We start from the raw sequence: 72,089 nt of genomic DNA on the forward strand, positions 1-72,089 counted from the left end.
CTTGAATAGATAGTCCGTTTAATGTATCAAGTGTGACTTAATCATGAGATCACATTAAACATAAGGACACTATTCTTAAAGTATCCGTAGTCGAGCTTTATTGTGAAGTGGGATAACATTAAAGCATGAAGACTATTATGTTTATAGACTGATGATCACATCTCATATATCATGGATAATAAGTTATCAAGTCCCAAGCATAGGTATGAATATTAAGAGTAATATTTATACTGGATTGACCTGCTATGAGAATACTATATAGAATGTTATGCAAAGTGTCATAAGTTATTCCCATGGTGATAATGGTGTATACCACCCTTCGACCTCAAACCACTATGGACCCTAGATGTAGAGTCGAGTGCCTTATTGCTGATCAAACATTGTCCGTAATTGGATGACCATAAAGACAGTTGATGGGTACTCCACGAAGCATGCTAAGGGACATGAGTGACCTAGATGGAATTTTCCCATCCTGCGTAACATGATAAATGTCTATGGGCCCAATATTGAACTGGACAAGGATGACACAGTCTATGCCTTGTGTTCAATATAGACATAAGGGCAAAAGGATAATTATACACATAATTATTATCACAGAAGGATTTGTCAGATCACATGACATTTTTGTGTCTTGGGTAGCAGTCATGTGTTGCAAGATACCGCTCACTATTTATTATGTTAAATACGTGATTTAATATAATTGCCAATGCCGCGAAAACCTATAGGGTCACACACAAAGGACGGATTGATGAGAGATAAAGTAATTAAGAAATATTGTAATGTACGATGCCCTTAAGTGAATTATAGAACATCGTAAGGTACGGTGTACTTAAGTAGAATACGAAATATGGTAAGGTACCATGCGCTTAAGTGATTTTGACATATTATAAGATATGGGCCATATACACCTGAGTGGGCTTTTTAGCTTGCAGCCCACACAAGTGGTTCTATAAATAGAACCCTTGTGTAGAAGCATTCTTAGACTTGCAATTTCGTTTCTCTCTCTACCTCTCTCACTCAAAGCCTTCATTCGTAGCAGCTAGCACTGAGATTGAAGAATCCGTTTGTGTGGACTGAGTAGAGGCGTTGTCATCGTTCAACGTTCGTGATCGCCACAAGAGGTAACGGTTCTATCACTGATCATGCCCATTCGTAAGGATCATTAAAGGAGAAATTTTAAATTCCACTGCGTTTTGGATCGCTCTTCTCCTTCAGTGGTATCAGAGCCACTTACGAAACCATGCATCTGATAACTGTTTTTTTTCTCTATTTTCTGTATTAATACGATTAAAAGACAAAATGAATCAAAGAATAAACGAGTAATTAAATTAAGATCGATCAAGTTATATATATGATATAAGTAATCCTGATGCAAAATACGGTATATATGATATATTATTTCTGTTTCATTCATTCAAACACTTAATGGTTTGTTTTCCTTTGAGCGATCAATGGTCGTTTGCTTCTTGATCCGACATTAGTATGGTGAAGCAATGACGTGTTGATCAATCATACTGAATCAACAATCGAGATGTGTTTGACGGTCTGAAATTGGTGCATTAGGGTTAATGACGGCACAAGGGTTGTGTTGTCAAAGAGTTATGCATTAGGGTTAATGACGGCACAAGGGTTATGTTGTCAAAGAGTTATGCGATTAGGGTTGTGACTGCGCAAGAGTTGTGCTTTAAAGTATCAAGTGTTGATGCGAAAAACGACGTAGATTTCAAATGAATTGTTCATTAAAAATAATGTGTTTATTATTATTGTCTTGTGGTGATTGGACCCCCGGCTAACTCTGCGTAGTGTGATCGGTCGCCGAAATTTAATTTGGTTTTAATTAATTAAAATAATTAAAATTAATAATAATAATAATGTGTTTATTATTATTGTCTTGTGGTGATCGGTTATGGCCTTAGTTTTCCTTTATTTTGTTTTAGGTTTTAAAATACGACCTGCGTGTCGTGCCTCTCTTTTAATCTCTTAATGTAACTTCTTTTCTCATCTCACTCCCTCGTATGTAAAACGAGTTTCTTTTATGTAATGTAATGTTATGAAGAAAGAGAAGAATTCAATATCAAAGGAGGACAACCTTGAAGATCTTGCTTGGAGAAGCTTAGATCATTATTAGGTTAACTAAGGTTCTCTCATTGGCTTGGGAGAACAATTGCGTTAGGGGCCATAACTGTTTCATTACATATGTATGTTGAAGCATGTGAATGTATGTTGATGCATGTGAGAGACGATTTATATGATAAATAAGCCGGTGAGATCAGAATAATTTCAAATTCTCCTAAATTAAATATTAAGTTTATGCTTTCCAAGTTTTAGCACTCATCAAGACTAGTATCGGATAATGTAGGTTTCGCCTACGCGAGGTGCATGTTCTATATTAGTAAGGTGCGATGGGATAATTGTAATATCCAATTGTTAAAATAATGGGTCAAACTTAACTAAACAAATTATAATAAGATTATATATGTTTAGAAGCAAGAGTTGGAAATGATCCATGTGATGGATTGGAATAAGGAGTTATTCACCCAACTAAAATATTTGAGGGTTGTATTAGATACAATTGGAAGGAGTTCCTACCTAAATAACCTAGTTTTGTGTAATCCGCCTACGCGGACTTAAAACAAAGTGAAATATGGATCTCGACCCACTAGAAAATCTTCCAACGGGATTTTCCGAATCAAATGGTGAGGGTCATTTGTTTTGAGTAAAATAGTGGGAGCATATTTAATTAAAGGCCTAATTAAATATGTTATTGATACTTATATTTTCATTATTTTCATGTAGATTACCATGACAACAAACACCTCTAACAACATTTTGCGATCAATCCTTGACAAGGAAAAATTGTCTGGGACAAATTTTTCGGATTGGCACTGAAATCTGAGGATTATTCTCAAACATGATAGAAAGTTGTACGTCTTAGAGAAACATGTTCCTGAAGAGAAACCTCATAGTTTTGCATCTAAGGCAGAAAGAGATACTTATAAGAAGCATGTCGATGATGCCAATGAAACTGCTTGTCTCATGCTAGCTACCATGAACTCAGAGTTGCAAAAGCAACATGAGAACATGGCAGTGTTCGATATGATCGAACACCTGAAGATGCTCTATCAAGAGCAAGCAAGGCATGAAAGGTTTGAAGTTTCAAAAGCCCTTTTTCAAGGCAAGTTAGCTGAGGGAGCCCCTGTAGGTCCCCATGTGCTCAAGATGATTGGGTATGTGGAAAACGTTGAGAGGTTGGGTTTTCCCCTCGGAAAGAAACTTGCGATTGACTTGATCTTGCAACCGTTGCCAGATAGATTCAGTCAATTTGTCCTAAATTTCAATATGAATGATATGGACAAATCTCTTCCTGAACTGCTAGCCATGTTAAGAACTTCTGAGCAGAATCTGAAGTCAAAAGGGAAGTCCATTATGATGATCGAAAATGGAAAGAGACAGAACAAAAGGCCCACCAAGTAGGGTGATAAAGGGAAAGGCAAGGAAGTTGCCAAAACCAAACCCACAGTTTCTACTTTGAATCCTAGTGGAGGCATAGCAAAAGAAGGCACCTGCTTCCATTGCGGTAAGACCGGACACTGGAAGAGAAACTGCCCAAAGTACCTGGAAGATAAGAAGAATGGAGTAGAGACTTCAACTTCAGGTATTTTTGTTATTGAAATTAATTTATCTACTTCTGCATCATGGGTATTAGATACTGGATGCGGTTCTCACATTTGTACCAATGTGCAGGGACTAAAAAGGAGTAGAGATTTGGCAAAATGTGAAGTCGACCTACGAGTTGGCAATGGAGCAAAGGTTGCTACTTTAGCCGTAGGAACTTATGTATTGACTTTACCTAGTGGTTTAATAATTCAGTTAGAGAACTGTTATTATGTACCTGCAATTAGCAGAAATATTATTTTTGTTTCTTGTTTGGACAAGTTTGGTTTTTCATTTATAATAAAGAACAATTATTGCTCAATTTATTTGAATGATATATTCTATGCTACTGCACAAATGAACAATGGACTATATGTCCTTGATCTTGAAATGCCTATTTATAACATTAATACTAAAAGGATGAAACCTAATGAGTTAAATCCAACTTACCTTTGGCATTGTCGATTAGGCCACATAAATGAGAAACGCATTTCCAAACTCCATAAAGATGGACTCCTGGACTTTTTTGATTATGAATCATATGAGACATGCGGATCTTGTTTAATTGGAAAGATGACAAAGTCTCCATTCACAGGAAAAGGTGAAAGAGCTAATGATCTTTTGGCCCTCATACATACTGATGTATGTGGACCACTGAACATACCAGCCAAAAGAGGTTTTCAATACTTCATCATATTTACTGATGATTTCAGTAGATATGGTTATGTGTATTTAATGAAACACAAATCAGAGTCCTTTGAAAAGTTCAAGGAATTCAAGAATGAAGTACAAAACCAACTAGGTAAGAATATTAAAACTCTTCGATGAGATCGAGGTGGTGAGTATTTAAGCCTAGAGTTTGATGACCATCTGAAATAGTGTGGGATCCTATCCCAACTTACTCCTCCTGGAACACCTCAATGGAATGGTGTATCTGAGAGAAGAAATCGAACCCTGTTAGACATGGTCCGATCCATGATGAGTCACGCCGATCTTCCAAACTCCTTTTAGGGACATGCACTATTGACAGCAGCTTACACACTTAACCGTGTTCCATCCAAAATGGTTCAGAAGACACCATATGAGATATGGAGTGGTAAGAAACCACATATGTCTTACATGAAGATTTGGGGTTGCGAAGTTTATGTGAAACGACAAATTTCAACTAAGCTTGAGCCCAAATCTGACAAATGCTTATTTGTGGGGTATCCTAAAGAAACAAGAGGGTATTACTTCTACAATCCTTCTGAGGGCAAAGTGTTTGTCGCTCGAACTGGAGTTTTCCTAGAAAAGGATTTTATTTCCAAAGGAATCAGTGGGAGGAAAGTAGAGCTTGAAGAAATTCAAGAATCACAAAGCATCGATACACCTATGGAGGAATTAGAGCAGGAAACACAAGTAGTTGTGGAAGAGCAACCTGCTCAAGTAGAACAAGACCAGCGTAGGTCAAGCAGGATATGTCACCAACCTGAGAGATATGGATATCTCATAACTGATCAAGGTGATGTATTACTCATGGATCAAGATGAGTCTATGACCTACCAAGAGGCCATAACTGGTCCCGAGTCTGAGAAGTGGCTAGAAGCTATGAAATCTGAAATGGATTCCATGTACACAAACCAAGTTTGGACCTTGGTAGAGCCTCCTGTAAGAGTTAACCCTATAGGATCCAAGTGGGTCTTCAAAAAGAAGACTGACATGGATGGTAAGGTACATACCTATAAGGCAAGACTGGTTGCAAAAGGATATAAACAAATTCATGGGGTTGACTATGATGAAACCTTTTCACCAGTTACAATGCTTAAATTTGTTCGGATTTTACTTGCTATCGCTGCATATCATGATTATGAAATATGGCAGATGGATGTCAAAACTGCTTTCCTTAATGGGAATCTTCTTGAGTATGTGTACATGACACAGCCTGAAGGATTTGACATACCAGAAGAAGCCCAAAAGATATGTAAGTTACAAAGATCAATCTATGGATTGAAGCAAGCTTCCAGAAGCTGGAATCTTCGTTTTGATGAAACGGTAAAACAATAAGGATTCATCAAGAACGAAGATGAGCCTTGTGTCTACAAGAAGGTTAGTGGGAGCATGATCATTTTCCTGGTATTATATGTAGATGACATATTACTCATTGGAAACGATGTCCGTACCCTGCAACAAGTAAAGTCTTGGTTGGGGAAATGCTTTTCTATGAAGGACCTAGGTGAAGCAGCCTATATATTAGGAATCAGAATCTATAGAGATAGATCATAAAAACTACTTGGCCTAAGTCAGAGTACGTACATAGACAAAGTGTTGAGACGCTTTAATATGCATGATTCCAAGAAAGGATTCATACCTATACAACATGGATTGTGTCTATGAAAAACACAATCCCCTTCAACTAAGGAAGAAAGGGATCGCATGAATAAGATTCCATATGCATCTGCAATAGGATCTATCATGTATGCCATGTTATGTACTCGACCAGATGTCTCGTATGCTTTAAGTGCAACGAGTAGGTACCAATCTGATCCTGGTGATGCCCATTGGGTAGCTGTCAAGAATATCCTTAAGTATTTGAGAAGGACTAAGGACTCATTCTCGATATATGGAGGTCATGAAGAGTTGGTTGTAATTGGATACACCGATGCTAGCTTCCAGGCAGATAAGGATGACTTTAGATCACAATCTGGTTATGTGTTTTGCTTAAACGGTGGCGCTGTGAGCTGGAAAAGTTCAAAGCAAGATACAATTGCTGATTCTACAACTGAGGTCGAGTATATTGCTGCCTCAAGTGCAACAAAGGAAGTTGTTTGGATCAAAAAGTTCATTAGTGAACTTGGCATAGTTCCTAGCATTGTGGATCCCATTGGTCTCTATTGTGATAACAATGGTGCTATCGCACAAGCTAAGGAGCCTAGATCTCACCAACGATCCAAACACATACTTAGGCATTATCACCTCATTCGAGAGATAATAGATAGAGGAGATGTGAAAATATGCAGAGTACCCACACTTGACAATATTGCTGACCCACTGACAAAGCCTCTTGCGCAGCAGCAGCATGATGGCCATACTAGATCTATGGGCATTAGGGGTATGCCTGATTGGCTCTAGTGCTAGTGGGAGATTGTTGGTGTAACCCCTAGAGGCCAATACTTTTGGTACTTGTATCGAATTATTTATTAATAATAAAAGGCTTTTTCTTTATTATGTTTGTCCAATAAAGTCCCTGGAATAGATAGTCTGTTTAATGTATCAAGTGTGACTTAATCATGAGATCACATTAAACATAAGGACACTATTCTTAAAGTATCTGTAGTCAAGCTTTATTGTGAAGTGGGATAACATTAAAGCATGAAGACTATTATGTTTATAGACTGATGATCACATCTCATGGATCATGGATAAGGAGTTATCAAGTCTCAAACATAGGTATGAATATTAAGAGTAATATTTATACTGGATTGACCCGCTATGAGAATACTATATAGAATGTTATGCAAAGTGTCATAAGTTATTCTCATGGTGATAATGGTGTATACCACCCTTCGACCTGAAACCACTATGGACCCTAGATGTAGAGTCGAGTGCCTTATTGCTGATTAAACATTGTCCATAATTGGATGACCATAAAGACAGTTGATGGGTACTCCACGAAGCATGCTAAGGGACATGAGTGACCTAGATGGAATTTTCCCATCCTGCATAACAGGATAAATGTCTATGGGTCCAATATTGAACTGGACAAGGATGACACGGTCTATGCCTTGTGTTCAATATAGACATAAGGGCAAAAGGGTAATTATACACATAATTTTATCACAGAAGGATTTGTCAGATCACATGACATTTTCGTGTCTTGGGTAGCAGTGATGTGTTGCTAGATACCGCTCACTATTTATTATGTTAAATACGTGATTTAATATAATTTCCAATGCCGCGAAAACCTATAGGGTCACACACAAAGGACGGATTGATGAGAGATAGAGTAATTAAGGAATACTGTAATATACGGTTCCCTTAAGTGAATTATAGAACATCGTAAGGTACGGTGTACTTAAGTAGAATACGAAATATGGTAAGGTACCACACGCTTAAGTGATTTTGGCATATTATAAGATATGGGCCATATACACTTGAGTGGGATTTTTAGCTTGCAGCCCACACAAGTGGTTCTATAAATAGAACCCTTGTGTAGAAGCATTGTTAGACTTGCAATTTAGTTTCTCTCTCTCTCTCTCTCTCTCTCTCTCTCTCTTTCTCTTTCTCTCTCTCTCTCTCTCTCTCTCTCACACACACACACACACACACACACACACACACACACACACACACTCAAACCCTTCATTCGTAGCAACTAGCACTGAGATTGAAGAATCCGTTCGTGTGGACTGAGTAGAGGCGTTGTCATCGTTCAACGTTCGTGATCGCCACAAGAGGTAACGATTCTATCACTGATCATGCCCATTCGTAAGGATCATTAAAGGAGAAATTTTAAATTCTGCTGCGTTTTGGATCGCTCTTCTCCTTCAGTTAAAGTGTTTAAGAGTTGATTTTAATAACTCTTATTTTTTAAGAAGTTTTATTTAAATGAGTTTAAAGACTATATGATGAGTTTAAGTTTATTTATCTAATTAGGAATGATATTGCTGCAATGATACTCTAAGTGAAGGTGAGTGTGTGATGACAGGGTTGTATGATGTTAGTATATTATGCTGCATGTTTATTAATTGTTGAATGATTTTAGAGGTTACTCGTTATTGACATCTTAAATTATCGTATAATTCTTAATACATAAGTTTCGGGATTTAGGGTGTTACGTACCCTATATAGTTGAATAAGGTCGTAGACCCCTTTTCTTCCATACATGTCTTTTCTATGATTGTACCCTATATAGCCATGTAATATAAGTTGACTCAGGGGTTTCATAAGGGGGTAAAGAGTGAAATACTCATTTTTTCATAAACCCAAAGTCAAAGGAAGAACCTTTGAAAGCCACAAGGGCCCAGTTATCTTTTGAACAACTAGGAAAGAAGTGTTCAAAACACATGGGAAGTTTAGAAGCTTCAGGGATATATCCCATGAGAGAAAAGGTGGTACCTGTAACTGAATAAGGAACTCACAGGTTCACATACCAAGTATGTCTCTGAGCTTCTTTTAGAGGAGGTTCCCGAACATACGTCTGATCATTAACCAAAATCACCTCATCAAGAACAACATCAAATGAAGGGTGGTCGTGAATGATACATTTATGTGCCATTTCTGGGGTCTGTAATACCCCAAAATTTACCCTTCTCTTTTTCCTGGAAGCATGGGATTATGTTTTACATTTCATTAGCATCATACTAGGTCATACTCATTGCATACTGCATTAGTGACTTGGAAATCAGGTTTTGATTGATCACTCCTTAAAGAAGGAGCCCACACAAAGCAAGATTGAGAATTGGACTTCATTTTCTAAGTATACAAGTCTCAAGGATCTCAGGGGACTCCAGGTGTCCTATTATGTTCCTCAGTTCATCAGTGAAGGATTCAGAGCTATTAGAGTGTTCATCTGGATTTACTCAGAAAATTAGGGTTTCATGGATACTTGCAATAGGAAATGTTTGGTTGGAAGTAGAGGGGCTCATCCATGTCATGATTAGAGAGGCATCTTGGCCTAGGAAGATTCACAATTATCTCAGAAAGATCCATTAGCAAGCAGTGCAATCAGTTCCCGATCAATTTTGCCCTAAAACTAGAGTTTGGTATAAAATCAATTTATTTCTGATTCTTTGGGTGAAACTCTTTTCCATGGCCCTCCATATGTCCACAAGGTTCTACATACAAAAAGTAAGCTTTTTATTTGAGGCAGAAGTGCTTCAATTGATCACTGGAATCGGGATCAGACTGTTTGGGAAAAGTCAACTGTGGGGCCAGAAAAGTCAACTCCTGACATTTTGAGAGTGGAATCTCAAAATCCATGCCTAGGGGATCCTACATGTGAAATTTGATCAATGTTGGATCATGGATTCATCATTTTATCAGGAATTGGAAAAGTTACTTAATTTGGAAATGGTTGACTTTCCATTTTGGGCAAGTTTTCATGATTGTTGCACTCACTTTAAGCCCATTTTCCATCAAGATAAAAGCTCCATTTGAAAATTTCTCCAACATGAAAGTTGTTCCTCTTGTTCCAAGCTTTCTATAAATATAAAGTTTGCTCCATTTGGGTCAAGATTGAGAAAGTTATACTTAGTCAAAGTGAGACATATTTTTAGGACACTTAGAAATATTTCTAAGTCTCAAAATCTTCAAAGTTTGTCAAGACTTCTTGGCCAGTTTTCTTGCACTTCAAGGAATCAATTGAAAATGTTTTCTTCACAACAATTGTACCTTGCCATGTCCTCTTCCACATCCTTTTGGAATCATCTCATTTGGATCCATGGTTTGAGAGATGCATTCACTTAAAGTTGGCATCATGACTTGATTTTCTAGGCAGCATTTAGGCCAAATTGGTGACTTGATCATCAAGTTATATGGCCATAAAATCACCAGCTTGGAATGGATTTCTTGCTTACCAAGCCATGTTGCAAACCAACCCACGTTTTGCTACCTCATGTTGGGCCTTGCAGCAATATGTTCATTCATTTAAACTTTGCCAAATAAGAAACAATCTCACATGCCCTCTTAATACACCTCACTTTACATGTTTTGCCCAAAAACCAAAACAATTATTCTGAGCCCATAAGAACATTTGATCATCATATTTAAGAGTTGCAAACCCTAAACCTAAGAGAGAGCATTGGAATTTCGTGGCAAGCAAGGCAAGATCAGATCCCATTCTTCTCATCAAGCTCTCAAGTTGGAGATTCTTGAAGCATCAAGGCAGCCTCCTATTCTTCCATACTCTCCACAATCAAAGGGGCAGTGGACCTAACTTCCACTAGGTAAACTCTTACTCTATGTTCCATGGCCATGTATGGATATATCCATGTTCAGCATCATCATCATTACGATGCTCATCATTATCATCACTATTGTTGCCATGTTAACCATATGCTATGCTTGTTTCTAAAGCCCTTAACATGAGAAAATGTGTTTGATAGTGATTTGTGTTGCTGATTTTTACCTTTGCCCGTGGCCATGTTGTCACCTTGTTGACAACATTGCTCCATGATCAAGCCATTATTTTACTCAAGCAAGGATACCATGTTAATCTACACATTTCGTACTTGATATTTGGTTTTTATTTCATGCAATTTGATGCACTATAGTGTTTGTATTCTTGATTGGAAGATTGAAAAAACTCACTGCATTTTCACGTGGTTGCATGAGCATGGCATGGCTAGGGTTTGGTTTGTGGAAGAAGATGAATACGTGTCACTTTATGAGCCCTTAGATCATTTGCGCGTGTTTTAATCTTGGCCGCCCACCATCTTTTGCCTTGCCCAATTGATAATATGTTCACATACTTTTTTTAATTAAAACGTTATTCCAAGTGTCACGCCCTAATTTAACTTGGTTTGGACCATTGGGCTTCGCCAGTTGCTGTTGACACCACCCTTTCCTGGTCCATTAACACTAACACACTCCCTTTTCATTTTCTTTTTTTTATTTTCCATTTAATTTCTGTTTTGCTTTTAACTAATAAAAAATATTTTCTTTATTCATAAAAATACCCAAAAATATTTTTCATATTTCTTAATGTCTTATTTAATTTTATTTAATTTTTATTTTCGTATTTATTTAATGTTAATATTTTATTTTAATTATTTATTCTAAATGGTCCATTTTAACACACTTTTTTTCTTGATTTTATTTTTATGTCTTAAAATTCTTGGGATGAAGGTTGACCAATGTCCCATGGTCAACCTGACCTTTTCTTGGAATTTCATTTCCCATTTTCAATTTATTTTTGATTTATTTTTGACCTAGTTTGGTTGTTTTACTTTTGTTTTGACCTCTATTTTATTTCAATTAATTTATGCATCAATTCTCATTATTTTTGAAATCTTTTTGTGGGATGATGATTTCCTGACCCCACCTCATTTAGTTTAATTTTTCATAATTTTCTTGATTAATTTGCTATTTATTTGATATTTTTTAAGTTGACTTGAATTTTCAGTTGACTTCTTTATGATCGATGTTTGACTTAGGGATTGCTTATGGCAATTGAAGAGATCTTTTGATCCTCCCTTGTTCATCTCATATGCCATGTATTAGAGGCCTTTTATCTTGATTTTATTTGATCCTTACCTCATTTCCTGATTAAATTATTTCAGTGAACCTTTTGTGCATCTTTTTATCTGTCTGATTCATCTGTCATTAGTTATACTTGTTTCTCTCATTCATGCTTTCTATTGCTTGATTGTTTAACATGTTCATACTCTCATGCATTATTTAATGCTCCATTATTTGATTCTTTGGTTTGATTACACATTGTTTACTTATCTGATTTGATTGATAATTGTTGCCTACTTGTATGATGAATGAGGCATATATTCTTATTGTTTGATTTGCCATGAACCATCCCCATTCATAACAAATGTACCCCTCTCCCATGAAGTGTATAATATTTATTCTTTCATTCTTTATTCATCTGTTAATACAAGAATTAAAACGAACATCCGATAATCATTTCAAAACAAGATCAAAAGCTCGATCCAACGTCGAGTAATCATTTTCAAAACTTAACAGAACCAACACGTATTCATTCATCCTCTTGTAAGTCGGTTGCTTCATGCATCGCCATCTACCTGTAAGTCGATTGCTTCTGACATCGCCATCTACCATTATCCGTGGTTCCCCTCCTCGCTCCATCCATCGACTCTTGTTCCGTTTAGGTAGCACCCATTAGGTAGAACCCTTTGTATGATAACATAGGTAGAATTCCCTTATTCTTTGCATGCTAACATTAGGTAGATGTTCCCCTTTGTAAATCCTAACACATAGGTTCATGTTGCATGACAAGTCTAGGGCAGAGCTTCCCCACTTTCAAACCTTCCGTGCGTCTCCGATCTTATGGCATGTCAATCCGTTCTATTGCGAAGACGTAACTGCCTAAGACTCGATTCAGCGAGCTACGACACCTACTGCTAGGATGTTGAACACAGTGCCCACTTTTCCTTTGACACAGCTGGTGTCCTCTTTTGTAAGTCCATGTTCAGATGGCAATCCTTAACCCCTAGTTAGGAGAACTACGACAACTCTGATTCTCATGTTCAGATGAGATACGTAGGCACGAGATGCGATGTCTTGCCGAGTTTGACTGACGACTAACAACTAATCCATGCTTGCTTTCGCCCTTGCTACGATTCTTTTCTCTCGCCCTCGTTGCGATCGAGACTTTCCCTTTCTCTTGCCCTAGTTGTAATCGAGACCCTTGTTCCCGTAGTTAGATGAACTACGTTTTGCTCTGATTCTCATTCCAGATGAGATACGTAGGCATAAGACGCGATGTCTTATCGAGCACACTTCTCTTTCGCCCCTAGGTAGCCGAGCTACGAAGACTCTGATTCTCATACTCAGGTGAGATACGTAGGCAGTGGATGCGACATCCTTGCGAGTCATCATTTTCTTTTGACCTTCTTTTTAGCAGATAGTACCTTAGATATACCTACACCCTTTAGACTAGAACAACAAGAGTGGATCCCGTAGATTACTACGGATGCGTAGGGGTGCTAATACCTTCCCTTCCCATAATCGACTCCTAAACCCTAGATTTGGTTGCGAGACCTTGTATTTTCCTTCTCTTCATGTTTTCTTTGATCGTTTCCTTTCCCTCCTTTGGGATAAATAACGAACAGTGGCGACTCTTCTGTTTTCTTTTTCCTCGCCGGTTGCTTTTTTCGCCTAGTTGCGACAGTTGGCGACTCTGCTGGGGACCCGGTTTCACTATGCGAGTCCCTCCTAGCTTTTGTGAATTTCTTGTTTGTTGGGTGAGTTTTTTGTACAGTTATTTACTTTCAGCATTTATCTGCTTTATCTTATTGCATTGTGTACATATGATTGTTGTATCTGCTAGTTCTGTGGGGTTGGTTGTTTGTTGGGGTGGGATGTTCTATGAGAGATAAGCCCACTACCCAGGCTTGAGCGTACACACAGGTTTTAAGGTGGATAGTTATGAGGCTTGCGTAGCATGTTGCTACGTTAAGTCGTTCATGAAGACCCACACCCATACGAGGTTTTTTTTGGATATATTCTGTCCTACGGGTGTTCCGTAACGACAGTATGTTCCTCTAGAAATCGTCGACTCTGGTGACCATTTCCCGAGGACTCAGTCGAGGCCCTCCTCCGAGACACGGTTATGTTAGCTCTGGTGGGTGCATTCTCGCTGCTCAACCCGAGGACCCCGAGGCTGGGAACTTGCTTTAGGATGTCATGTTGAGGGGAGTCAGTGGAGGTCTTTTATCTCATAATAATGCCAAACCTTTTAGTGGTAAACGTATTATTCTCGACTAAAGGGCTAGAAGCTGACGAACTTCTGTTCTTAGAACCTACCAGTGAGGGGCGGGCTAAATTTAGGAAACCTTAACCTTCAACCAACCCGGTTTTCTGGTATTCTTGTTGGAGCAGAGCTTTGATCTCTTATATGTTCCTCAGTGGTTTTCTCTTCGGACAGTGCAACCTGACAGTTGTTCAAGCAGACATAGCAATCCTGATTCCCATGTCACTGCATTGCATCACATCATTTCGCATTCATATCATTTAACACATGTTTATCTATTTCTAGGGGTTTATATCTTCTTCTTGATTCTAGTCGGGGTTTTTCTTATATTGTTTATCTAATGTGAGACTGGAATCAAGGGGGTAGATTACCCTTTGGAATTGATAAACATGTCATTGCATTTGTATATTCATTAGCATGTCTTGCATAACAGGTACCGCCACAGTGTTCTCAGTTTGTTTGGTATTCCACTAGCAGGATAGCTGACTCAGGCATTCACCGATACGGTACCCGAAGAAATCAACAAAGAGCAATGGAAGGTCTACAAGCAGAGCTCGCTGAGATGAGGATTCACATGAATCAGTTCATGGAAGTGGTCCAAGGAGTGGCTCAGGGACAACAGGAGCTTAGATTGTTGGTATAGAGGGATCCCCCTACTACTCAACCGGAGGTTGTGGCTGATCCTCTAGTTGGAGAGGCTAATGGACCCAATGGACCGGGGCCTATCCCGATCCCACATGTCAACCTTGATCAACAACCCATCCATGACGATCAGGAGGATCAGTTCCCCCTACTTCCGGAGGACTTTGGCATGGGCCATGGTATGGACCCTATGTTTCGGAGACTGGAAGAGAGGTTGAAAGCTGTGGAAGAGCAGAATGCTCTTGGTGTGGATGTTGCTGACTTGGGGCTAGTCCCAGGTGTGAGAATTCCACCAAAGTTCAGAGTCCCAGTTTTTGATAAATACAATGGCAACTCTTGCCCGAAGACTCACGTACAAGCTTACTTCCACAAGATGATTGCGTACTCCGATGATGAGAAACTGCTCATGTACTTCTTCCAGGACAACCTAGCTGGGGCATCCTTGGAGTGGTATATGAGGCTGGACAGAGCCCATATTCACTGCTGGAGAGACTTGGCTGAGGCCTTTGTGAAGCAATATCAGTACAATGCGGATATGGCACATGACAGGACTCAACTTCAGAATCTGTCTCTCAAGAGCAACGAGTGCTTTAAAGAGTATGCTCAACGCTGGAGAGAGACAGCTTCCTGTGTTCAGCCTCCGATGTTGGAGAAAGAGATGGCCAACATGTTTATGAACACACTGCCTGGATCTTATTTGGAGCGTCTGGTGGGTTGCAACGCCTCCAATTTTGTTGATGTGGTCTCTACCGGTGAGAGGGTGGAGAACTACTTGAAGATGTGTAAGATCCAAAATGGGGTTGGATCATCCTCGGGGTCGAAGAAGTCGTTCATTGGAGGACAGAAGAGGAGAGAAGGGGATGCAAATGATGTGTCTTTTTATCAGAGCAGAGGTAACCGGAGGAACAGTTTTCAGAATTACTATCAGCAACCTTATGTTGCAGCTGTGACCATTCCGGCTGCAGCACCAGTGCAACAACAACAACCTCAACGTCAACAAAATCAATACCAATAACAACAGGGTAACATACCTGCCTACCAACAGAGACAGAGGATGATGGGAAGGCGTTTCGACACTCTTCCGATGTCGTATGCCCAGTTGCTTCCCAGCCTTCAGCAGTTGCAACTTGTGCAGTTACGCACTTTGTCTCCTCCTATTGGAAGGCTTCCAGTGGGTTATGACACCAATTCTAGGTGTGAGTTCCACTCTGGGGCACCTGGCCATACTATTGAGAACTGCAAAGCTTTTAAGCACGTAGTTCAGGACCTTATTGATTCAAAGGCCATTAACTTTGCGTCGGCTCCTAATGTTGTCAACAATCCTATGTCACAACATGGTAGAGCAAATGTTAACATGGTTGAAGGAGAAGTCAAATTAGTCAAGGAGGTGTTGAAGCTGAAGACTCCGCTATTAGAAATCAAAGAATACTTGCTAAAGGCAGATGTTTTCCCCGGTTGCGGGAGCGGTTGTTTGGGTTGTGTTGCACAGAGTAGGGGTTGTGTGAAGCTGCAGCAGGGTATTCAGGCCTTGCTTGACGATGGTGTCCTTCAAGCTGAAGACATATCTGCCCAAAGGTCTATTGAAGGGGTTGTTGAGAATTCAGATGTTGATCCTCTCTTTCCTGAAGATGCTGTGGATGTTGAAGAATTTACAAATGTTGTTCCTGCTGATGTAACTAACTTTTCTGATGCTATTGCTGATATTCTAAACATTGTGCTTGATTCTAATGTACCTGTTGAACTTGATTCCGATGTTTCGGGTGTTTGTACTTCAATGAATAAGATTTCTGAGTATGACTTGACGTTGCCACTATCACAATTTTCTACCCGACCGCTCAGATTAGTGTGTCAGTAGTGCAACCGGTATCACCAGTGCGACCGCATCAATCCCTATGACCATCACGACCCCTGGTCCTTTACCTTTCACCAACGAAAGGGCCATTCCTTGGCATTACGGGGGGAATGTGTACACGCACGATCATAGAGTGGAGCAGCCACTGAAAATAGAAAAGGTGCAAGATCAGAAGTCTGAACCTGGGGTTGAGGTAAAAGATCCCGCAGTGGACAATGTTGGTGGAATCGGGCGATTCACCAGAAGTGGTAGACTTTTCTCACCACCGGTTACCCAATCTGATAGTGCTGATGCCGCGGCGAAGGCCAAAGGCAAGCAAGTTGTGAATGAGGGTACCTTTGCACCACAGGCTGGCTCTGAACCTGCTTTTGCGAAAGATGTGGGCGAGCTCTTGAGAATTATAAAGAAAAGCGACTACAAGGTAGTCAATCAGTTGATTTAGACGCCGTCCAAGATATCCATTCTCTCACTCCTGCTGTGTTCGGAGGCACACAGGGAGGCACTCCTAAAGGTCCTTAATGATGCGTATGTGCCTCAGGAGATCTCAGTGAACCAACTAGAAGGGATCGTTGCAAATGTTCATGCAAGCAACGGGTTGGGTTTTATTGATTCTGACTTGACACCAGCTGGACGCGATCATAACAAGGCTTTGCACATTTCTATGGAGTGTAAAGACACTGTGCTATCCCATGTTCTGGTGGATACAGGTTCCTCTCTCAATGTGCTACCCAAGAGAGCCCTGCCAAAGTTAGATGTAGAAGGTTTGATCTTGAAGCCTTCCGATCTTATTGTGGGAGCCTTCGATGGTTCTAAGAGGTCAGTGTTCAGAGAGGTAGAATTGCCAATTCAGATTGGATCACAAACCTTCAACACCGTCTTCTATGTGATGGATATCAGTCCTTCGTATAGCTTCTTGCTGGGTCGTCCTTGGATCCACAATGCTGGGGCAGTCTCCTCGACCTTGCATCAGAAGATCAAGTTCCCGGTCAATGAAAGAATTATCACTGTCTATGGTGAGGAGGATATTCTGGTCAGTCACCTATCTACATTCAAGTATGTAGAGGTAGAAGGTGAGATTCATGAGACCCTGTGTCAGGCCTTTGAGACAGTTCAAGTCAAGGATGCAGCTCCAGTGGAAGAGGTTGAAGCAGATGCTTCTATTTTATCCTTCAAGCAGGCACAGGCCTTGGTAAATTCAGGTGTTGCTCCCGGTTGGGGACGTCTGTTGGATTTACCTATGAAGGAAGACAAGTTTGGGATTGGGTATCAACCAACATTGACTTCTACAACTTCAACGCCTCAGACTCGTCAGGGGCCGATTACTTTCTTGAGTGCTGGCATCATTCAGTATGGCCAGATCTCTGCAATCAACGAAGAAGATGGGGATAATGATTGCGACATTGACAACTAGGTGCGTCCAAGGGTCCCGGGTGAAGTTCTCCGCAATTGGTCTTCTGAAGAGATTATCCAAGTCACTCTTCTTGAAGAGTAATTTTCTTTGTTTATTCATGCATATCCAAGTCTTACGTTCCTCCCAGGGCTTAATAACTCATTGTAGGGCTCATCTATGTGGATACCTGCATTTTTTATCATAAATAAAGGACGCCTTTTTGCATTCAAATATTTTGTTCACTGTCTTTCTATTTTTGCAGTTTTCAAAAAAAATCAAAAATGTATTTTGGCAATGTTTTGTTTAGTTTTCACTCCTTTGTTCACACTCAAAAGCACATACCATCACTCATGCAGATGCACGTCACCGAATTCTATTGATAACAGTTCTGCTATGGCTCACTTCGACTTTGAAAATCCAATCTTTCAAGCTGAAGAAGAAGGTGATGAAGACTGTGAACTCCCTGAAGAACTTGCCAGGTTATTAAAACAGGAGGAAAGGGTCATTCAACCGCATCAAGAGTCTATTGAAGTGATTAATCTCGGCACCGAGGACGTCAAGAGAGAAATCAAGATAGGGGCTGCTTTGGAAGATAATGTGAAGAAGGGGCTGATCGAATTATTGCAAGTGTATGTTGACATCTTCGCTTGGTCTTATCAGGACATGCCAGGGCTTGACACAGACATTGTGGTACACCGTTTGCCTCTCAAAGAGGATTGTCCTCCGGTCAAGCAGAAGCTCAGAAGAACAAGACCAGAGATGGCTGTCAAGATAAAGGAAGAAGTGCAAAAACAATTGGATGCAGGGTTTCAAGCAGTTACAAATTATCCGCCATGGGTTGCAAATATCGTTCCAGTACCTAAGAAGGATGGAAAGGTACGGATGTGTGTTGACTACCGGGATCTGAACAGAGCTAGTCCTAAAGATGATTTCCCATTACCTCACATCGACGTTTTGGTGGATAACACGGCTCAGTTCTCGGTATTCTCCTTCATAGATGGCTTTTCTGGCTATAATCAAATTAAGATGGCACCAGAAGACATGGAGAAGACAACTTTCATAACCCCATGGGGCACCTTCTGCTACAAGGTGATGCCGTTTGGTCTGAAAAATGTTGGGGCAACATATCAACGAGCTATGGTAACTCTTTTCCATGATATGATTCATCATGAAATCGAGGTTTATGTTGATGATATGATTTCCAAATCTCAGACGGAAGAAGAACATTTGGTGAATTTGCAGAAACTGTTTGAACGTTTGAGGAAATTCAAGCTGAGGCTTAATCCGAACAAGTTCACTTTCGGGGTGAGATCTGGAAAATTGCTGGGTTTTATTGTTAGTGAAAAAGGGATTGAGGTGGATCCAGCCAAAGTGAAAGCGATACAAGAAATACCTGAGCCAAGAACAGAAAAACAAGTCTGTGGTTTCTTAGGGAAGTTGAACTACATTGCAAGGTTCATCTCTCACCTAACAGCCACGTGTGAGCCAATATTCAAATTGTTAAGAAAAGATGAGGCTATCAGGTGGAATGATGATTGTCAAAGGGCTTTCGAAAAAATAAAAGAGTATTTGCATAATCCTCCTATCCTTATGCCTCCAGTCCCAGGGAGACCGTTGATTATGTATTTGACAGTACTTGATAATTCCATGGGTTGTGTTCTCGGTCAACACGACGAGACAGGTAGGAAAGAGCATGCCATCTACTACCTGAGTAAAAAAATCACAGATTGCGAGTCGAGATACTCAATGCTTGAGAAGACATGTTATGCACTTGCAGGGCTGCTAAGCGATTGAGACAATACATGCTGACTCACACAACCTTACTAATCTCCAAGATGGATTCAGTCAAGTATATATTTGAGAAGCCAGCTCTCACCAGAAGAGTTGCTCGTTGGCAAATGGTACTGACAGAGTATGACATCCAGTATACATCCCAGAAAGCCATCAAAGGGAGTATTCTGTCAGACTATCTTGCTCAGCAGCCGATTGATGATTATGAGCCGATGAAGTTTGATTTTCCGGATGAAGACATCATGTTCCTCAAGATGAAAGACTATGAAGAGCCAGTTGTTGAGGAGGGACCTGATCTAGATGAAAAGTGGACTTTAATGTTTGATGGGGCCGTCAATGCCAAAGGAAGTGGAATTGATGCTGTCATTACCACTCCGAAAGGTGCCCACATGCCTTTCACCCCTCGTCTGACTTTTGAGTGCACCAATAATGAAGCTGAGTATGAAGCCTGTATCTTGGGAATTGAGCAAGCCATTGATTTGAGAATCAAGACTCTGGACATCTTCGGAGATTCAGCTCTAGTGATCAACCAAGTGAATGGTGATTGGAATACTCTCCAGCCTAATCTGGTCCCCTACAGAGATTACACGAGAAGACTGTTGACTTTCTTCACAACAGTAAAGCTGTATCATATACCTCGTGATGAGAACCAGATGGAAGATGCTCTTGCTACTCTATCCTCTATGATCAAAGTGATTCGGTGGAACCATGTTCCCAGGATCGATGTTATGCGCCTTGATAGGGCCGCGTATGTGTTTGCTGCTGAACTGGTAGTTGACGGCAAGCCCTGGTATCACGACATCAAGTGCTTTATGAAGAATCAAGAGTACCCTGCAGGGGCATCCAACAACGATAGAAAGACTTTGAGAAGATTTGCAGGCAGTTTCTTCTTGAACAAAGACGATGTGCTGTATAAGAGGAACTTCGACATGGTTTTGCTCAGATGCGTGGATAGACACGAAGCGGACATGTTAATGCAGGAAGTTCATGAAGGCTCCTTCGGTACTCATGTCGGCGGAGATGCAATGGCTAAGAAATTGTTGAGAGTGGGTTATTACTGGATGACCATGGAATCTGATTGTTTCAAATATGTTCGGAAGTGTCATAAATGCCAGATTTATGCTGATAAGGTGCATGTGCCGCCAAATCCTCTGAATGTGATGTCTTCGATGTGGCCGTTTGCTATGTGGGGCGTTGATATGATTGGAAAGATTAAGCCGACTGCTTCCAATGGGCATCGCTTCATCCTTGTTGCCATCGACTATTTCACCAAGTGGGTCGAAGCAATGTCATTTGCGAAGGTCACCAGACATGTGGTTGCTCGATTCATTAAGAAAGAAATCATTTGTCGTTATGGGATTCCCGAAAGAATCATTACTGATAATGGTTCTAATCTCAATAACAAAATGATGAAGGAGTTATGCAAGAACTTCAACATTCATCATCACAATTCTTCCCCTTATCGTCCTAAGATGAACGGTGTTGTTGAGGCAGCAAATAAGAACATAAAGAAGATTGTGCAGAAGATGGTCGTTACGTATAGAGATTGGCATGAGATGCTACCCTTCGCCTTGCATGGGTACCGTACTTCAGTACGTACATCGACCGGGGCAACCCCTTACTCCCTTGTGTATGGTATGGAAGCAGTCCTACCTGTTGAAGTGGAGATTCCTTCTCTAAGAGTTCTACTGGATGTCAAGTTAGACGAAGCTGAATGGATTCAGACAAGGTTCAATGAGTTGAGTCTTATCGAAGAGAAGCGAATGGCAGCCATTTGTCATGGGCAGTTGTATCAAGGTCGAATGAAGAGAGCCTTTGATCAGAAAGTGCGTCCTCAATGCTTCCAAGTCGGAGATTTGGTGTTGAAAAGGATCCTTCCTCCTCAAACAGATCACAGGGGCAAGTGGACTCCTAACTATGATGGACCATATATTGTCACCAAGATTTTTGATGGTGGAGCCTTAATGCTTGCAACTATGGATGTTGAAGACTTCACCTCCCCTGTGAACTCAGACGCAGTTAAAAAATACTTCGCATAAAATAGACCCGCTGGACAATAAAAAGAATAGTCTAGGCAAAAAATGGGCACCCCGGCGAACCAAGAAAATGAAAAAGGTTCGGGCAAAAATTAGGGATTAAAAATGAAAAGATTGTACACCCGGTAAGTTTAAAACCTGAAAAGGCAACTTAGGCAAAAATGGGTATCCCGGTGGATTGAAAACCCGAAAGGGCGATCCAGGCAAAAGTTAGGGATTAAGCGAATGATTGAGTTCTGAGTAGTTCTGAATCTCATCTTGTGTCGATAACTGGAAACTTTCGAAGGATAGGAAACAATCCAATCACCTTTTTCAGAAAGCTGATCACTTGGAGGATCTTGAAGACGAGCGAGTCATAGCAGAATTGGAACCCGATAGAAATCCATTTCACATTGCCTTTAAATTAAGTTCTGTTTTTATCTTTTGTGCAATTACCTCTTTCCAGGGATTGCTTCCTGATGTAAATGCCTATTCAGAGGCCAGTCAATCAATAAAATCATGTTATTCAGTATATCTCTGTTTTCATTTTCATTTTACTGTTTTGTTTGCAAAAATGTCGTTCGAATTTTTGATAAACATCGCATCATAAAACATAAGAGCTTTACAGGTACATGCTTAATAAACATTTAAAATTGCTGTAAATTTTAAGTGCTTTGGATCGTCTATTCAGAACAGGTACACTCGGGACATTTCCTTAAGGTTCCCAGCAGATGATCGCGGATGTTTTTCCTCAACAGTTGGTGTTTGGTATCTTATCCCTGCAAAGTTGGTCCAAGCATTGGGTTCTTCAATCCCCAGCAGGTTCTCACTACTGTACTTCCCCAAGCATTTGTTCAGATTATACATTCACCAGTAGAGTCGACAGTGCCAGACTGTATATCCCTAGCGGAGTTGATAGTGCCAGACTGTATCTTCCCAGCAGAAGCGGCTACTCCTCAGAGTTCGATGCCAGATCGATGATCTCGACGCTAGATCCATGGCCTCTTTCCTCGAAGCAGAATCTCGGTACCGTATTGGTGTTTGCTTCCCCTGTTGAATCGTCTCTCTCGCAGATTATGGTTGCCAGAAGCACTGTCGCTTTCCTCAGTAGCAAGCTTTTAGTGCCATTCTCTCTCCAGTCAGAGTCTCGGTATTTTGTTATTGCCAGAACACCGCGTGGCTGTTCATTTCCCCACAGAGTTCATTGTGCTGTGTATCTCCAACAGTATTGCCAAGGTCCAGAAGATTGTGATCATTTCCCCAGTGGAATTCCTTGCCTCGGCTTGGCGTTCTCTCTAACCTAGCATTTCGCATCCCTGCATGTAGAATCATATCGCATTGCATCCTCTCAAATCGCGTAGCATTTCCATTTTCATGGAGCATTACGCCATTGAAAAATTCAAACATACGCATATAAAGCATAAGACATTCTTGGTATCCCAAGTGATAAGCCAGAAGTTTGTTTCCAGTACTCAGACTGAAGTTTGTTCATAACTTATCCTTTATCATGCCCAGCAGGGGTTGTTGGCCCACGTGCCACCTCAATTATCATTTTCCCTATTTCTGCCGATGCTGACGGGCATGAAGGTTTCCGGTATTCAGACCGAAGTGGCATTCAGGCCAATTTTCCGATGTTCAGATCGAAGAAGTTTCCGACGTTCAGGTCGACGCAACATGTGGCATTCAGGCCAGTTTCCGGTATTCAGACCGAAGTGGCATTCAGGCCAGTTTTCCGATGTTCAGATCGAAGAAGTTTCCGACGTTCAGGTCGACGCAACTTGGGGCATTCAGGCCAGTTTCCGACGTTCAGGTAGACGCAACTTGTGGCATTCAGGCCAATTTCCGGTGTTCAGACCGAAGTGGCATTCAGGCCAAATTTCCGATGTCCAGATCGAAGAAGTTTCCGACATTCAGGTCGACGCAACTTGTGGCATTCAGGCCAGTTTCCGGTATCCAGACCGAAGTGGCATTCAGGCCAGTTTTCCGATGTTCAGATCGAAGAAGTTTTTGACGTTCAAGTCGATGCAACTTGTGGCATTCAGGCCAGTTTCCAGTGTTTAGGCCGAAGTGGCATTCAGGCCAATTTTCCGATGTTCAGATCGAAGAAGTTTCCGACATTCAGGTCGATGCAACTTGTGGCATTCAGGCCAGTTTTCCGGTATTCAGACCGAAGTGGCGCTCAGGCCAGTTTCCCGGTGTTCAGACCGATGTTTGATAATCTCATATCTTCCGATGCTCAGATCGAAGTCATTTCCAGTAATCAGATTGACAAGCGGCATTCAGGCCATGGTTATTTCTGTGTTACCATTTATTTTGGTATTCAAGCTAACATTCTTTTTCGGTGTTCAGACCGACTCACCGTACCAGACGGATTCTTTGTTGATACTTAGATCAAGACCACCTCTATGCCGATTTTGACAGGCATTGTTACTTCAGTTTTTCACTTCAGTGTAAATTTTCGGGCTTTTATCGTATTCAATCACTTGATACCTCGAAAGTGCGAAATTCGTTGCTATCTTCATTTCGGGTTTCCAGTTGATTGAATAGGGGCAGTTGTAATACCCCAAAATTTACCCTTCGCTTTTTCCTGGAAGCATGGGATTTTGTTTTACATTTCATTAGCATCATACTAGGTCATACTCATTGCATACTGCATTAGTGACTTGGAAATCAGGTTTTGATTGATCACTCCTTAACAGAAGGAGCCCACACAAAGCAAGATTGAGAATTGGACTGCATTTTCTAAGTATACAAATCTCAAGGGTCTCAGGGGACTCCAGGTGTCCTATTATCTTCCTCAGTTCATTAGTGAAGGATTCAGAGCTATCAAAATGTTCATCTGGATTTACTCAGAAAATTAGGGTTTCATGGCTACTTGCAACAGGCAATGTTTGGTTGGAAGTAGAGGGGCTCATCCATGTCATGATTAGAGAGGCATCTTGGCCTATGAAGATTCATAGTTATCTCAGAAAGATCCATTGGCAAGCAGTGCAATCAGTTCCCGATCAATTTTGCCCTAAAACTAGGGTTTGGTATAAAATCAGTTTATTTCTGATTCTTTGGGTGAAACTCTTTTCCATGGCCTTCCATATGTCCACAAGGGTCTACATACAAAAAGTCAGCTTTTTATTTGAGCCAGAAGTGCTTCAATTGATCACTGGAATCGGGATCAGACAATTTGGGAAAAATCAACTGTGGGGCCAGAAAAGTCAACTCCTGACATTTTGAGAGTGGAATCTCAAAATCCATGCCTAGGGGATCCTACATGTGAAATTTTATCAATGTTGGATCATGGATTCATCATTTAATCAGGAATTGGAAAAGTTATTTAATTTGGAAATGGTTGACTTTCCATTTAGGGCAAGTTTTCATGATTGTTGCACTTACTTTAAGCCCATTTTCCATCAAGATATAAGCTCCATTTGAAAATTTCTCCAACATAAAAGTTGTTCCTCTTGTTCCAAGCTTTCGATAAATATAAATTTTGCTCCATTTGGATCAAGATTTAGAAAGTTATGCTTAGTCAAAGTGAGACATATTTTTAGGACACTTAGAAAAATTTCTAAGTCTCAAAATCTTCAAAGTTTGTCAAGACTTCTTGGCCAGTTTTCTTGCACTTCAAGGCATAAATTGAAAATGTTTTCTTCACAATAATTGTATCTTGCCATATCCTCTTCCACATCCTTTTGGAATCGTCTCATTTGGATCCATGGTTTGAGAGATGCATTCACTTAAAGTTGGCATCATGACTTGATTTTCTAGGCAGCATTTAGGCCAAACTGGCCCAATTAGTCACTTTATGAGCCCTTAGATCATTTGCGCGTGTTTTAATCCTGGCCGCCCACCATCTTTTGTCTTTTAGTCACTTAAAATGCCTTGCCCATTGATAATATGTTCACATACTTTTTTTAATTAAAACGTTATTCCAAGTGTCACGCCCTAATTTAACTTGGTTTGGACCATTGGGCTTCGCCAGTTGCTGTTGACACCACCATTTCCTGGCCCATTAACACTAACACACTCCCTTTTCATTTTCTTTTTTTTATTTTCCATTTAATTTCTGTTTTGCTTTTAACTAATAAAAAATATTTTCTTTATTCATAAAAATACCCAAAAATATTTTTCATATTTCTTAATATCTTATTTAATTTTATTTAATTTTTATTTTCGTATTTATTTAGTGTTAATATTTCATTTTAATTATTTATTCTAAATGGTCCATTTTAACACACTTTTTTTCTTGATTTTATTTTTATGTCTTAAAATTCTTTTTAGCTTTTGATTTTTGGGATGAAGGTTGACCAATGTCCCATGGCCAACCTGACCTTTTCTTGGAATTTCATTTCCCATTTTCAATTTCTTTTGGATTTATTTTTGACCTAGTTTGGTTGTTTGACTTTTGTTTTGACCTCTATTTTATTTCAATTAATTTATGCATCAATTCTCATTATTTTTGAAATCTTTTTGGGGGATGATGATTTCCTGACCCCACCTCATTTAGTTTAATTTTTCATAATTTTCTTGATTAATTTGCTATTTATTTGATATTTTTTAAGTTGACTTGAATTTTCAGTTGACTTCTTTATGATCGATGTTTGACTTAGGAATTGCTTATGGCAATTGAAGAGATCTTTTGATCCTCCCTTGTTCATCTCATATGCCATGTGTTAGAGGCCTTTTATCTTGATTTTATTTGATCCTTACCTCATTTCCTGATTAAATTATTTCAGTGAACCTTTTGTGCATCTTTTTATCTGTCTGATTCATCTGTCATTAGTTATACTTATTTCTCTCATTCATGCTTTCTATTGCTTGATTGTTTAACATGTTCATACTCCCATGCATTATTTAATGCTCCATTATTTGATTCTTTGGTTTGATTACACATTGTTTACTTATCTAATTTGATTGATAATGGTTGCCTACTTGTATGATGAATGAGGCATATATTCTTATTGTTTGATTTGCCATGAACCATCCCCATTCATAACAAATGTACCCCTCTCCCATGAAGTGTATAATATTTATTCTTTCATTCTTTATTTATCTATTAATACAAGAATTAAAACGAACATCCGATAATCATTTCAAAACAAGATCAAAAGCTCGATCCAACGTCGAGTAATCATTTTCAAAATTTAACAGAACCAGCACGTATTCATTCATCCTCTTGTAAGTCGATTGCTTCATGCATCGCCATCTACCTGTAAGTCGATTGCTTCTGACATCACCATCTACCCTTATCCGTGGTTCCCCTCCTCGCTCCATCCATCGACTCTTGTTCCGTTTAGGTAGCATCCATTAGGTAGAACCCTTTGTATGATAACATAGGTAGAATTCCCTTATTCTTTGCATGCTAACATTAGGTAGATGTTCCCCTTTGTAAATCCTAACACATAGGTTCACGTTGCATGACAACTCTAGGGCAGAACTTCCCCACTTTTAGACATTCCGTGCGTCTCCGATCTTGTGGCATGTCAATCCGTTCTATTGCAAAGAGGTAACTGCCTAAGACTCGATTCAGCGAGCTGCGACACCTATTGCTAGGATGTTGAACACATTGCCCATTTTTCCTTTGACACAGCTGGTGTCCTCTTTTGTAAGTCCATGTTCAGATGGCAATCCTTAACCCCTAGTTAGGCGAACTACGACAACTCTGATTCTCATGTTCAGATGAGATACGTAGGCACAAGATGCGATGTCTTGCCGAGTTTGACTGACGACTAACAACTAATCCTTGCTCGCTTTCGCCCTTGCTGCGATTCTTTTCTCTCGCCCTCGTTGCGATCGAGACCTTCCCTTTCTCTTGCCCTAGTTGCAATCGAGACCCTTGTTCCCGTAGTTAGCTGAACTACGTTTTGCTCTTATTCTCATTCCAGATGAGATACGTAGGCATAAGACACGATGTCTTATCGAGCACACTTCTCTTTCGCCCCTAGGTAGCCGAGCTACGAAGACTCTGATTCTCATACTCAGGTAAGATACGTAGGCAGTGGATGCGACATCCTTGTGTGTCATCATTTTCTTTTGACCTTATTTTTAGCAGATAGTACCTTAGATATACCTACACCATTTAGACTAGAACAACAAGAGTGGATCCCATAGAGTATTACGGATGCGTAGGGGTGCTAATACCTTCCCTTCGCATAATCGACTCCCGAACCCTAGATTTGGTTGTGAGACCTTGTCTTTTCCTTCTCTTCAGGTTTTCTTCGATCGTTTCCTTTCCCTCCTTTAGGATAAATAACGAACGGTGGCGAATCTTCTATTTTCTTTTTCCTCGCCGGTTGCTTTTTTTGCCTAGTTGCGACAGGGTCGAATAAGATTAGAAAGTTGTAAAAATAATGGACATCACTATTTAGGGTTCTGTTTTTCGTTGGCTTCAGAGAGGAGAATGAGGGAAGAAAGTGTATACTAGAAGAAGAGGCTTAAATAGACAAAGAAAAGGTGGAGAAAAGTTTCTCCCAAGAACATGGACAAATGGCATGTTTGGAACCAATAAACAGCCTCAAAATGGAAAAAACTATGCTTAATAAAATAAAAAATGAAATCTCAAATCCTGGTTTAATGCCTACTTAATGACCTTGGATTTCGAGGTAATGATGCACTGAAGTTTGCACGTTTTAATGACGTAAAATTTGGTAAGAAATTTAGTCATGATGATTAACAACAAGCATGACTAAGGTGACGTGGCACAAAGTGTGAACAATGCCAGAGTAGTTATAAACAATGCCACCTTTCTCCCCTCAGGTATGGGTCTAAAATTATTATTTATTTATTTGGGGGGGGGGGGGGGGCATCTGTTACACTTGCATTTTTAGCTACTAGAAATTTAATAAAGAATGTCAATGAAAGACATTTATTGTGAGAAAGTATTTATGAAGTGTCCTTAAAAGAGCATTAATAATAAGTCGTCGATAGACCAACGACGAAGGGTCGACCGAGTTGTCGACACAGAGAGACGTAGTTTGGAGGTCTCTCAGGGATAAATCCCCCCAGGCTTGGAAACATGGCCAGATTCTCGAGAAGGACAATCGATAGATATCTTATTCCTTCAAGAGGACCAGTCGATTAAGCCACATGATGTGATATAAGTAAATTTATAAGTCTTTGATCCTTGATAGCCAACATCGACAACACATTGGAGCGGTTACCATCGAGAATTTGTAAAGAAGTGGGAAGCAGTTACCACTCAATATGGATTTTGAACAGAGAGAGTCTTGGAAGACATGTAAGCACACTAGTGGGAACTTGAACGTGCAGTAACTCCCCAATGATCATAACCATCGTAGACATTTACGTTTTAAATATAATAAATAGCAGACTCATACATGGGATCAGGGATCACAAAATTTCATGCATACTCTTCATACCACTAGAGTACCCGAGTCAAAGAGAAAAATAGTTAAGCGAGAAACATGTATGTGTCTGCGTCCACTCTGTTTTAGTCTTTTTGCTTCCTTAAACGAAACATTTACTTTTACATTTGCTTTATTTAATGTCATTTTTTGAATTTTACCTTATCATTTATCACAACCTGATTTCATTTAAAGTCTTTTTCTACGTTGCATTCAATTCACGCGCACGTGTGTTAACACTATTTATTTGCACAAATTGCTTTGGAGATATTTAAAGTTAATTTCACAAACTTTCAAACTCGTTATTGTTTACTAAAAACACCAGTAAACAGATGATACTCGTTCCAACGTGTTGTTGATGCTGTTGTTTCTCACCAATAATCTCTAGCCTTCCTATAAGAGGGTTACTTGTAGGACTGGCTACAGAGTCCTGGACTTAGTGTTGAGTGTATAATGGCTTAGTGGGCAAAATTCCTTTTGAACGTTCAAAGGGGGTGAATGTTACTCTTGGGAAGTTGGAAATATAGTAAAGACAATGACAGAAGAAGTTTAAATGACTGATGAATATAAATGGAGGCAAAGGTACATTTTTGTAGGGAGTTGACTCTTTTTTCGTAAATGCTTTGGTACTTCAAGTGTACTCCTACTGTAAATGCTAAAAATGCCACCTCCAAAATGAACTCTAACACTTTCTTAAATACTAATAAAAAGTAACCGTCGGGGGTTACGAATCTATCTTGAGATGACACGTGTCGACCCACTTCTCCCATGTATGTAGATAGTTGCCCACGTTTTGGCCACCTACGATCATTCCTTACCACGAAGATGCCCTTAGACTTCGACTAGATCTATTGACGTCAACCCATGGATTCTAGTAGACCTCATGTTCCGACGGGTTTCCCAATTGAGTGGACTTACCTTCTTTGGCCGAAATTTGTCAGCTAACAAATTTCCCCCTGAAAAGGCTGGTTTCGACATGAGCTCGTCGATCGAGGAACTTGCCTTTTGATTGCTCAAATTTTGGCTAGCCGTTTTATCACTAATTATGGCCTAGAATGTGATGATGATTTTCCTGCCGTGCAGTTCCCTAGACACTTCACCATCATTACCAGTTATCCCTAGGTCGTGGGATTTCAACCGAACCCACTAGATCCTTTGTTAGACATTTGTCAATTGATTAGTGCCTGAATGTTCACCTTAGTGGCTTATAAATAGTCCTTTCTTCATCCTCCAAGGTTTCTATGCTTCCATAACCGTGCATTCTTCCTGCACACTTCTTCAAGCAACCTCTATAGTGAATCTGTCACCAAAAAGCTTCAAACTCACCCTATTTTCCTCATTCCTTAATGGCTTCTTCTTCTCACGTCAAAGAAATCACTTCCTGTGCTACGGGAAATAACCCCATTGCCTTCAAACTTACTGCCAAAGAGGGTATGAACCGCATTCCTCAACCCACATCTTCTAATGAAACAATGGTGAAGAACTGGAAACGCCAGATTTTGATTCCCTTCGTGGTTGATAGGAAACTATTAGCATTATATGGGCCTCTCGCGAATCAGAAATCTTCACCAAAAGTCGTCGCAGCCTTTTTCCCTGGCTATGCACCCGCTGCTCCTCCTGCCTTCGACAAGTCAGCCATCCTCAACTTCAGATTCATGGAGGCTAAAGCCAGAGTCTTCAGATCCATGCATACTCCTAGTAACAAAGAGTATCTGGCGTGGCTTAACAAAGTCCAGCGAAAACGCCAAGATCAATGAAGGAGTGCAGGGATCTTTGACCTTATTCAAATATTGAGGTATGCTCATCGTGTTAATCCCTGTATGTTACTGGCGTCTTTGTACTTCTGGGAGGGTTCTACCAATACCTTCCAGCTACCTTGTGAGATGTTGACACCCACACTCTTCGACGTGGCGTCCATCACTGGTCTTTCGTTGTTGGGGTTAGTCTTCGACCCCACACTTTCGATGAAAACTACTTTCTCGTTCAATTGAACCAGTCTCCATAATTACATCGAGGATCACCACAACAAAGACTCCATCGAGGTGTCTGATGAAGATAGCGAAGAGCTACATCAACCTGGCGATCCAAATTCATGAGGGTCGACAGATATCTTCGGGTAAACTGTTATTATCCTCTTTATATCAGGCTTTGGGACTTGTAACCCTGAAGCTAAGACTCCTCTCCAAAACTCCCAAGGCCCTGAATCGGTCGGGTCCCTTATGGCTTTTACGACACTAGTTAAACGCCACTTTCGAGTATCAGTTGGGTTATCCCGTGTCGGACCGCATCGTGAGGCTAACTGAAAATTGGCCAATAGAAGGGGATAGGTTGGCTTTGACAACATGCCAAGAGACATATAAAAAACATCTCTTCATGAAATACCTAAATATGTTCATCGAAGCAGATTTGTTTTCTCCTGGAATGGCCCCATTTGCTGATCGAACCTTCGGCCCAAAGTGGTTCAAAGATCCTTTTCCAGATGGCTCTCCATAGGCCGCAGCATAATCGAACGCAATAGGGAGATCCTTCTTGACTCCTACATTGTTGTCTTACAGGATTGAAACAGGGTCGAAGGGGTATGACTTCCTGAGCTATCAACCTAATCTGGTAGCTTGCCAGTTTGGTTTAAGTCAAATGGTTCTGAAGCCTCTGGTATCACATGTAACCGATATTGTATGGTCTGGTCGATCATTAAATGTTGATGATCATAAAGCTTATCTTCGTTTCTGCAAACCAAGTCACCGTTATGAACTTCCGGTGTTCAAATTTCAACAATCCTTTTTGACAACATTTGATTTCGAAGAATGGTGGTCTTCCTACTAAAGTCGTGCTTTTCCTAGTGACCAATTTCTCCAAAACATGGTTGACGCTCTATCCACCCTTGTTGATGACATACCGCATTTGCCACCGTCTGTTAATGCTGCTGACCACATAATCCAAACTGATTAAGTAGATGAAGCCCCCAAAAAGGTATATGTAAGTAATTTCATTTTCTCTTTTCCCGTGGATGCAAAAAACTAAAAGTTTTTGTTACCAGGGTCGAAAGAGGTTCGTTCCCTCATCTGATCCATCTCTAGCCAAGCCTTCAAAGAAATAGCGAGCGCCTTCGACTCCTACTTCGCATGTATTACACATTAATATCATTAAAATTTTACCTTAGTACTTCCATTACCTTTTCACTCATCTTGAAATTCAGGTACCTGAAGAAGTACCTTTAGTCGAAAATGAGGAGATCGGCGATAGTGTACACTCGGGCATCTTTCCCACATCGAAGGAACCGCCCAGATTGCCCCCTACTCCTATCCGACAAAAAAAGGCTCAGGCCAAAAAGACTCCATCGAAGGTGGCTCCTTCGGACTCGACCCTCTCAATCCAAGATAACCTCGAGAAAGATTTCAATCCTCGTGATTCAGAGAGGACTCCTAGCGTTTCTCCACCCATGTGGTCCTTCAAGTATTCACTCATCTTTGCCTTTACCAATCATGGATCTATTTTCGTCGTGAGTTCTAATACTTCTATCTTACAGGAACTTCTGGCCTCTCCAACTCCGGTCAAAACTGTGGCCGAAGATAAGACTGACCATCCCTCTGCTGACAATGTCTTGAGCCCACAATGGCAAACTGAGTTTCAAAATGCCTCACCAGCGGTTCAATAAAGTTTTGTTTCCCCACCAACTCTAAATCTGCTGAACACCGTTGACAAAAGTGCATTGACCGATGTTTTAACTTCGAGAGAAATTAGGATTATCAAACAACAAAACCCCGCTGAGGCCCTTCAGAATCTACAACAAATTTGTCGTCTTTCGACCGATTCACCACCTCCATTTTCGACCGTCGTTCCTTCCTCGAAGCTAAATGTTGAGGCCACTTTCATACTTCAACAACTGAAGACATCACTTTTTGAGAGCGGCTTTTTACATGATCTTGAGACATAAGAAGGGCTAGCCCGTGATATTTTCAAATTCCTTGACTCATTTTCCCTTCAAGATCTCCCTGCTTCAATGGTCAAGTATTTTGTCGAGTTTGAGGCCTTCTTCACCCAGTTTATCAAGGACCTTAACCATTGTCAAAATTCTGACCTTCAGATCAAGACGAAACTTAATGAGGTACGGCTTAAATGGGACTCCAGTGAGGTCTGTGAACAAAAACTCAACGAATTTGACACCAAAAAAGAGGAACGCCTTCGTCGACAACAAGCCCTCGACTAGGAAATCTTCGACTACCAAGCCCAGATAGTTGAAATTAACAGAAAAATTGTTGATGTGGAAGCACAAAAGGCTTCTTTAGAGACGGATGAGGCAGTTCTAGCGCAAGAGGCTATCGACCGTGAGGTTCTGAAGGGGATATCCCATGGGGAAAAAGCCCTCAAGATTAAGGTCGACATCAAACAACTGCGTGGAAAGTAAGTTTCTCTAGACAATAGGATTATTCATGAGACAACCTCTTTTGAGGACTTCAAATCTAGGTTTCCGGTTTGATCTTTTTCTGTTTTCATCCTATAAGGTCCATCGACCATTTTTGTAACGCCCTTTTTGAGGCCACTTCAATGAATTAATGACTTTGTTACGTTTGGATTCGGATTTCTTGCAGCATAGGTTTATATTTCTTTAAATATTTCTCGTTAACTCTCAAGACCCTTTGGCCCATTGTAACACCCCAAAATTTGCCCTCCTCATTCATACATTCATTTTTAGGTCATTTAAACATTTCATATTGCATTTCATCATGTCAATCAGGATCAGATCCAAGAAGCTAGAACATCATCCAAGACACTTTGTGGGTTCTATCCGGGTGATCAGTCAACACAAGAGAAAGACTTGAGTTACTTCCAACAGGTTCAAATGAGGTTTATTCATCATTCAAAATTCTAATCTTGAAGGAGCAAGAATCCGTTCCTGAGCTGTCATGCTCGCTAGGCGAGCAGAATGGTTCGCCTAGCGAAAGGAACTGTCATGCTCGCTAGGCGAGCAAATCCTTCGCTAGGCGAAGCCCACGCGTTTTGAGAAAAATAAAAGAAAGTTATGGGCTTGAGTTCCCCTCATTTGAGCCCACCAAGCCACGAAATCAGGTTATAAATACTAGAGTTTCAGTGGAACAAAACCCAGGAGAAAAAGAGAGAGAAGGAGAGAAGCTAACAGAATTCAGAGCAACCTCCAGACAGCTCTGAAAAGTTCACTCTGACTCACACACTTTTTCACCTCCGTCTCACGCAAACCCTAACATTGCTTTGCAAACCCAGCCGTGCCATTCGATTTTAATCGAGCTCTCCAATCAGGTTTGCCCTATCCCCATTACCTTATGTTTTTAATTTGAATACTCTGAATGTATGAGGTATTATCGTGAGGTTTTGCCCACGGGTTTAGATATGCATGAATGTGTAGGACAATACCTTGAATGTTTTAATCACTTAATTTCTGAAATGGAGACCACAGGGTTTGGGGTTTCTGAGATCGTACTGTTATCCATGAAGAACCCAAAACCTGCAGGCGTTCGCTAGCACCATCGCTAGGCGAGCCTGTAGCGAGGCTTCGCCAAGCCTTCGCTAAGCGACGCAGCAGCGATCGCGACAGCGGTTGCTTTTCTGTTTGCTTTAATCTGTTTTGTGTTTGCCATGGCATTGTTTTCTCCTGATTCCATCCTGTTACTCTAACCCGTTTGTTGAGTTTTTGTGAGGGCTCACATACTCTTGCAGGGATAGCTTTCTTGGTGTTCCACTTTATTTGTGGGATGCCATCTGGAGGTTTTATTCCGATTACCTGTATTGACCTGCTTTCTTTGATGGTGCCAGCTTGAGAGATCTCCGGGTTTCTTGTATCGTTAATTGCTATTACTTCGGATTTCTATTCGTGCGGTAGATCTCTTGATCCCTTTATTTTTCCCCGCATTTTACCGCTTTCTTAGCTGGAAGACCTCAATAGGAGGCAATGTTTTCTTTTGTTTGTTTACTTTATGCATGTTTATTTTGTATGGTGTGATCGTCTCCCCATAGGATCGCTAGGCTTCGTATAGTCTCTCGTTTGCATGTCAATTAAGGTAGCGCGGTTCCTTCGTCTAGGACTGCCTTTTTGCATGAGCATCCCTAAAACACCCCAACTCATTGATTTTTCTTCTCCTAAGAACACGTTTACTCCTTCTACTACAGGCGAGTAAGTCTCCAAAGGTTGAGCATCCGGTAGATTGCGTAGTAACGTCGTTCACCCCAAAGCACACTCCTCTTTAACCCATAGGTAGCCGGACTACGTCTTGCTCTGATTCTCATTCCGAATGAGATACGTAGGCATAAGACGCGATGTCTTACCGAGCACACTTTCCTTTAACCCATAGGTAGCCGAGCTACGAAGACTCTGATTCTCATATTCATATGAGATACGTATGCAGTGGATGCGACATCCGTGCGAGTCATTTTCTTTAAACCCCTTTTTAGTAAATAGTACATTAGATAAACCTACACCCATTAGACAAGAACAACAAAAGTGGATCCCGTAGAGTACTACGGATGCGTAGGGGTGCTAATACCTTCCTTTCGCATAATCGGCTCCCGAACCCAAGATTTGGTTGTGAGACCTTGTCTTTTCCTTTCCTTTCTCCCAGGTTTACTTTGAGCGTTTCCTTTCCCTCCTTTGGGATAAATAACGCACGGTGGCGACTCTTCTGTCATTTCTTTTTTCGCCGGTTGTTTTTTTTGCAAGTTGCGACAACTGGCGACTCTGCTGGGGACTTATTTTCCCTAGTGGGCCTTTCCTAGCTTTTGTTTGTTTATTGTCTATTGTGTGTTATTTATTTATTCCTTTGCATACTTATCTGCTTGCATTGCATCCTATGTGCGCTTTACTGTTTCATGCATATTGTGCTGGTTGTGTACCTGTTTCACTGTTGGGTGGGAGTCACAAGAGGTAAAAGGCCCAATACACAGGCTATGAGTGAACTTTAGGACACCTAGGAATAGAGTGATTCATGGGAAGCGGGTGGTATGGCGCCACTTAGCGGAACATGGTATCACGAGCAGTTCAGATTCTGATGGGGTATTACCGTTGCATACACCTGGTGTGCATATGATGATATTCTTGAAAGGATTGTTAATCCTGCGTTTCTCTTGACCTTACCCTGGCCTAGATTACACCCGTGAGTGGGGCAGGAATGAATCATTTACAGGTACTGATGGTGACTTGTTCTGTTGGTGACTATTGTTCGGTTATTGTTGGTGACCGTTGGTTCTAAAGTATGGGTTCTGAGTTAATGATTGTGTTCTATGGTTCCCGGTTCCGAATTCATACCGAAGTGCTGATCCGGTATTATATTCCTCAGTGGGTTTCTCTCCAGGCAGTGCAACCTGACAGATGTTCAAGTGGATCCAGCAATCCTGATTGACATGCCTTTGCATTACATCACATCATCTGCACATTTGCATCCAACATCTCATGCTTATTCATTTGCAGGGTATTCCCTTTTTAAGGGGGGTGCCCTGAAATTGAATAAGCAGTGCATCGCATACCATGCATACTAAACCTTGTTTGTTTTGCAGGTGTCACCACAGTGTCTAATGTTTGTTCCCTGTCTCAGGCATTATTGGTCCCAAGCGAGTCCACAGGTACCCGACAAAGGAAAATCGTCCGCAACTAGCGATGGACCAAGTACAGAAAGAGTTGGCTGATATGCGTGAAAGGATGGATCAGTTCATGACATTGATGACTGGTATGGCAGAAGGCCAGGAAAAGCTGAGGGAATTGGTTGAGCAACCGAGGCCCGATCCAGAGGTAGAGATACCAAATGCTGAGGGAAACCCTGGTAACCCTGGGAACGATGATAACATGGTGAACACTGGTAACGCGGGTAACGTAGATGCTAATGGAAACCCGGGTAATGTTGGCAACCCGGGGAATGTTGGAAATGGTATTGGCGGAAGATACAACGTGAATCAAGGAATTCGGATTAACGGGCGGCCCGTTACTTAGGATTATCAGTATGATCAATTCTCTTTGCACGACGAAGCTCACGAGACCACTCGCCGTATGGATGAGCTTGCTAAGAAGCTCAAATCTTTGGAGTCTCAAAATTCCTTAGGTTTTGATGTCACAAATCTTGGTCTGGTTCAGGGAGTAAGGATCCCTCACAAGTTCAAACCCCCTACTTTTGAGAAATACAACGGGGCTTCTTGCCCACGCACTCATCTCCAATCTTATTTGGGAAGGTTGGGAGCTCACACGGAAGACGAAAAGTTATGGATGTACTATTTTGAAGACAGTCTAACTGGAGCTTCTCGTGGATGGTATTCTCATTTGTCTCGTACTACCATCAAGAGCTGGAAAGACTTGGCGGAGGCTTTTGTCAAGCAATATCAATACAACTTAGACATGCCTCCAAATCGGACCTTGTTGCAAGGAATGTCTCAGACTGCCAAGGAAACCTTTAGAGAATATGCTCAGCGTTGGAGACAAATTGCTGCGTCCGTCCAACCCCCTATGTCTGAAAGGGAGATGGCAGACATGTTCATGAACACTCTTCAAGGCAATTATATTGAGAGGTTGGTTGCTTGCCCGTCAATCAGCTTTGCAGAGATAGTAATTGCTGGAGAAAGAATCGAGAGTCTGTTGAAGATAGGCCGAATTCAAGACAACAGTGCTTCCAGCTCATCAGGTCCCAAGAAATCGTTTGCTGGTAACGGTCAGCGAAGAAGAGAAGGCGAGACAAGCGTTGTGTATGCCGACAGAGGCAGGGCCAGAGGACGCCCTAATTATTATCAAGATCAAGTGGCCGCAATCACTATTCCAGCACCTGCTCCTCAACAGCAACAACAACCGCAGTATCATCCGCAACAGCAACCCAGGTACAACAATCAACAACAAGAAGGTAATCCGGGTCGGCAGAGACACTATCAACAACGTCCAAGGCAGACGGACCGGGTTATTGAGCCAATCCCAATGCCTTATTCTGTATTACTTCCCAGGCTGATTGACCTGAATCTGGTTACGTTAAGAACCCTGGCCCCACCAATCGATCCCAATAATTTGCCTAGAGGTTATGATATCAACGCCAGATGTGCTTTTCACTCCAACGCACCTGGCCATACTACAGATAATTGCAAGGCTCTCCAGCTAAAGGTACAAGATTTGAGAGATGCCCAGGCTATCAATTTTTCTCCGGTGCCTAATGTTATCCAAAACCCGATGCCAGCCCACAGATGGCAGGGGATTAATGCTGTTGAAGTGGTTAAAGCTGGTAATGCCCAAGGCTGGGGCAAATTTGTGGAGCCAGTCATCAAAGAAGACAAGTTTGGATTGGGGTTTACTCCGGGGTCTCAGAAGACTGAAGTCGGTACTTTCTCCTGCGGGGGTTTGGTTTCTCCCCACATCGTCAATGCTGAAGATGAAGACAAGGCTGACAGCGACTGTGACTTAGATAGCTGGATTCGCCCGTGTGTCCCGGGAGAAAAGCTCAACAATTGGTCGTCCGAAAAAGTCGTCTGGGTTACTCTACTGAGAGAGTAATTTTTATTGTTTTCCTACATGCATAATAAAGTCTTACACTTTACCCAAGGTGTAATGACTCATCTGTAGGGCCATCCATTTAGTTGTATTTCGCAATTATTTTCATCATCAATAAAGGACAGCTTTTGCAAACAATTTTGTGTTCTCTTTCTTTCAATTTTTTATTTACTTTTACACAAAATAAAAAATGGCAATGTTTCTTTTTCGTTTTTCTTTCCAAAAATCTCGTTCTAAGGTAAAGCATGATCCTCCATCATGCATAGCTAATCACCCGGATCTCACTGCTAACGACACTGCTATGGCCAAGTATGACTTCGACAATCCTATCTATCAAGCCGAAGAAGGGGTTGAGGAAGATTGTGAATTGCCTGAAGAGTTAGCCAGGTTGTTGAAACAGGAGGACCGAGCTATTACACCTTATCAGGAGGTGATTGAGACCGTCAACATTGCTACCGAAAGAGACAAGAAAGAGATCAAGATCGGGGCCAGTCGACAGGCCGAGGTGAAAGAACAGTTGATCAGTTTGCTTCGCGAGTACGTCGACATCTTCGCTTGGTCCTATTAAGATATGCCAGGTTTGGATACAGACATCGTTGTGCACAGGTTACCGTTGAATGAAGATATGCCGCCGGTGAAGCAGAAGTTACGCCGAACTCATCCCGACATGGCAATAAAAATCGAAGACCGTTGATCATGTACTTGACTGTGTTAGAAAGGTCAATGGATTGTGTGCTCGGTCAGCATGACGAGTCTGGTCGAAAAGAGCATGCAATATACTACCTTAGCAAAAAGTTTACCGACTGCGAACAAAGATATTCACTGCTCGAGAAAACTTGTTGCGCTTTGATATGGGTTGCTCGCCGACTAAGACAGTATATGTTGACTCACACGACTCTATTGATATCAAAGGTGGATCCAGTCAAGTATATTTTTGAAAAGCCAGCGCTTATCGGAAGGGTTGCTAGGTGGAAAATGATACTAACAAGAATATTAAGAAGATTGTGCAAAAGATGGTGGTAACGTACAAGGACTGGCATGAGATGTTAATGTTTGCATTACATGGGTATCGAACTTGAATTAGAACATCCACCGGGGCAACACCTTATCAGCTTGTATATGGCATGGAAGCAGTTCTTCCGGTTGAAGTTGAAATTCCTTCTTTGCGGGTCCTGATGGATGTTAAGCTGGACGAAGCAGAATGGGCCCATTCCCGATACAATCAGAAAAGAGACTAGCAGCTATACGCCATGACCAACTATATCAGAGACGAATGAAGAGAGCGTTTGATCAGAAAGTGTGCCCTCGGGAGTATCAAGTCGGTGAATTGGTACTCAAAAGAATTCTTCCTCCCAACACAGATTACAGGGGCAAATGGACACCGAACTATGAGGGTCCATACGTGGTTAAAAGAGTTTTCTCTGGCGGAGCTTTGATGCTAACAACCATGGATGGTGAGGACTTCCCATCCCCTGTCAACTCAGACGCAGTTAAAAAATACTTCGCATAATTGACCCGCTGGACAAAAGAAAAAGAGTCCAGGCAAAAATAGGCATCCCGGCGAACCAACAAAAAAAAAGGTTCGGGAAAAAATTAGGGATATAAAAAATAATAAAAAATGCACACCCGGTGAGTCGAAAACCCGAAAGGGCGGCTCAGGCAAAAAAGGGTATCCCGGTGGATTGAAAACCCGAAAGGGCGGTCCACGCAAAAGAGGGAATAAGCGAATGACTGCGGTCTAAGTTCATCCGTGTTATATCACCGTTTCAATCAATCCGGCAATCTTCGAAGGTTAAAGATCGACTAATCATCCACTTCAGAAAGCAAGATGAGCAAAGCGTCTTGAGGTCATACGAGCCATAGCAGAGTTGAAACTCAGTGGGACCCCGTATCCAAATTGCCATTAGGATAGTTTTCTTTTTTTTTTGTTTTATAGCGATCGCCTCTTTTCAGGGATCAGCTTCCTGATGTACTCGCCTATTCCTGACACAAATTTTTCAACCAATAAAAGTCGAATAATTCAGTTAAAAAACCTCTTTATTTTTCATTTATCAGTTTGTTTGCAAAAGATGTCTGAATCTTTGATGAAACATATTGCATCTGAACATAATGGTGGCTTTTACAGATGATTTGCACAGGAAAACATTTAAAATTGCTTTGAATGTGCTTAACCCCGGACGGTGAATGCAAACCGAGAAATTCCCTCGGGACATACGTGTGTGATTGCAGGTCACAGGAACTGGTTGCTAAGTCATGAATCCTCATCCCCAAGCGGTCGACAAAGTCTCTCCTCAGCAGAGCATGTCCCCCAGTAGAGTTGCACCTTGTATCCCCAGCAACAGCGGAGTGGTTGCATACCCAACAGACAAGAGGATGGTATCCCCAGTGTTCATCCCATTCCCCAACATATTATTTTTAACAGATTTGTTTTGATCCTCAGCCTGAGGACGATCAGCAAGTTCATATCCCCAACAAAGGTCGATTCCTACGATATTTCCCCAGGAAGTGCTTTCCCCACAGACTCTCCTCGCAGAGCCTCGTCAAGCAAAGTTCCCATAGTTGATACTCTCCCCAGCAAGGTCAACTTTCCAAAAAAGAAAGGGAGAGCCGATTTATTTTCGATGGCTCCTCGGTCCCGGCAGACGGATCATTCCCCACAGAGCATTCAAGGATTGATACAGCGGTCCGTTCCCTACCGGAGTTTGCTTCCCCAAGCAGATTTCTTTTTGCACCATGCATAACATTTGCATTTGCATGCATATCATATCAAGCATACGCATAAGCTGATAAACAGGTTCTTTAAAGCAGACTGAAGAATTACTTCACAACCAAAGTCATGAGATTCAGCCAGAGGATCGAGTGTGTATGATCCAGCATGAGGGTCATTTCGAAGATTCAGCCTGAGAATTTTTTTCCAAAGAGCCGTCCTGAGGTTCAACTTGAAGATTCAGCCAGAGAGTCGCCTGCAAGCGTTATTCCCCCAGCAAGCCAGCTAGAGGAGTAGATTGACAGCTCAACAGAAAATCAACCTACAAGAGGATCCAGCCCGCGGATTGCAATTTTAAAACCAAATCTAATTGAAGAGTCGCTACGACATGTTCTAGCCTGAAGAGTATGTACGAAGCCTAAAAAGTGGAACATTCTCGAAGTTGCATATCTAACACATAGATTGGGTGTAGATTTCAAAAGAGGGTCAACCAGCGCATGCCTCAGATGCGAGATCCTGATGATGGGAATCTATCATCAAATCGATCCAGATCTAGCCAGAATATTGAAGTCGGGTCTATCCCGAAGACCGAGAATAGATTCAGCCAGAGAATCAAAGAAAGTAGATCTAGCCAGAAGATCGAAGTAGATCTAGCCAGAAGATCTAAGTCAGGTCTAGCCCGAAGACCAAAAATTAGATTCAGCCAGAGAATCGAAACGAAGTAGATCTAGCCAGAAGATCGAAGTCAGGTCTAGCCCGAAGACCGGAAATAGATTAAGCCAGAGAATCAAAGAGAATAGATTCATCCAGACAATCGAAACAAAGAAGATCTAGCCAGAAGATCGAAGTGGATCTAGCCAGAAGATCGAAGTCAGGTCTAGCCCGAAGACCGAAAATAGATTCAGCCCGGGGATCAAAATCATATCCAGCCCGAGGATCAAAGTTAATATCCAACCAGAGGACTAAATTGAGTATAGATTCGGCCAGAGGATCGAAACTCCAAATTAAGTCAGAAGACTGATTCAGATTCAGCCAGAGGATCGGAAGAAGAATAAACAGCGCGGTGTATTTCAACATTTTTGTGGTGTTCTCAGAGCGTAAATTTTCGGTCTGTCTTTGGTATTCAATCACAGCTCACCCTGTTTGTCTGATAAGCTGTTCGCTTTCATCCTGCTCGGGTTAGCTGATGATTGAATAAGGGCAGCTGTAACACCCCAAAATTTTCCCTCCTCATTCATACATTCATTTTTAGGTCATTTAAACATTTCATATTGCATTTCATCATGTCAATCAGGATCAGATCCAAGAAGCTTGAACATCATCCAAGACACTTTGTGGGTCATATCCGGGTGATCAGTCAACACAAGAGAAAGACTTGAGTTACTTCCAACAGGTTCAAATGAGGTCTATTCATCATTCAAAATGCTAATCTTGAAGGAGCAAGAATCCGTTCCTGAGCTGTCATGCTCGCTAGGCGAGCAGAATGGTTCTCCTAGCGAAAGGAACTGTCATGCTCGCTAGGCGAGCAAATCCTTCGCTAGGCGAACCCCACGCGTTTTGAGAAAAATAAAAGAAAGTTATGGGCTTGAGTTGCCCTCATTTGAGCCCACCAAGCCACGAAATCAGGTTATAAATACTAGAGTTTCAGTGGAACAAAACCCAGGAGAAAAAGAGAGAGAAGGAGAGAAGCTAACAGAATTCAGAGCAACCTCCAGACAGCTCTTAAAAGTTCACTCTGACTCACACACTTTTTCACCTCCGTCTCACGCAAACCCTAACATTGCTTTGCAAACCCAGCCGTGCCATTCGATTTTAATCGAGCTCTCCAATCAGGTATGCCCTATCCCCATTACCTTATGTTTTTAATTTGAACACTCTGAATGTATGAGGTATTATCGTGAGGTTTTGCCCACGGGTTTAGATATGCATGAATGTGTAGGACAATACCTTGAATGTTTTAATCACTTAATTTCTGAAATGGAGACCACAGGGTTTGGGGTTTCTGAGATCGTACTGTTATCCATGAAGAACCCAAAACCTGCAGGCGTTTGCTAGCACCATCGCTAGGCGAGCCTGTAGCGAGGCTTCGCCAAGCCTTCGCTAAGCGACGCAGCAGCGATCGCGACAGCGGTTGCTTTTCTGTTTGCTCTAATCTGTTTTGTGTTTGCCATGGCATTGTTTTCTCCTGATTCCATCCTGTTACTCTAACCCGTTTGTTGAGTTTTTGTGAGGGCTCACATACTCTTGCAGGGATAGCTTTCTTGGTGTTCCACTTTATTTGTGGGATGCCATCTGGAGGTTTTATTCCGATTACCTGTATTGACCTTCTTTCTTTGATGGTGCCAGCTTGAGAGATCTCCGGGTTTCTTGTATTGTTAATTGTTATTACTTCGGATTTCTATCCGTGCGGTAGATCTCTTGATCCCTTTATTTTTCCCCGCATTTTACCGCTTTCTTAGCTGGAAGACCTCAATAGGAGGCAATGTTTTCTTTTGCTTGTTTACTTTATGCATGTTTGTTTTGTATGGTGTGATCGTCTCCCCATAGGATCGCTAGGCTTCGTATAGTCTCTCGTTTGCATGTCAATTAAGGTAGCGCGGTTCCTTCGTCTAGGACTGCCTTTTTGCATGAGCATCCCTAAAACACCCCAACTCATTGATTTTTCTTCTCCTAAGAACACGTTTACTCCTTCTACTACAGGCGAGTAAGTCTCCAAAGGTCGAGCATCCGGTAGATTACGTAGTAACGTCAATCACCTCAAAGCACACTCCTCTTTAACCCATAGGTAGCCGAACTACGTCTTGCTCTGATTCTCATTCCGGATGAGATACGTAGGCATAAGACGCGATGTTTTACCGAGCACACTTTCCCTTAACCCATAGGTAGCCGAGCTACGAAGACTCTGATTCTCATATTCAGATGAGATACGTATGCAGTGGATGCGACATCCGTGCGAGTCATTTTCTTTAAACCCCTTTTTAGTAAATAGTACATTAGATAAACCTACACCCTTTAGACAAGAATAACAAAAGTGGATCACGTAGAGTACTACGGATGCGTAGGGGTGCTAATACCTTCCCTTCGCATAATCGGCTCCCAAACCCAAGATTTGGTTGCGAGACCTTGTCTTTTCCTTTCCTTTCCCCCAGGTTTAGTTCGAGCGTTTCCTTTCCCACCTTTGGGATAAATAACGCACGGTGGCGACTCTTCTGTCATTTCTTTTTTCGCCGGTTGTTTTTTTCGCAGGTTGCGACAGCTGGCGGCTCTGCTGGGGACTTATTTTCCCTAGTGGGCCTTTCCTAGCTTTTGTTTGTTTATTGTCTATTGTGTGTTATTTATTTATTGCTTTGCATACTTATCTGCTTGCATTGCATCCTATGTGCGCTTTACTGTTTCATGCATATTGTGCTGGTTGTGTACCTGTTTCATTGTTGGGTGGGAGTCACAAGAGGTAAAAGGCCCAATACACAGGCTATGAGTGAACTTTAGGACACCTAGGAATAGAGTGATTCATGGGAAGCGGGTGGTATGGCGCCACTTAGCGGAACATGGTATCACGAGCAATTCAGATTCTGATGGGGTATTATCGTTGCATACACCTGGTGTGCATATGATGATATTCTTGAAAGGATTGTTAATCCTGCGTTTCTCTTGACCTTACCCTGGCCTAGATTACACCCGTGAGTGGGGCGGGAATGAATCATTTACAGGTACTGATGGTGACTTGTTCTGTTGGTGACTATTGTTCGGTTCTTGTTGGTGACCGTTGGTTCTAAAGTATGGGTTCTGAGTTAATGACTGTGTTCTATGGTTCCCGGTTCTGAATTCATGCCGAAGTGCTGATCCGGTATTATATTCCTCAGTGGGTTTCTCTCCAGGAAGTGCAACCTGACAGATGTTCAAGCGGATCCAGCAATCCTGATTGACATGCCTTTGCATTACATAACATCATCTGCACATTTGCATCCAACATCTCATGCTTATTCATTTGCAGGGTATTCCCTTTTTAAGGGGGGTGCCCTGAAATTGAATAAGCAGTGCATCGCATACCATGCATACTAAACCTTGTTTGTTTTGCAGGTGTCACCACAGTGTCTAATGTTTGTTCCCTGTCTCAGGCATTATTGGTCCCAAGCGAGTCCACAGGTATCCGACAAAGGAAAATCGTCCGCAACTAGCGATGGACCAAGTACAGAAAGAGCTGGCTGATATGCGTGAAAGGATGGATCAGTTCATGACATTGATGACTGGTATGGCAGAAGGCCAGGAAAAGCTGAGGGAATTGGTTGAGCAACCGAGGCCCGATCCAGTGGTAGAGATACCAAATGCTGAGGGAAACCCTGGTAACCCTGGGAACGATGATAACATGGTGAACACTGGTAACGCGGGTAACGTAGATGCTGATGGAAACCCGGGTAATGTTGGCAACCCGGGGAATGTTGGAAATGGTATTGGCGGAAGATACAACGTGAATCAAGGAATTCGGATTAACGGGCGGCCCGTTACTTAGGATTATCAGTATGATCAATTCTCTTTGCACGACGAAGCTCACGAGACCACTCGCCGTATGGATGAGCTTGCTAAGAAGCTCAAATCTTTGGAGTCTCAAAATTCCTTAGGTTTTGATGTCACAAATCTTGGTCTGGTTCAGGGAGTAAGGATCCCTCACAAGTTCAAACCCCCTACTTTTGAGAAATACAACGGGGCTTCTTGCCCACGCACTCATCTCCAATCTTATTTGGGAAGGTTGGGAGCTCACACGGAAGACGAAAAGTTATGGATGTACTATTTTGAAGACAGTCTAACTGGAGCTTCTCGTGGATGGTATTCTCATTTGTCTCGTACTACCATCAAGAGCTGGAAAGACTTGGCGGAGGCTTTTGTCAAGCAATATCAATACAACTTAGACATGGCTCCAAATCGGACCTTGTTGTAAGGAATGTCTCAGACTGCCAAGGAAACCTTTAGAGAATATGCTCAGCGTTGGAGACAAATTGTTGCGTCCGTCCAACCCCCTATGTCTGAAAGGAAGATGGCAGACATGTTCATGAACACTCTTCAAGGCAATTATATTGAGAGGTTGGCTGCTTGCCCGTCAATCAGCTTTGCAGAGATAGTAATTGCTGGAGAAAGAATCGAGAGTCTGTTGAAGATGGGCCGAATTCAAGACAACAGTGCTTCCAGCTCATCAGGTCCCAAGAAATCGTTTGCTGGTAACGGTCAGCGAAGAAGAGAAGGCGAGACAAGCATTGTGTATGCCGACAGAGGCAGGGCCAGAGGACGCCCTAATTATTATCAAGATCAAGTGGCCGTAGTCACTATTCCAACACATGCTCCTCAACAGCAACAACAACCGCAGTATCATCCGCAACAGCAACCCAGGTACAACAATCAACAACAAGGAGGTAATCCGGGTCGGCATAGACACTATCAACAACGTCCAAGGCAGACGGACCGGGTCATTGAGCCAATCCCAATGCCTTATTCTGTATTACTTCCCAGGTTGATTGACCTGAATCTAGTTACGTTAAGAACCCTGGCCCCACCAATCCATCCCAATAATTTGCCTAGAGGTTATGATATCAACGCCAGATGTGCTTTTCACTCCAACGCACCTGGCCATACTACAGATAATTGCAAGGCTCTCCAGCTAAAGGTACAAGATTTGAGAGATGCCCAGGCTATCAATTTTTCTCCGGTGCCTAATGTTATCCAAAACCCGATGCCAGCCCACGGATGGCAGGGGATTAATGTTGTTGAAGTGGTTAAAGCTGGTAATGCCCAAAGCTGGGGCAAATTTGTGGAGCCAGTCATCAAAGAAGACAAGTTTGGATTGGGGTTTACTCCGGGGTCTCAGAAGAATGAAGTCGGTACTTTCTCCAGCAGGGGTTTGGTTTCTCCCCACATCGTCAATGTTAAAGATGAAGACAAGGCTGACAGCGACTGCGACTTAGATAGCTGGATTCGCCCGTGTGTCCCGGGAGAAAAGCTCAACAATTGGTCATCCGAAAAAGTCGTCCGGGTTACTCTACTGAGAGAGTAATTTTTATTGTTTTCCTACATGCATAATAAAGTCTTACACTTTACCCAAGGTGTAATTTCTCATCTGTAGGGCCATCCATTTAGTCGCATTTCGCAATTATTTTCATCATCAATAAAGGACAGCTTTTGCAAACAATTTTGTGTTCTCTTTCTTTCAATTTTTTTTTACTTTTACACAAAACAAAAAATGGCAATGTTTCTTTTTCGTTTTTCTTTCCAAAAATCTTGTTCTAAGGTAAAGCATGATCCTCCATCATGCAGAGCTAATCACCCAGATCGCACTGCTAACGACACTGTTATGGCCAAGTATGACTTCGACAATCCTATCTATCAAGTCGAAGAAGGGGTTGAGGAAGATTGTGAATTGCCTGAAGAGTTAGCCAGGTTGTTGAAATAGGAGGACCAAGCTATTACACCTTATCAGGAGGTGATTGAGACCGTCAACATTGGTACCGAAAGCGACAAGAAAGAGATCAAGATCGGGGCCAGTCTACAGGCCGAGGTGAAAGAACAGTTGATCAGTTTGCTTCGCGAGTACGTCGAAATCTTCGCTTGGTCCTATTAAGATATACCAGGTTTAGATACAGACATCGTTGTGCACAGGTTACCGTTGAATGAAGATATGTCGCCGGTGAAGCAGAAGTTACGCCGAACTCATCCCGACATGGCAATAAAAATCGAAGACTGTTGATCATGTACTTGACTATGTTAGAAAGGTCAATGGATTATGTGCTCGGTCAGCATGACGAGTCAGGTCGAAAAAAGCATGCAATATACTACCTTAGCAAAAAGTTTATCGACTGCGAACAAAGATATTCACTGCTCGAGAAAACTTGCTGCGCTTTGGCATGGGCTGCTCGCCGACTAAGACAGTATATGTTGACTCACACGACTTTATTGATATCAAAGGTGGATCCAGTCAAGTATATTTTTGAAAAGCCAGCGCTTATCGGAAGGGTTGCTAGGTGGCAAATGATACTAACAAGAATATTAAGAAGATTGTGCAAAAGATGGTGGTAACGTACAAGGACTGGCATGAGATGTTAACGTTTGCATTATATGGGTATCGAACTTCAATTAGAACATCCATCGGGGCAACACCTTATCAGCTTGTATATGGCATGGAAGCAGTTCTTCCGGTTGAAGTCGAAATTCCTTCTTTGCGGGTCCTGATGGATGTTAAGCTGGACGAAGTAGAATGGGTCTGTTCCCGATACAATCAGAAAAGAGACTAGCAGCTATATGCCATGGCCAACTATATCAGAGACGAATGAAGAGAGCGTTTGATCAGAAAGTGCCCCCTCGGGAGTATCAAGTCGGTGAATTGGTACTCAAAAGAATTCTTCCTCCCAACACAGATTACAGGGGCAAATGGACACCGAACTATGAGGGTCCATACGTGGTTAAAATAGTTTTCTCTGGCGGAGCTTTGATGCTAACAACCATGGATGGCGAGGACTTCCCATCCCCTGTCAACTCAGACGCAGTTAAAAAATACTTCACATAATTGACCCGCTGGACAAAAGAAAAAGAGTCCAGGCAAAAATAGGCATCCCGACGAACCAAAAAAAAAAAAGAAGTTCGGGAAAAAATTAGGGATATAAAAAAATAATAAAAAATGCACACCCGGTGAGTCAAAAACCCGAAAGGGCGGCTCAGGCAAAAAAGGGTATCCCGGTGGATTGAAAACCCGAAAGGGCGGTCCATGCAAAAGAGGGAATAAGCGAATGACTGCGGTCTAAGTTCATCCGTGTTATATCACCGTTTCATTCAATCCGGCAATCTTCGAAGGTTAAAGATCGACTAATCATCCACTTCAGAAAGCAAGATGAGCAAAGCGTCTTGAGGTCATACGAGCCATAGCAGAGTCGAAACTCAGTGGGACCCCGTATCCACATTGCCATTAGGATAGTTTTCTTTTGTTTTGTTTTATAGCGATCACCTCTTTTCAGGGATCAGCTTCCTGATGTACTCTCCTATTCCTGACACAAATTTTTCAACCAATAAAAGTCGAATAATTCAGTTTAAAAACCTCTTCATTTTTCATTTATCAGTTTGTTTGCAAAAGATGTATGAATCTTTGATGAAACATATTGCATCTAAACATAATGGTGGCTTTTACAGATGATTTGCACAGGAAAACATTTAAAATTGCTTTGAATGTGCTTAACCCCGAACGGTGAATGCAAACCGAGCAATTCCCCCGGGACATACGTGTGTGATTGCAGGTCACAAGAACTGGATGCCAAGTCATGAATCCTCATCCCCAAGCGGTCGACAAAGTCTCTCCTCAGCAGAGCATGTCCCCCAGTAGAGTTGCACCTTGTATCCCCAGCAATAGCGGAGTGGTTGCATACCCAACAGACAAGAGGGTGGTATCCCTAGTGTTCATCCCATTCCCCAACAGATTATTAACAGATTTGTTTTGATCCTCAGCCTGAGGATGATCAGTAAGTTCATATCCCCAGCAAAGGTCGATTCCTACGACATTTCCCCAGGAAGTGCTTTCCCCACAGACTCTCCTCGCAGAGCCTCGTCAAGCAAAGTTCCCATAGTTGATACTCTCCCCAGCAAGGTCAACTTTCCAAAAAAGAAAGGGAGATCCGATTTATTTTCGGTGGCTCCCCGGTCCCGGCAGACGGATCATTCCCCACAGAGCATTCAAGGATTGATACAACGATTCGTTCCCTACCGGAGTTTGCTTCCCCAAGCAGATTTCTTTTCGAAAGAGGGTCAACCAGCACATGCCTCAGATGCGAGATCCTGATGATGGGAATCTATCATCAAATCGATCCAGATCTAGCCAGAAGATCGAAGTCAGGTCTAGCCCGAAGACCGAGAATAGATTCAGCCAGAGAATCAAAGAAAGTAGATCTAGCCAAAAGATCGAAGTAGATCTAGCCAGAAGATTGAAGTCAGGTCTAGCCCGAAGACCGAAAATCAGATTCAGCCAGAGAATCGAAACGAAGTAGATCTAGCCAGAAGATCGAAGTCAGGTCTAGCCCGAAGACCGGAAATAGATTCAGCCAGAGAATCAAAGAGAATAGATTCAGCCAGACAATCGAAACAAAGAAGATCTAGCCAGAAGATCGAAGTGGATCTAGCCAGAAGATCGAAGTCAGGTCTAGCCCGAAGACGAAAATAGATTCAGCCCGGGGATCAAAATCGTATCCAGCCCGAGGATCAAAGTTAATATCCAACCGGAGGACTAAATTGAGTATAGATTCGGCCAGAGGATCAAAACTCCAGATTAAGTCAGAAGACTGATTCAAATTCAGCCAGAGGATCGGAAGAAGAATAAACAGCACGCTGTATTTCAGCATTTTTGTGGTGTTCTCATAACGCAAATTTTCGGTCTATCTTTGGTATTCAATCACAGCTCACCATGTTTGTCTGATAAGTTGTTCGCTTTCATCCTGCTCGGGTTAGCTGATGATTGAATAGGGGCAGCTGTAACACCCCAAAATTTGCCCTCCTCATTCATACATTCTTTTTTAGGTCATTTAAACATTTCATATTGCATTTCATCATGTCAATCAGGATCAGATCCAAGAAGCTTGAACATCATCCAAGACACTTTATGGGTTCTATCCGGGTGATCAGTCAACACAAGAGAAAGACTTGAGTTACTTCCAACAGGTTCAAATGAGGTCTATTCATCATTCAAAATGCTAATCTTAAAGGAGCAAGAATCTGTTCCTGAGTTGTCATGCTCGCTAGGCGAGCAGAATGGTTCGCCTAGCGAAAGGAACTGTCATGCTCGCTAGGCGAGCAAATCCTTCGCTAGGCGAAGCCCACGCGTTTTGAGAAAAATAACAGAAAGTTATGGGCTTGAGTTGCCCTCATTTGAGCCCACCAAGCCACGAAATCAGGTTATAAATACTAGAGTTTCAGTGGAACAAAACCCAGGAGAAAAAGAGAGAGAAGGAGAGAAGCTAACAGAATTCAGAGCAACCTCCAGACAGCTCTTAAAAGTTCACTCTGACTCACACACTTTTTCACCTCCGTCTCACGCAAACCCTAACATTGCTTTGCAAACCCAGCCGTGCCATTCGATTTTAATCAAGCTCTCCAATCAGGTTTGCCCTATCCCCATTACCTTATGTTTTTAATTTTAATACTCTGAATGTATGAGGTATTATCGTGAGGTTTTGCCCACGGGTTTAGATATGCATGAATATGTAGGACAATACCTTAAATGTTTTAATCACTTAATTTCTGAAGTGGAGACCACAGGGTTTGGGGTTTCTGAGATCGTACTGTTATCCATGAAGAACCCAAAACCCGCAGGCGTTCGCTAGCACCATCGTTAGGCGAGCCTGTAGCGAGGCTTCGCCAAGCCTTCGCTAAGCAACGCAGCAGCGATCGCGACAGCGGTTGCTTTTCTGTTTGCTCTAATCTGTTTTGTGTTTTCCATGGCATTGTTTTCTCCTGATTCCATCCTGTTACTCTAACCCGTTTGTTGAGTTTTTGTGAGGGCTCACATACTCTTGCATGGATAGCTTTCTTGGTGTTCCACTTTATTTGTGGGATGCCATCTGGAGGTTTTATTCCGATTACCTGTATTGACCTGCTTTCTTTGATGGTGCCAGCTTGAGAGATCTCTAGGTTTCTTGTATTGTTAATTGCTATTACTTCGGATTTCTATCCGTGCAGTAGATCTCTTGATCCCTTTATTTTTCCCCGCATTTTACCGCTTTCTTAGCTGGAAGACCTCAATAGGAGGCAATGTTTTCTTTTGTTTGTTTACTTTATGCATGTTTGTTTTGTATGGTGTGATCGTCTCCCCATATGATCGCTAGGCTTCGTATAGTCTCTCGTTTGCATGTCAATTAAGGTAGCGCGGTTCCTTCGTCTAGGACTGCCTTTTTGCATGAGCATCCCTAAAACACCCCAACTCATTGATTTTTCTTCTCCTAAGAACACGTTTACTCCTTTTACTACAGGCGAGTAAGTCTCCAAAGGTCGAGCATCTCGTAGATTGCATAGTAGCGTCGTTCACCCCAAAGCACACTCCTCTTTAACTCATAGGTAGCCGAACTACGTCTTGCTCTGATTCTCATTCCGGATGAGATACGTAGGCATAAGACGCGATGCCTTACCCAGCACACTTTTCCTTAACCCATAGGTAGCCGAGCTACGAAGACTCTGATTCTCATATTCATATGAGATACGTATGCAGTGGATGCGACATCCGTGCGAGTCATTTTCTTTAAACCCCTTTTTAGTAAATAGTACATTAGATAAACCTACACCCTTTAGACAAGAACAATAAAAGTGGATCCCGTAGAGTACTACGGATGCGTAGGGGTGCTAATACCTTCCCTTCGCATAATCGGCTCCCGAACCCAAGATTTGGTTGCGAGACCTTGTCTTTTCCTTTCCTTTCTCCCAAGTTTACTTCGAGCGTTTCCTTTCCCTCCTTTGGGATAAATAACGCACGGTGGCGACTCTTTTGTCATTTCTTTTTTCGCCTGTTGTTTTTTTCGCAGGTTGCGACACCCATACCAAGTTCTTGGATCTTATAAGCATTGTTGGTAAATGATCGGATTATCTGAAATGGTCCCTCCCATTTTGGAGACCCTTTTCCTAGAGTTCGATCTCTTCAATCCATAGGCAGGATTACTTTCCAAACATAATCATCTACTATAAAGGTTTTCTCCCTTACCTTTCTATTGTATACTTTGGCCACACGTTCTTTCTGTTATGCCAGTGTTTCCATCGTAGCCAATCTGTCTTTGTCTAAATCGACCAGTTCGTCGAACATCACCTTCCAATATTGTTCCGACTGGAGATTGTTCTGGTGTTGCACTCTGACGAATTGCAGACAGATTTCTAATGGTAATATGGCATTGTGCCCAAATGTTATTCGAAAAGGCGTCGAATTTGTCGCCTCCTTTGGGGACGTTCGACAGGCCCATAGGATTTGGTCCAAAGTCTTGTGCCAATTCTTTGAATTTTTGGAAACGTGTTTTCTAATTAAACTTATTATCACTTTGTTGGCCGCTTCGACCTGGCCATTCTCTTGTGCGTAATAAGGTGTAGAAGTAACTAACCTAAAACCCGTTTCGCCAGCAAACTCTTGCATCTTTTGTCCCACAAACATCGACCCCTGATCTGTGGTAATGGTCTCTGGGATACCGAATTGATAGATAATATGCTTTTGGATGAATGCAATCACCGCCTCCTAATCAACCTTCACCAGAGGGAGAACTTCGATCCACTTAGTGAAGTAGTCTATCCCAACTAGGATAAACTTATATTGCTTCACCGAGGCTGGCCGAATCTCTCCAATGACGTCTAACGCCCACCCCCTAAAAGGCCATGGTTTGATGATCGCATGTAACTCACTCGCTGGCATGTGTTGAACACCTGCATGCATATGGCATTCCTAGCATCCCTTGGCGAACTCGATGTAATCCTTCAACATACTGGACCAACAAATGCACTATCGAAACAACAATCACTTCATATTGTGACCTGCCTGGTTCACGCCACAGGCTCCACTATGTACCCCAGACATGGACAAATATGCTTTCGTATCTCCCATACATTTAAGTAATACTCCTTCAATGTTTTCTTCAGCAATTCATTTCCTAGTAACACATAGCTCAAAGCTCTGTATTTGATCTTCCTATTAGTACTTCCGACTGGATTCTCTAAATATTCCAAGATTGGCTTTCTCCAGTCCATCGACGATGAACTATTGACAATGAAAACTCCATGTCCCCAGTAATTTTTTAATCCAAAATCTTCAGATGTTCTTCGTCGAATCCTTCATCGCAACTGTCATTCCTATCGAAGATATCTTCCCTTAGTGGCGGTGCGTCTGACAGCATCTTTTCCCGAACTTCAATCATATCTTGGAAACTTGACTTAGACATTTTATACCCAACAGTGATTTGGGCCAGATCGTTAGCCTCTTGGTTTTCATTTCTCAGTACATGTTTTATGTCGGCTCCTCAAAGTACTCCAACAGTTGTGTTGTCGTCACAAATTACTTCACCAAAATTTCCTTGATGCATTTGTACTCACGAGTGACCTGCTTGATTACCAACTCTGAATCTCCCCTTAACTCAATTCTACTGGCTCCTAACTCCTTCAAGAGTCGAAGACCAATTATTAGGGCCTCATACTCAGCCTCATTGCTGGAACTTTTTTTGTTAATCTTGCATTTAAGTCTCGTCGGACCATCATATGGGGATAATATCAACACCCTGACTCTCGTTCCATCCTTGTGGCTTGACCCATCGAAATATAACCGCCATGGTTTTGTATCAACCATGTTTAGTGAAGGTTCGATCATGGCATGATCTACTATAAAATCTGCCACAATTTGGCTCTTCATGCCCTTTAAAGGCTTATATGTCAGAGAAAACTCTGTTAAAGCTAGTGCCCATTTTCCATTTCGGTTATGCATAATAGGTGTAGACAACATATGTTTAGCAAATATCATAATGAGACAAAACATAAACATCAACTAGTTTTATATATTGCTTTAATTTCATACAAGCAAAGTACAAGCATAGGCACAATTTCTCTATGAGATTGTACCTAGTTCCAACATCTACTAACATTCTACTGAGGTAATATATAGGTCTTTCGACACCACTAATATCCTCTTGGGCTAACATACTCCCTATAGTCGTATCCGATGCAGTAATATATAAACTCGTATTTTTTCTCCTACTAGGAGGTAAAAAAATAAGAGGCTTGGTAAGGTAATCCTTAATTGTGTCGAAAGCCTCTTATTGCTCTGGGCCCTAGTAAAAATCACTTTCCCTCTTAATTTTGAGCAGTGGCGAAAACACGTTCGTTTTACCACTTAGATTCAATATGAACCTTCTTAAGGAGTTTATTTTCCTCAACAAAGATTGGATCTTCTTCTTTTTCGATGGGCTTTTGAGGTCTAAGATCGCTTTTATCTTGTTTTGATTGATCTCGATGCCTCGTTTGTGTACCATAAACCCCAGGAAGTCTCCTGCGTGCACACCAAAAGCACACTTTAATGGATTCATTTTCAATCGATATTTCCTCATTCTATCAAACGAGCGTCGAAGGTGATCCAGGTGATCTCCCTGTTATGACGATTTTATCACAATATCATCAATATACACCTGCATAAAATTTTCAATGAAGTCATAAAATATGGCATTCATACCCCTTTGTTAGGCCGCTCCTGCATTTTTTAAACCAAATGGCATCACGACCCATTTGTATGTCCCCAAAGCTCCAGGGCAATAAAATGTTGTCTTAGGGATATTGATCGGTCACCATTTGCACTTAGTTTTCATCATCCATTCAGCATGAATCTTCAATAATCGGTAACACTTTGTTCTTTCTTTTCGTTGATTTCTTAAGTTTTATCGCATTTTATAAATTCCTGCTTGTTTTATGTTGTATTAGTGGTTCATCTCTTTTTGTCGCATTTTATGTGTTTCTGTGGTAGTTCTAATTGGTTTCCAGGTCTAACAATAAGCCCGAAAGATGCGTACCGGAAGAATGGAAGTCAAGGACATCGTGCAAAGCGAGATAAGGAAAAAACAGGGGGCTGACACGGGCATGTGCAGAGTAGAGATCAAGGAAGCAAAAAAATAGGGGGCTGACACGGGCATGTGCAGAGTGGAGATCAAGGAAGCAAGAAAACAGGGGCTGACACGGGTGCCCGTGTCAGCAAGGGCTGAAGGAATTAAGTTGACAGAGAGCCAACACGGGCGCCCGTGTCACCTGACACGACCTGTGTTGGTCAATTCGCCTCATTTACTGATTTTTATTGTTTTCGTCTCTTTGTAAGTCCGGAGGGAAGTTCTGGTATTTCACGATGTTTTTGGATGATTGGGAACTATTTAATCTGCATTTTGGTAAAGAGAAAGGGACTTTTGGATCGTACAAGGAATAGACAGAAAGGAGAAGAGAGCTTTCAAGGTGTTTGGAGAAGAAGAGATTTTCAAGATCGGAAGAGATTGAAGATCAACCTTCATCACCAACAAATTGTAATGTCTCTATTTTATAATTTACTGTCTTTGAATACTATGAGAAGCTAAACCCCCCAATGCTAGGGGGTGTCCATGAATTGCTACTGTATGAACATTATTTCTATGTTTTTATGATCATCAAGGTTTTCTTAATTCAAATTATTATACAACGTTCTTAATGCTTTATTTTATCGGACAAATGGAATTTTGATCTATGGTTAAGGTTTAGGTCGGACAAACCACCTTATCGCTTGTTATATAATAATACTTCAGTTTAATCACTTAGGAATAAGGATCAAACCGTAGTAGCCGTTAATTCTTGATCAATTGCATATTTTGTAACGTCATTTTGAATAGCTAAGGAATTAGGATTGAAATTGACTGTTAATGGTTTTCGGCTAAGGAATTAGAGAAAACAATTCTTGAGAATCGGTTTTGAATAATTGCAACGTAGATGTTATATAATGTGGAAGTAGTGTAGTACGAAGCAATTCACACATCTTGCCTTAGCATGCTTTCTCATATCGTTTAACAGCTTTTTATACGCTTTATATAATTTATTCTCATTCTTATCATTTTGAAAACAAACAAACCCCCTATCATCTTTTGTTCAATGGAATTATTGTAAAGATTTGTACTTACTACGCAGTCCTCGAGATCGATACTCGGGAGAACTCCCATTTTATTACTACATTGGGGCAAATAGTACACTTGCTATTTTACCGATCAAGTTTTTGGCGCCATTGCCGGGGACTGCCAAAGTATAAGTTGAATAATAATTCAATTGAAATTTTGTTGCTCTGCAACCAAAATTTTATTTCTCTGTACTATTGTTTCTTTTTTATAAATTCTAATAATTGTCTAATTTTTGTATGCGAGGTAAGCCCTCAGCTGAATTTCTTTTTAATGCAGAACCAGAAAGATTATTGCGTGCAAGACGCCGAACAGCTAGACTGGAACTATCAGAAGCAACCCCTATTGTTTCTGAGTCTGAAAAAGAAGAAGTTGTTTCAGTTCATTCGGAAGACTCCGAAACCGTATCTGAAACGATGGTTGAAGCTCCACCTCCCGTGGAAAGACTTTTGGGTGACTATGGAGGTGCAAATGCTCCTACTGGAAGGTTAACAATTGTAAACCAACCGGTGAATGTTGATCATTTTCAACTACACCCTTCAACGATTCGTCAACTCGAAAGGAGACTGTTCTCCGGAAAAATAAATGAAGATGCCAACAAGCATTTACAAAGATTTCTGACCATGACGATGTCGTTGAAAATTGAGGGACACTCAGAGGAAGCTAAAAAGTTGGTGATGTTTCCGTTTACACTATCGGAAGATGCCGAAGAGTGGTTTTACTCTTTACTCGCGGGAAGCATTACAGCTTGCCAACAAATGGAGACAACATTTTTGAATGAGTACTTCCCTGCCTCTGTGTATATCCGTAAGAGATGTGATATTGTTAATTTCAAACAAAAGGAAGGAGAGTCACTTGGAGACGCTTACAAGAGGTTCAAGCGATTGTTGGTTGCATGTCCTACTCATAACATGGATGCAACTGAACAGATGCAAAATTTTGTGAATGACCTTAGAATGAAGACTAAGCAACTCATAGACACAGCTTTCGGTGGCTCAACAAATTTTACAATATCCACTGGAATAAAGAAAATCATCGAAGCCATTGCAGCAAATGAGCATCTGGAGCTCTATGACCGCAGTGTAAGTCAACCAGTAGGTATCATTGATCTCAATCTAGCAAATCAAGTTGTGAAGATGGAAGATCAAATAACAACTGAAGTAGAGCGAAGAATCAAGAAAATGGCTCTGGACACTCAAACGGCGGCACAAGTTCAACCGGTTCAACCTATTCAAGCAGTTAGTTGTGAAATTTGTGGGGGGGCTCACTTCGCCATGCATTGTGTGGCAACTGCACAACAGGTAGAAGAGATTAATTTTCTGAAGCAGAACAACCCTTACTCCAATACTTATAATCCTGGATGGAAAAATCATCCAAATTTCTCCTGGAAGGACCAGCAAGGAAATGTGCAGAAGCAAGCGCCCAATCAATATCAAAGCCAACCACAACAACAATATCAATCACAACAACAACAACCATATCAGCAGCAGTTTCACCAACCCCAACAACAATTTCAACAACAGGTACCAAAGAAAGCAGATTGGGAAATTGCGATTGAAAAAATGGCGGCTCAAAGTTCCCAATTTCAAGAGGAGACTAGAAATAATCTAAGAAACACTGGTGCTTCGATAAAAAATCTGGAAGTGCAAATGAGTTATATTGCTCAACAACTCGCGGGGTTCTCAAACACCGGGTGCATTACCGAGTGCTACAGTTGCAAATCCACGAGAGCATAATAATGTGAGTGCTGTAACCACAAGGAGTGGTAAATCGAAAGAAGTCCCTGAGAAAGATGATGACCAAGAAGACCAATTGCTTGAAGTTGAGTTGGAAATAAAAGAAAATGAGGTTGTGAGTGAAGAGGTGCCAGTGCCTAAACTGATGGTTAAAGAAAAAGTTAGTGAATCAAAGCCGGTTGTCAAACTCCCTTTCCCCACAAGAAATAAGAAGAAAGAGCAACATGAGAAGAACTTCGAGAAATTCTTGGAGATGTTCAAAAAGCTTGAGATTAACATTCCGTTCTTGGAGGAACTTGAACAAATGCCCTCTTATGCCAAATTTATGAAAGATATTATTTCGAAAAAGAGGAGCACTGGCACTGACCCTATTGTACTAACTGAAACTTGTAGTTCAATTTTGTAGGGTATGAAGATTCCAGTGAAGAAGAAAGATCGAGGTTCGGTAACTATCCCTTGCACTATCGGGGATAGATCTTTCAAAAAGGCCCTTATAGACTTGGGGGCAAGTGTGAGTCTCATGTCGTTATCCATTTACAAGAGTTTGGGGATCGGAAAAGTGTAAGATACTAGAATGACACTTCAATTTGCTGACCACTCTGTGAAGAGACCCTATGGAGTAGTGGAAGATGTTCTTGTGAAGATTGATAAGTTTGTATTTTCGGTGGACTTTGTCATCCTAGAAATGCCGGAAGATGAAGAGATACCGCTCACTCTTGGTAGACCATTTTTAGAGACAGGAAGATATTTGATAGATATAGAAGAGGGCACCATGACTCTAAAAGTTTACGATGAAGAGTTGAAAATTGATGTGCGTAACACCATGAGATACAAAGATGATGTGGCCACCAGTCAACACATAGAGGTGATTGATCAAGTGGTTCTGCAAGAAAAACCTTTAGGTGAACCAAAATTGCCCTTGGAGAGAGTTCTAAGTCTATCAATTTCTGAAGACACTCAAGAAGCTGATGAAAAGGAGAGGGAAGTGTTAGCTATGATGGAAACACAACCACCCTTTAAGGTATTCCAATCACTCCGATGGGAAAACTTGAGGGAACCTCAGTTTGAGGAAAAGAAAGATGAGACCAAGAAAGTAGTTGAGCTGAAACAACTGCCTGAAAATCTCAAGTATGTTTTTATAGATTCGAAAAGGAGATGCCCAACTATTATAAGCTCTAATATAGAAGTTTCCCAAGAAGACAAGCTCGTCAAGGTTCTGAAGAAGCACAAAAGTGCAATGGGATGGGCGATAGAAGACTTGAAGGGATTAGCCCGACATTATGTATGCATAAAATTCTCATGGAGGATGGTCACAAACTAGTGGTGCAACCCCAAAGAAGACTAAATCCTGCAATGAAGGAAGTGGTTAGGAAAGAGGTTGTTAAACTATTAGATGCTGGATTAATTTATCCCATATCTGATAGCTCTTGGGTGAGTCCTGTTCATGTGGTTCCAAAGAAAGGAGGAACTACCGTTATAAAGAATGAAAAAAATGAGTTGCTCCCTACTAGGACAGTCACGGGGTGGCGTGTTTGCATCGATTACAGAAGGTTGAATTTGGCGACAAGAAAGGATCACCTTTCTTTGCCATTCATCGATCAGATGTTGGAAAGGTTGGTTGGCCATGACTACTATTGTTTCCTTGATGGCTACTCTAGATATAATCAGATAGCGGTTGCACCAGAAGATCGAGAGAAGACAGCTTTTACTTGCCCCTATGGTATTTTTGCTTACAGAAGAATGTCATTCGGGTTATGTAATGCACCAACCACATTTCAAAGATGCATGACTTCCATTTTTACTGCCATGCTCGAAAAGCATATGGAGGTCTTCATGGATGACTTCTCGGTATTTGGTTTCTCTTTTGATAATTGTTTGACAAACCTTTCCCTTGTCTTAGAAAGATGCCAAAAGACCAACTTGATTCTCAACTGGGAGAAGTGCCACTTCATGGTGCGAGAAGGCATAGTCTTGGGGCACAAAATTTCCCACAAAGGAATAGAAGTGGACCAAGCCAAGATCGAGGTTATAGCAAAGCTACCCCCTCCAATAAACGAAAAAGGTATAAGAAGTTTCTTAGGGCATGTGGGTTTCTACCGCGGGTTCATAAGAGACTTTTCTAAGATAGCTAAACCTTTAACTACCCTGTTGGTTAAGGACAAGGCTTTTATTTTTGATAAAGAGTGTGCCATTGCATTTGAAACTATAAAACATAAATTGGTGAAGGCACCAATTGTCATTGCCCCAGATTGGTCTCTACCTTTTGAGATCATGTGTGATGTGAGTGACATTGCAGTGGGAGCAGTTCTTGGGCAACATAGAGATAAACTGTTACATGTCATATATTATGCTATTCACGTTTTGAACCCTGCACAGATGAACTATGCGACTACTGAGAAGGAGTTGCTAGCGGTGGTCTATGCCTTCGATAAATTCAGGCAATATCTGTTGGGTTCTAGAGTCATTGTTTATACTGACCATGCTGCTTTGAAGTATTTATTTGCTAAGCAGGACTCAAAGCCAAGACTGTTGAAATGGATCTTACTCCTCCAAGAGTTTGATGTGGAAATTCGTGACAAAAGAGGATGTGAAAATACTGTGGCCGATCACCTCTCACGGATGTCCCCTATAGAGGAGAATGAGGAAAAGCGTCCAATAAAGGATGAGTTTGTTGACGAACACATCCTTGCTGTTATTGAAATGCCATGGTTCACATACTACACGAACTATCTAGTAGGTGGGGTGATCCCTAGCGATTTTGACTCTAACAAAAAGAAAAAGTTTGTGCATGATTGCAGGTTTTACTTGTGGGACGACCCATTCTTGTACAAGAAAGGAGTAGACGGGTTGGTTAGAATATGTGTTCTCGAAGAAGAACAAAGAGATGTCCTGAAAGCATACCATGACTCTGAATATGGTGGACACTTTAGTGGTGATAGAATCGCAGCCAAAGTCCTCCAGTCAGGCTTATACTGGCCTACACTTTTCAAAGATGCTCAACAATTAATCAAAGAGTGCGATAAGTGTCAAAGGATGGGAAATATCTCGAAAAGAAATTAGATGCCTCAAAACCCCGTGTTGGAAGTTGAACTCTTTGATGTTTGGGGTATTGACTTTATGGGACCATTCCCACCTTCATTCGGAAAGAACTATATCCTGGTGGCTGTAGATTATGTATCCAAGTGGGTAGAAGCAGTTGCTCTACCAACGAATGATGCAAGAGTGGTAGTCAAGTTTCTAAAGGAGAACATATTTGTCAGGTTTGGAGTGCCAAGAGCTCTAATAAGTGATGAGGGAACTCATTTCTTAAATCACCTAATGGAGAAGCTACTCTTGAAGTATAATGTAAAACATCGTATAGCCACTCCGTACCACCTGCAAACAAGTGGTCAAGTTGAAGTATCGAATAGGCAGCTGAAACAAATTCTGGAGAAGATGGTTAACTCATCTCGCAAAGATTGGGCAAGTAAGCTTGATGATGCGCTTTGGGCATACCGAACTGCTTTCAAAACACTGATTGGTATGTCTCCTTATCAATTGGTATATGATAAGGCCTGTCATTTACCCTTAGAACTTGAACACAAAGCTTTGTGGGCTTTAAAATTCCTTAATTTGGATCTTTCGAAAGCGGGAGAGTCCCGAATCCTTCAACTCCATGAGTTAGAAGAATTTAGGAACCGAGCATATGGAAATGCCAAAATTTACAAAGATCAAACAAAAAAATGGCATGATAGAAGGATTCAAAGGAAGGAATTTTTGGAAGGACAACTGGTGTTATTATTTAATTCGAGGATGAAGTTGTTCTCGGGAAAACTGAGATCGAAATGGTCAGGACCGTTTATGGTACACAAGGTATATCCCCATGGAGCAATTGAAATAAAAAATCCATCCAATGGGGACATTTTTAAAGTGAATGGCCAAAGGTTGAAGCCTTACAATGTGGAGCAAGAAGTTGGTCAAATTGATGTTGTTCATCTTGTCTGATAAGATGAACAACCGTCGAGCCAAGCGACGTTAAACGAAGCGCTACGCGGGAGGAAACCCATGCTTTTGTGTCTAATTATTTTCTTTGTTTTGTTGTGTGTTATTGACTTGTAGGTTTGAACAATGTTTGCTAGAGGAGCCAAAAGTTCATGTGCAAAAAGTCTCTGAAAAATCGGAAGCAGAAGCCCGGCACAAGCTCGAGACAACAATGAAAGAAAAAGTAAAATCAGGGGCCTGACACGGGTGCCCGTGTCAGCTGACACGGCCCGTGTCAGGAAGTGAAAAGAGAAGGGTGTTTTCCAGGGGCTGACACGGGTGCCCGTGTCAGCCCATGCTGAACCAGGTTGAAAGAGGAAGGACACGGCCCGTGTCAAGGAGGTCCATAGCGCTGACACGGTCGCCCGTGTCAGCAAGCGCGGTGGAAAATTTTCAAACTTTTTTGACCGTTTGGCATTGGACCCACCACCGAATTTTTCCCACTTACTCCATTTCATCACTCATTCACTCCTCATAAACCTTTTCTCTTACCTATTCTCTCACCTTCATCTCTTTTTCTCTTAAAAATACCTAAAAAGCTCCATTTTTCTTCACATAAAGCTTCATCCTTTTACCCCATAACTCCATCAAATCTCCATCCTCCTTCACAAAAGTTCTTCCATTTTCCATCCTCTACCTTTCTACGGTAATCTTTTTCCCTAATCTCTCTTTTCAATTTCACGTTTCTTTTCTTTGTGTGCAGGTAAGAACATGTCTCGCCGAGTAGACAGAAGCAAAAATGTGGTGGAATCATCCCGGCCACATCAAAGGGCAAGAAGGACTCCGAATGAGCACGACATTGTGTTTGAAGACTTGGAGCACCAAAAAAGGTATACTACTCATCTTAAAAGAAAGTTAACACCCATTAGATACAAGTGTGATGGCACTTTGCAGGAATTGGGATTCCAAGATGAAATTCATCGAATGTTCCACACCTTAGGTATGTTGGAATTCATGCAGTTAGAAGCGCCAACTTTTGCGCGTATTACTCTTGAATTCTTGAGTACCATTGAATTTAAGCTGAAAAATCGGTGGAATGGAACGGAGAAAGAGTACTATGGTACTTTGCATTTTCGTTTATTTAATACTGATCTGGAATTGTCTGTGGATGAGTTGGGGAGTATCCTAAAACTCCCAATAGTAGGCCCTGGAGCGGTGCCTGATACTTTTGTTCCGACGGAATTCTGGACTGCTATAACAGGTCATGCTAAATATGTCTCCAAAGGGGAAAAAACACCGGGTATCCATAACCCTTGTTTCAGGTACGCTCAGAAGGCTTTGGCGTACACCATGTTCGGTCGCGGTGATAGCACCGGTGTCGCCACCCAAAGGGAGTTATTCTTTTTGTACAGTATGGCAGCACAAACTCCTATCAATGTAGCAGCATTTGCAGCTGACTACCTAGGTAGAGTTGGTCGCGCTACCTCGGGCGATATTTCGGTTGGCGGAATGATCACCCAGATTGCCGACCAGTTTGGATTTGGTGCTGCGCTTGCTGACGCTCCACAGGTGCCGGGTAAAAATAAACCGGATATGGCCGCGTTGATTCAATAAGGCATGATTGAGGTAAAACAAGATTATTATTCTCTTATATGCCAAAAAGTCCATGTTCTTGCTTTACCAACTTATGATTTCATTAGTATTACTAACAAAGCCAACTGGCTTTATGAGTGTCCCGACCTGGATGAGGGGGACGAAGATTTTCTTGATTATTTGCCTGCAGATGAGCATATGAAGGGTGCACCTAGTACTGAAGAGCAGTTTTACCAACAACCACAAGAACCGACTCAAGCTACAGGGTCCTACTCCATGCCACAAGACCAATAGGGTTGGATTCAAGATGATATCGGTCACCTTCATACGGAGCAATCTAGGCAAGGTGAGGAGCTCACCAGGTTCGGAGTCGAACAACACCGCCAAGGGACAGTCCTGGATGAAATGAATGAGATGATGCAACGCATGATGTTGCATTATCCGTATCCTCCCCAACCTCCTCAGTAAACATTGTGAGTACCCCTCTTATCTTGACAATGAACATTGCAGACAATGTTTGGTTCAAGTGGGGGGGGGGGGGGGGGGTTGTTATTGTTTTGCATTTTATTTAAGTTGTATTTGTTTGCTTTGTTACTTTGTTTTTTTCTTTGTGTGCCTGTTTTATTTCCGTGAGTTACAGATAAAAGTGGATTCTACTGGATAAATGATGGACTAGTGACCAGTGAGGGAAAGATGCAACCCCGGATTTGCTCCCGAGGCAACCTGGAAGTTGATATAGCTGAGAAAGAAAATGTTGGATGTAACTTGACGACTCTAGGCCGAAAGAGGGGATGGTAGACCCAAGCTGAAAAAGAAGTTGTTTGTCATGAAGAGTAGTTTAGAGCCTGCAAGCTTATCCAACATGGTGAGATTTCAACAAAACCAAACACAAAAGAGCGTATTCAGGTATGACTTTATCTCTCTAATTTTGCGTAAGTTCTACTGATACAACACAATACAAAGACGCACACTGAGGCACGTTGTTTGTTTTCACCCTTTAGCCTTTCTAGGCATCTGTAATGTTGTATTTATCCATTGTTAACCCCGTTGAGCTTGTACCCCCTTGTTTGTGAAAACCGTCATGATTAACCATAAGCCAAACACTTCCTACCTTCGCTCAGCATGACCGTTGTAGTGTCAAATTCGTGCAAAAAGATAAGTTTGGGGTGGTGATCCTTAGAAAAAATTGAAAAAGGGCAAGTGCAACAAAAAAAGAAAAAAAAAGTATGTAGAAACATCCGCTTCTACCGAAAAAAAAAAGAGAAAAGAAATGAAAAATAGAAATGAGGTATAAGCACTTGCCAAAGTCAAATACTCATGCATTAATGTGATACTCAAAAGAAAAATTGAGTGAAAAAGAGGCAAGTTGGACAACACCCCATAAAATAATTTGTGCACAAAGAAAAGCAACAACATGAATGCCGAATTCTAAACCTTTGTCATCCATTTTCTTGTCTATCCCCACCGTACCTAAGCCTCGTTACAACCCGAAAGACCTCTAAAAGTGTGTGAATTTGGTTTGTGTAGTGAACGTAGAATCTATTCAAAAATTAAGAGTTGATATTGCATACCTTGATATCATGAGTGCTAAGCACTTTAACCCTGAGAGATTTGGTGAGTGGTGCGAAGAAGTTTGCAGGTGAAGGAACATTCTGATATGATAATGCAGTGGATAGTTAAAATGGGTAAACCAGAAGCTTAATCGGGAAGGAGGAAGATAAGTTGCGAATAACATCATTTGTATTGTGGAAAGAAGAGAATCCATGGTTGACCTTTGTGTTGTCTCTTACATCACTTGATGACAAGCAATGAGATAAGTTTGGGGTTGTGATCGGTCACCATTTGCACTTAGTTTTCATCATCCATCCAGCATGAATCTTCAAGAATCGGTAGCACTTTGTTCTTTCTTTTCGTTGATTTCTTAAGTTTTATCGCATTTTATAAATTCCTGCTTGTTTTATGTTGTATTAGTGGTTCATCTTTTTTTGTCGCATTTTATGCGTTTCCGTGGTAGTTCTAATTGGTTTCCAGGTCTAACAATAAGCCCAAAAGATGCGTACCAAAATAATGGAAGTCAAGGACATCGTGCAAAGCGAGATAAGGCAAAAACAGGGGGCTGACACGGGTGCCCGTGTCAGCTGACACGGCCCGTGTCAGCATGTGCAGAGTGGAGATCAAGGAAGCAAGAAAATGACACGGGTGCCGATGTCATCTGACACGGCCCGTGTCAGCAAGGGCTGAAGGAATTAGGTTGACAGAGAGCCAACACGGGTGCCCGTGTCACCTGACACGACCCGTGTTGGTCAATTTGCCCCATTTGGTGATTTTTATTGTTTTGGTCTCTTTGTAAGTCCAGAGGGCAGTTCTGGTATTTCACGATGTTTTTAGATGATTAGGAACTATTTAATCTGCATTTTGGTAAAGAGAAAGTGACTTTTGGATCATACAAGGAATAGACAGAAAGGAGAAGAGAGCTTTCAAGGTGTTTGGAGAAGAAGAGATTTTCAAGATCGGAAGAGATTGAAGATCAACCTTCATCACCAACAAATTATAATGTCTCTATTTTGTAATTTACTATCTTTTAATACTATGAGAAGCTAAACCCTCCAATGCTAGGGGGGTATCCCTGAATTGCTAATGTATGAACACCATTTCTATGTTTTTATGATCATCAAGGTTTGCTTAATTCAAATTATTATACAACGTTCTTAATGCTTTATTTTATCGGACAAATGGAATTTTGATCTATGGTTAAGGTTTAAGTCGGACAAACCACCTTATCGCTTGTTGTATAATAATACTTCGTTTTAATCACTTAGGAATAAGGATCAAAACATAGTAGCCGTTAATTCTTGATCAATTGCATATTTTGTAACGTCATTTTGAATAGCTAAGGCATTAGGATTGAAATTGACTGTTAATGGTTTTCGGCTAAGGAATTAGAGAAAACAATTCTTGAGAATTGGTTTTGAATAATTGTAACGTAGATGTTATATAATGTGGAAGTAGTGTAGTACGAAGCAATTCACACATCTTGCCTTAGCATGCTTTCTCATATCGTTTAACAGCTTTTTATACGCTTTATATAATTTATTCTCATTCTTATCATTTTGAAAACAAACAAACCCCCTATGATCTTTTGTTCAATGGAATTATTGTAAAGATTTGTACTTACTATGCAGTCCTCGAGATCGATACTCGGGAGAACTCCCATTTTATTACTACATTGGTGCAAATAGTACACTTGCTATGTAACACCTCAAATTTGCACCTATCATTGTACATACATTTTCATATTAGGTCATAGCATATCATGGTCCACTGCATAGCATTGCATTGTCCCAGTTGCCTCAAGTGCAAGCCAATCAAGAAATTAGGTCAAACTGGTCAGGAGATCAGTCAGTCAAGCAAGCAAGTGCATTTCTCAAGGAGCCAAGGCCCTAGGGTTGGTCCAACATGTTCACATGACTTGGGGATCCATTTGAAGTGTTTTGGTCAAGGATTGGATGTTCAGAAGTCAGCAGTCAATGCACAGTCAGTCAGAAACCCTAAAAAGTCAAACTTGGTCAACTGTGGTTGATTCTATGGTTTTGATGGTTGGATTTGGTTTGAGAGAGCTTATTCATGTCCCAATAGGCCTCATATATCATGTCAAACACCATCATGGAAGAATTTGAAGCCAGATCAGAAATTTCCAAAAATGGAAACTGGACCTGTAATTGAAACCTGCCCAAAATGGAAAGTCTTGATCCTCAAACTTACATCATGATACAAGCTTCAAATGAATTTTTGCCCAACATGAAAGTTGAAGATCGTGTTCTCCCATTTCCAAAAAGTCCAAGAACACTCAATTCCCATGTATGGTTGGCAAGTTATGATCAAATCATTTTCAGAAATTCTTGAACTTCAAAAGGCCATATCTCTCAAACCATTTGGCCAATTTGGGTGGGGTTTTTTCCTACAAGTCACATTTGATCCCCTCTTTCCAAAAATGTAATTTTCATGTACCAAAACTTCACCAATCAAAATGGCATTTTTGGACTTGCATGAATTAATGTCAAGTGTGGTACAAAAGTGAGTTTCAAAATTAACCATTTCTAATCAATTCTACCAATCAAACATGTTCTGAAATGTCATTTGAGACTTGTTGCAAGCTCATTTTCGTGCAGTACACATAGCCATCACCAAGTTGCTTGAAAATTGGACAAAAGTACACTTTTTCACCAACTCTATCCCACATTTCCATGGACTTGGATTCAGTACCACAAAAACAGCAGATGTACATCATTTTTTCTGCTGAATGAAACCCTAGTAGCAGCAGCCACATTCTAACAGAAGAAAATCCATCTCTCTCATTTTGCTCATTCTTCATTTTGTAAACTTTCTGTCAAAAAACCAAAAGAACTCGAGCTAGGGTTTGGATACTTCATCTCATACCATCATTTTAAACTCATTGCAAGTGGTATTCTTCAACTGTAAAGCTTCATCTTCGACTGTTTTCTCCATGAACTCATCAATGGCAGTTCAAGTTCTAGACCATTTCAAGCTTTCCTAAGCCAAGCTTCCTTCACCATTCACCTTGTGGAAGTGTGTTGAGCAGCTGTTTCGAGCAAAGGAAGCCAGACAACATCTGAATCACCACTGTTCTGCAAATTAAGTGAGTTTTCGACTTTAACCTTTTCCAAAACCATGCCATGCTTTAGGTAGGCCTTGTTTTGCTGATTCTATTGAGCTTTACATCATTGAAAATGGTTGCATATTAAGGAAGTTATGTTGTCTTAAAGTTTCATATGTGAATGTGTTCTTTGCTTGGTTCTCTCTTGTTAGCATAAATTAATGAAAATGGATGTTGTAATGTTGATGTACTCTGTTAAATGAACACGATGATACCTTGTTTGTGGATTTTGATTACACTTCGTTCTTGCTGGAAAAATCTGGAAAATACTGAAGAACACGGCCAAAACCCTAATCTTTTCATGCCAAAATCGTGTTTGATCCGTTGAATCCGTTTCCTGCATGGTTTTCGTGTTCCTGGCCCATGTAACCAATGATTGCTCGCCACGCCTGTAAACGCAACGCAGCGTTTCATTAAAGTTGTCCCATAATTACAAAAACGCCACTCCCGTGCCCCTTGGTCCCATTAGTCCATGTGTGTTTTCAATATTTATTTCAATTTGATACATCATCTTACAAAATTCATAACTCGTCCATTTTAAATCCAAATTTCATGGGATTTTTTGCATCATGTTCATCACAATCTCTAGTTTTTTATCATATTTTTTCCAGATTTTTTTGATGAGTGGATTTTAATTGGTATTAGGGTTTGTGACATGTGCTCATATTTTGTACACTTTGCCAAAACATTTGTGAAATGATGATACTTTATCCAATGGCTCCCAAATTTTTTGTGCTTAAACTAGACACATTCATGGTGATTTTGGTGTAGAGTTTGTGAATTTATCATTGCTGGTTTGTGAGTTATGATTTTTTGAATTAGGGTGTGACAATTTGTGTCACACCATTGATGTGCAACTTCATGATTTTTGATACCATGCTTCTTGACCTCCAAATGAATTGATTTTTTGCATGAACCTACTCTTTTATGTCTAGTTTACATGTGAATTTTCTTGGAATTATTTGAGGCATTTCCTAATTGTTTGAGATTTTCTCCCCTGTTTAGTCATATGTTGACTTTTGGTGACACATGTTCCCATTTCATTTGTGAAATTCTCATACTTTACTAGATGGAAATGAAATTTTACATGAGATAACTAGACACCCTCATCTTTGCCATGGTTTTAGTCCCATTCATTTATCATACACCATCTCTGATTTATGATTTTTCTAAGTTGATGCATGTTTGGTTGACTTCTTTGAGCATGTTCAAAATTGTTTTGACTTTCTGATTTTCATTGACTGCCTTCCACTTGTCCAAATGAGATGAAATTTGACATGCTTACCATGCTGTGGGTTGTGATTGACCATGATTTATTTGTTGATTTTTGGAAATGTTTAAGATTGCTTTTGAGTTAAGTCTTGCTGTTGACTTCTATGAGCTTCTGTTTGCTATACCTTGACCTAATTTGTTCATGAAATGATGATGATGATTGATATGAATGTGAACCCAATTGGTTTTGTTTCTTGAATGTTTGAACATGATTTTGGATACTTTCTCTTTGCTGTTTTAACTTTTTCATTCATTTTTTGACCCTAGGCTTGCCCTAGTGGTCCTGTTACTCACCTTTGAGTTCATGTTTTCAGGTTGACCAACAAATGACCAATGAGACCATTTCCTTTTGATTGAGCTTGCTTAAATATCATGGTCTAACTTGTTTGTTTTGTAGGTTTCTTGGCTCACATGCCTTGAGCCTTGTGCCTTGCACATTCACTTGCTTGTGTTGACTGGTTGATATCTGTTTCATTTTGATTTAACTTTGACTTGTATACTAACTGTGCTTGACTGATTTCAGGTGCTTTTAGTTGCTCAGTTCCTTGTGAACTTTTGCTTTGCTTTGCTTGTATAAGCAATTTGCATTGAGGTACAACTTCCTAACTTCATGTAGTCTGGAAGACCTGGCCTGTTACTTGGCCAGGCAACTGTCTGAAGTCCTCCTTAAGAGGCAATGTTTGTGGATGTTTATTTTTGTCCTTGTACAGAGTCAAAGACCTCCTAAGTGAAGAGGCAATTGGCAGAACCCAAGGGATATGCAATCTATCCCCTGCTATTCTGTGTGTCATCTGTTTTGCTCACACCACTGTGTTGATGCATTGCAGATACAAACCCAAGATCTTGTACAATTGTACAGTTGAGTCAGTTTTAAATGTGTAGAAGGGTTCCCACTTTCTGAACCCACACATTCTTGTCTTAAGCTCTCCCAGGCCAGGGATAAGAGCTGTGAAGTCTCATCTTCACTCACCTTTCATCTGCTTCACCTTAGCCCCTCAATGGCAAGGTTAAGAGCACATTCTCCCAGTTCCAGAGGTTTGTTTGTTGAGGTTGATATGACCCCTCGACTAAAACCTAACCCTTGTTTGAGCCACTTGCTTGTGTATAGTGTGTGCTACCTGAGCTTGTATGTTTGTTTGACTTGCTTCCTGTGCAAGTTAGGGTTGGTTTAGACTTGCTTCCTGTGCAAGTCATGTTTAGGATAGGCTGGCTCCCTGTGCCAGTTAGCTAGAAACCTTAACTTAGGGATGATTTTGCATGATAACATCTAGGCTCGAGTCGTAGTCTCCCTAGTTGTGTCTCCCTCTGTTATCTGGTTAGGCTAGTCCTTTTTCCCTCTGTAGGGGAACTACGTCGCCCTGATCCTCATACCAGATGAGGTACGTAGGCAGGAGATGAGCAGATCTCTCCGGGCGCCTGTGTCTTTGTTTTGTCTTGTTGTGTGCTTGGAAGCTGATGTAAGTCCATCGAGTGGCATTTGGGTTCCAGGGTGGGTCTGTTGGTTCGGATGCTGACGTAAGTCCAGTGATTGGCAGTCGGGCTCCACGTTTGCCTCTTTGTGTGTTGTTGTGTGCTTGGAAGCTGATGTAAGTCCATCGAGTGGCATTCGGGTTCCAGTATGGGTGTGTTTTGGTTCGGATGCTGATGTAAGTCCAGTGATTGGCATTCGGGCTCCATGTTTGCCTTTGCCAGTGTTTGTTTGTGTGCGTGTCAGCTGAGCTACAAATGCTCTGATTCTTCTGTCGTCCGAGGAGATACGTATGCATAGGATGCGATATCCTAGCGAGCATGTGTCGTTTCCCCAGTCCGAACTACTTCGACTCTGATGTCTATGCCTGATAGACTAAGTAGGCCCAGGATACGATATCCTGCCGAGTCAGTTTCAGTCTG

Source organism: Lathyrus oleraceus, chromosome 4 (assembly GCF_024323335.1).
Source record: "Lathyrus oleraceus cultivar Zhongwan6 chromosome 4, CAAS_Psat_ZW6_1.0, whole genome shotgun sequence".
In the NCBI taxonomy this organism is placed as follows: domain Eukaryota; kingdom Viridiplantae; phylum Streptophyta; class Magnoliopsida; order Fabales; family Fabaceae; genus Lathyrus; species Lathyrus oleraceus.